The sequence below is a fragment of the Lissotriton vulgaris genome, chromosome 8 (genome assembly GCF_964263255.1).
Source record: "Lissotriton vulgaris chromosome 8, aLisVul1.2, whole genome shotgun sequence".
In the NCBI taxonomy this organism is placed as follows: domain Eukaryota; kingdom Metazoa; phylum Chordata; class Amphibia; order Caudata; family Salamandridae; genus Lissotriton; species Lissotriton vulgaris.
This window is the reverse complement of record NC_141696.1, coordinates 691,925,186-691,997,274: the sequence shown is the minus strand read 5'-3', so window position 1 is coordinate 691,997,274 and position 72,089 is coordinate 691,925,186.

The window sequence follows — 72,089 nt, the reverse complement described above, 5'->3', positions numbered from 1 at the left end:
GACACCCAGGGGAATTCAGGATGGGGTGACTCCTCTGCCTACCCCCAGGTTTTGTTACCCAGAATCCCTTGCAAAGCTAAGATTTTGACAAAAAAACACATTTTCCTGACATTTCTGTGGTGGAAAGTTCTGGAATCTGCGTGGATCAACAAAGTTCTACCCACCCAGCGTTCCCCCATGTCTCCCAGAAAACATGGTACCTCACTTGCGTGGGTAGGCATAGTGGCTGCGACAGGAAACAGCGCAAAACACAACATGGTCGCACCTCAATTTTCCTGTGAAATTTTGAGCTTTTTGGACAAAAAGACTACCTTTAGTTTTTGTGCCATGGCTCTGCCAGCACCTAGGGAAACCTAGCAAACCTATACATTTTTTAAAAGTAGACACCCAGGGGTAATCAGGATGGGGCGACTCCTCTGCCTACCCCCAGGTTTTGTTACCCAGAATCCCTTGCAAAGCTAAGATTTTGACAAAAAAAACACATTTTCCCGACATTTCTGTGGTGGAAAGTTCTGGAATCTGCGTGGATCAACAAATTTCTACCCACCCAGCGTTCCCCCATGTCTCCCGGAAAAAATGGTACCTCACTTGCGTGGGTAGGCATAGTGGCTGCGACAGGAAACAGCGCAAAACGCAACATGGTCGCACCTCAATTTTCCTGTGAAATTTTGAGCTTTTTGGACAAAAAGACTACCTTTAGTTTTTGCGCCCTAGCTCTGCCAGCACCTAGGGAAACCTAGCAAACCTACACATTTCTGAAAAGTAGACACCCAGGGGCTTCCAAGGAGGTATGGCTTGCGTGGATCCTCCAACGTTCCTTTACCCAGAATCCCTTGCAAACCTCAATTTATGTTGAAAAAATCAGTTTTTTAACACTTTTTTTGTGTGGGAAAGCGTGGCGTCACTGGGCTCACACAAATTTCTGCCCACCCAGCGTTCCCCAAGGTCTCCCGATAAAAATGGTACCTCACTTGCGTGGGAAGGCATAGTGGCTGCAACAGGAAACGGTTCAAATCGTACGGTGGTGCATTTACAATAGCCAATTGCAAAACAACCTTGATTTTGGGGGGGGGGCACCTGAATTTTTGGCCCGGGGCTCGGTGGTATTCTTTGGAAAGTACCAAACCCAAACAGTTCTGAAAACTAGACACCCGGGGGAGTCCAGGGAGGTATGGCATGCGTAGGTCCCCCAATGTTTTCCTACCCAGAACTCCTTGCAAACCTTAAAATTAGGTAAAAATATCACTTTTCCAAACTTTTTTGCGTGGGATCTCCGTGTCGACAAAAATGTCTTACCACCCAGCGTTTACCTTGTTCTCCCGAGTAAAAGGATACCTCACTTGTGTGGGTGCCCTAAAGCAGAACAGTCCGAAAATGACTTTTGAAAAAGTAGTATTTAAGTTTTACAAATTAAGCCCCACTGCCTTAGACACAGGCCTTCGGCCCACCCACACAATTGACGTATCATTTTACTCGGGAGAACAAGGGGAACCCTGGGTGGTAGGACATTTGTGCCGACACGGAGATCCCACGCAAAAATGTTTGGAAAACTGTTTTTTTAATCTAAATTTATGGTTTGCAGGGATTTCTGGGTAGGAAAACATTGGGGGACCCACGCATGCCATAACTCCCTGGACTCCCCCGGGTGTCTAGTTTTCAGAACTGTTTGGGTTTGGTACTTTCCAAACATGCCCGCCGAGCCCCGGTCCAAAAACTCAGTCCCCCCCCCCCAAAAAAAGGTAATGTTGCTATTTGTTATTGTAAATTCACCACCGTACGATTTGAACCGTTTCCTGTTGCAGCCACTATGCCTACCCATGCAAGTGAGGTACCATTTTTTCCGGGAGACATGGGGGAACGCTGGGAGGGAGGAAATTTGGGTGAGCCCAGTGATGCCACGCTTTCCAACACAAACATTGATGAAAAAATTGATTTTTTAAATAATATTGAGGTTTGCAGGGGATTCTGGGTAAAGGAACGTTGGAGGATCCACACAAGCCATAGCTCCTTGAAAGCACCTAGGTGTCTACAATTCAAAAATGTATGGTTTTGATAGGTTTCCCTAGTAGCTCATCAATTCCAGACACATACACACATACTGGTTGGATTTGGCACGAGGGCAAGTGATGGTTCAGTATATATAAGAACATTAACAAGAGATTTCCCAAAAATGAAATGCACTGTCAATTACATGGACAAAGAAACTGAACCAATGACTTGCAGCTCGTGAGCTGTAAAGCCAGCGTCAAGGCACCAACCGCTTTACAGGCCATTCACACTCCTTTCATACCTGAAACAAAGAAAAACAATCACACCACCAGGCACAAAAGGAACACATCACAACATTTACCAAAAAGAAACACAGAGCACCCTTACTGAAAAATATAAAAAAAAAAACCACAGCAAACAAGTCCTCAAACACACACACTGGTTGGATTTAGCACGAGGGTGAGTGAAGGTTCAGCATATACAATTCTATTAGCAAGCAAATTCACAAATAATGAAATGCAATGCTAATAATTGAGAGAACGAGAAACTGAACCATTGACTCACAGCTCGTGAGCTGTAAAGCCACGACAAGGCACCAACCTCTTTACAGGACATTCACACACCTTTCATACATCTGACACAAACACAACATTCACACCGCCAGCCGCAGGCCCTTCACATCAAAACACTCACACCAACAGACAGCGCCATTCAAGGGCCCATCACATTCACACGCCCACATTCCAGACACAGCAAATACGCAAGTTGATGGACTGGGTGGAGTGGCACTCAGCTAGCACTGTGTGTAGTGACCATCAGAAAGTAAATACTCACACACCGCCAGCCAAGCGCAAGTCCACCAACACCACCAACCAAGCACTTGTCCACACACACCGCCAGCCAAGCACCTACCCTTGCACACAAACACCAAAGCACCATCCATTCCCACCGCCAGCCGAGCACCAATCCTTGCACACAACCAGCAAAACACCATCCACTCACACCGCCAGACAAGCACCTAACCATGCACTCCGCCAGCCAAGCAAAAATCCACGCACCCCCCAAGCACAACTCCAATCCATGCACTATGCCAGCCAAGCACCAGTTCACGCACACCACCAGCCAAGCGCCATCCACTCACACCACCAGCCAAGCACCTAACCATGCACTCCGCCAGCCAAGCAAAAATCAACGCACCCCCCCACAACACAACTCCAATCCATGCACTATGCCAGCCAAGCACCAGAACACGCACACCACCAGCCAAGCGCCATCCACTCACACCACCAGCCAAGCACCTAACCATGCACTCCGCCAGCCAAGCAAGAATCCACTCACCCCCCCAGCACAACTCCAATCCATGCACTATGCCAGCCAAGCACCAGACTACGCACACCACCAGCCAAACGCCAGTCCACGCACACCGACAATCCAAGCACAATGCTGCACACACCACCATCGAAATTTAGACTTTTTTAAGATATACCACAAATCAAATGAAGAAACCTACAAATCTGCTAACACAAATTCAAAAACTAAATGCTGTGCACTAATGCACACCTTGAAGCAGACTAAAAAATATTACAGAATACAGACCAGACAGTACACTTACAAGCTCAATGAAACTCCCAAAACTTCTTTTGTGTGTGGTACGATTTAAAACAAGCTGGCACACACAATCCAGGTTTTGAAGGACAGTCAGGGCAGTGCAAACGAGACTCCCTCCGCACTTCTCTTCGCCAACAGACTCTACATCTTTTAGTGGGATTGTCTTTTGCAGTTGTGGGAGGAATGTATTCTGGAAAGTGGCGATCTTTCAGTCTAGCCACTTCCTCCACCACTCCAAATCTTGGGACACTTGCCTGTTCCACTAGTACAAGGCTGCCTATTATAGTCTCCTGAAACTTAACAAAAGGCATCTTTAACTCAGGACAGGATTTCTGGAACACAACGAAAGCATTAAAGGATGCCAAGTGGAAAAGATGAATAGCCAACTTCTTGTACCAAATGTAAGACTTTCGAAGAGCAGCATAAGGTTCCAACCTCTGATCTACTCTGTCAACACCACCCATGTACTTATTGTACTGTAAAATGCACACAGGTTTACGCACTTCAGCAAGCTCACCCCGAACAGGCAGAGCTTCAGTGCTTTCATCATGGATTGTAGTCAGCATGTACACATCTCTTCTGTCTGAAAACTTCACAGCTAGAAGATTCCCACATCGCAATGCAGTAGACTGTCCCCGCACAAGCCTTTTGCAAACAAGTTCTATTGGGAAACCTTTCCGGTTACTGCGCATCTTGCCACAAGCAACAGTGCCCACTTTGGCCAATTCCTTGAACAAACGCACACTAGTGTAGAAGTTATCTACATATAAATGGTGGCCTTTGTTAAATAATCGTCTACCTAGTTCCCACACAATTTTCTCAGTCACTCCAAAAGTGGACGGACAAGCAGAAGTGTTAATGCTGGAATACTTACCGGTGTACACCCTGAAATTATAAACATATCCAGTCTCACTGTCACAAAGCATATACAGTTTGATTCCATAGCGTGCCCTCTTACTAGGAATATACTGCCTAAAAGCCAAGCGGCCCTTGAACAATACCAAAGACTCATCCACAGCTATTTGTTTTCCAGGAGCAAAGATCTCAGAAAAACGATCAACAAAGTGATCAAGGACAGCCGAATCTTAAAAAGACGGTCACAATCAGGGTGATCGCGTGGCAACGCTAAATCATTATCAACAAAATGCAACATGCGAAGAAGAAGCATATACCGATCACGAGTCATAACTGCTGGAAATATAGATGTTGCCATCAAGGGACTAGTGGACCAATAAGAAGACATTGATGGCTTCCTTAGCAAGCCCGTCAAAAAAATTAATCCCAAAAACTTCTTCATCTCTTCAACATATGTGGGAGACCAATGGGTAGCTCTAGAATGGGGCTTAAGGCTGGCACTGTGGTCCCTCAAATACTGCTCTGCATACAAATTAGTTTGCTCTACAATCTCTTGCAAAAACTCATCGTCAAAAAACAACTGAAAAAATTGAATTGGCAGAAAATTGTCAGTATTCACTCTACACCCTGGAACACCAGTGAAGTCTGGCAATTCCGGCTGCACCATGCCAGGGGCAACCCAGACGTCATCACTAACATTGGAAGAAGAAGCCACCCTAGCCTGCAGCCCAGATGCCTCTTGCTGCACTACATCAACGGGAACACTTGCATCCCCAGCTGCCTCTTGCATCTCAACATCAACAGAAGAACTAGCCTCCCCAGATGCCACTTGCTGCTCAACAACAACAGAAAGACTATCAGCACCAGATGCCTCATGCTGCTCTACAACAGGAAGACTAGCAGCACCAGATAACCCTTGGCGAACCACAGCAATGTGAAGCCTTTTGGGCACACCCTTTACCACACTTGCCTCTTCCCGACGAGAAAAACAGGGAAACCTTGAGGACCTAGGCTGCCGCTCAGATGGCTCTTGCCTCTCTACAGGCACATCAATGTCCCTCTCTACCACAGGCACTTCATCAGCACTAGAAGAATCATCATCCGATGATGATGATACCATGCGAAGAGAAAACTCACTGCCTGAATCTTCTGCAAATTCCTCATGCTCCGAATCGGAGTCAGTGTCTGGACCATGCTCAGAGGAAGTCTCAAAAAGCAAACTAACAACGTGCTGAGCAGTCATTCTGCGAGAAGCCATTATCCTTACTATGCAAGAAGACTACACACACAAGTGAACAAGCTACACTGTGCAAAGTACGAAGTAAACAAGGTAGAGTCTTCACACAAAGATCAATACACTTTAAAAACAATTCAAATCTAACCAAATATAAGAACACTCACCAGCACCTACTCTGCTGAAACACAGCAAAAAGAAAGGAAATCCCACTAGAAAGAAAAAAAAATATAGATTAGACAAAGTACACATCAAGCAGCAATACAAAAAAAAGTTAACAATCAAGAACCACAAAGCCACACAAACAGCGATAACTAGACTTTTCATAAAAACACATTCATCTAGGGAAAGTAGTACAAAAAACATTTACTTACCAAGCACATGCAACTACACAAGCTGCAAAACCAGCAGTAACTGAACCACAACCTACACCAATACAAACAGCAAAAGCCTGGATCAAAAACAAAGAGGAAATAAAAAAATTAATACTACATTTCACAAACAACATAACAAATGAACAAACAACACACAAATTTACCCACAAAATCACATCCACACAGATGGGCCATCAAAAAGGGCAAAACGGACAAAAGTACGGGTTGATTTGCCCACCGGGGGGGGGGGGGCAGAAAATCTAAGTTAAAAATCCAACCCACCAGGAAGCAAACCTTGCAAAAGGGGTCACTTCCTACAATCTAAAATAAAATCCCTGGTGCTAGTGGGGGCATTTCCACCGCACAAACGCAATGCTGTGCGCAACCGTGAGGCTGGAAAGAGACATCAGGAGAGAGGAAAATCACTTGCCTCTCCCCTGATGCCTCTTTGCGGCCCCACACCATCCAAGACTCTCAAAAATAAATTAACACCTCCAGGCGCAGGAAGCAAATGGCTTCCCGACCGCCTGGGAATCCCTGAAGATGTTGACGCGTGCTGTGCGCGCTGACGTCATCAGGGATTCTCATGGGGAGGGGGGCAACAGAATTACTGTGGATAACTGTGATGCTGGACAGAGGCACTTGCATCCTTCACTTTCACAAGCTAAATCCAAAAACAGTTCCTATCACCAGGAGCTTCTTTCACCCCATCTGCTGCTCTCATCAGTCTGTGACCATTCATACACATAAGAGGCATGTGAACACGCACAGAAGACCCCCGTTTGGCCCCGCCCACCAACTAGCGGAGTGCACCATCTTTCCTAAATTTACCCACTATGAAGGACAGCTCACTCAAGGAACCTGTGCACACATCGGTGCGATGGCATAGTAACACACACGGTCACTGGAGACAAAGCAAGCGCTCGAGTTGCAGCACAAATTCAGGAAAACTTTCATCAGCCCAAAAACATGTGTGACCTTCCCACTATGATGGACAGCTCACACAAGGGATCCCTGCGCACATCTGTGTGATTGCATAGTAATGCACACATGGACACTGGAGACAAAGATGGCGCTCGAGTTGCAGCACAAATTCAGGAAAATATTCATCAGCCCAAAAACATTTGTGACCTTCCCACTATGATGGACAGCTCACACAAGGGACCCCTGCGCACATCTGTGTGATTGCATAGTAACGCACACATGGACACTGGAGACAAAGATGGCGCTCTAGTTGCAGCACAAATTCAGAAACACATTCATCAGCCCAAAAACATTTGTGACCTTTCCACTATGATGGACAGATCACACAAGGGACCCCTGCGCACATCTGTGCGATTGCATAGTAACGCACACATGGTCACTGGAGACAAAGATGGCGCTCGAGTTGCAGCACAAACTCAGGAAAACAATCATCAGCCCAAAAACATTTGTGAATTTCCCACTATGATGGACAGCTCACTCAAGGGACCCCTTCGCACATCGCAGCGATGGCATAGTAACACACACATGGTCACTGGAGACAAAGCATGTGTTCAAATTGCAGCACAAATACAAATAAACAGTCATCAGCCCAAAAACACTAGTGAGCTTTGCCTAGGCAGGACAGGTGTGTTATTTAGCCACTTCAGATAAACACATAAGTATAACTAATGAAGGACAGAGGCACTTGCATCCTTCATTAAAATGAGCACTGTAATTGTGATTTAAAAATTACCCCATCAGCATTTTTCCAACAAAAAACGGCCATTTCCAAACATTAAATGATCGTAAAGACTTTAAAAATAATGTTCCCCCAAAAAGGGGAGCGACCCTTCCCCAAGGAGCCGCTCCCCGAACAACGAAATTGAACACTAAAAAAAAATAAAATTAAATACCTAGTATTCCAGCTGCACGATCGCACGATCGTGCAGCAGGAATGCTCTAAAGTGGCATCGAGGGAAAGGAAAAGCCTTTCCTTTCCCTCGATGCAAGTTTCAGCACAATCCCCCCCGCCCCAGCCGCAAAACGAACCTGTTTATCAAACGACGCGCAGGAAGCAAATGGCTTTCCTGCGCGTCGGTAAACAAAAGGAACCTCCGGTGACGTCAGCGTGCCTCGCGCGCTGACGTCATTGATGACGCGGGCGGGGAGGGCGGGGGGGGCAGGGGAAGGTCTTCCCCTGCCATCCCCGCAGAAACGAACAAAATCGGGCAGAGTCGGGGGGAGCGCTGGCGCTTCCCCCGAGGGTGGGGCTCATGACGAGCTGGGCTCGTCATCAGCGTGCGAGCGCCCTACTCCATGACGAGCCCAGCTCGTCATCAGCCCCGAAGGGGTTAAGGCTTGAGCCATCTCTTGAACATCAATGACCCCCATCAGCATTTTTCCAACAAAAAACGGCCATTTCCAAACAATAAATGATCGTAAAGACTTTAAAAATAATGTTCCCCCAAAAAGGGGAGCGACCCTTCCCCAAGGGGCCGCTCCCCGAACAACGAAATTGAACACTAAAAAAAAAATAATTAAATACCTAGCATTCCAGCTACACGATCGCACGATCGTGCAGCAGGAATGCTCTAAAGTGGCATCGAGGGAAAGGAAAAGCCTTTCCTTTCCCTCGATGCAAGTTTCAGCACAATCCCCCCTGCCCCAGACGCAAAACGAACCTGTTTATCAAACGACGCGCAGGAAGCAAATGGCTTCCCTGCGTGTCGGTAAACAAAAGGAACCTCCGGTGACGTCAGCGCGCCTCGCGCGCTGACGTCATTGATGACGCGGGCGGGGAGGGCGGGGGGAGGCAGGGGAAGGTCTTCCCCTGCCATCCCCGCAGAAACGAACAAAATCGGGCAGACTCGGGGGGAGCACTGGCGCTTCCCCCGAGGGTGGGGCTCATGACGAGCTGGGCTCGTCATCAGCGTGCGAGCGCCCTAGTCCATGACGAGCCCAGCTCATCATCAGCCCCGATGGGGTTAAGGCTTGAGCCATCTCTTGAACATCAATACGCTCCTGATCGAAGTCCATAGCTCTCAAAAAGACATTTAGTTTTTGTGGAGGCTTGGTCTTCTGTCAAGTTTTCCACTCACATGAAAACCAGGATGTTCGTTTTGAGAGATGAGACAATAGTTTCCAACACCCCCAAAAGCCTATGCCTGCCCAGATGCACTCAAAATACACCTAGGCATAAACAGACCCTTAGGGGATGGGATTAAAAAAAGAAAGAGAAAGAAAACACACTGTTGTTCCCTGTGCGATGGGAAGCACTATCAACTGCGGTCTAGCACTGGACACAATCTGTAAGACTTCGATTGTCTAGTATCTACAATATGATAATCAGAAAATTAGATGCCATCACTTTCTCTCTGTGTTTTATACAACATTATTTTTCACTTGCATTTAATTATACCTTCTCCTTAAATTCGGCATAAATCATAATAAGAGTTATCTTCACTCTCTACCTTTTGTAACCTCTGACCTTGTAATCTTTTTCTGCTTTCTGCAGTAAAACAAATAACATGTTAGTTCTGCACAACTGTGTCTACTATTTATCAGGTCTTCTTACTTATCGAAATCCATGCAGACTTACTCAAATAAATGTTTCTTTCCTCATTGTACCACTATACCATAAAGACAACTTTCCAAAATCACTGGATTAAGAAATGTTCACTCAAGCAGAAATAAATGAAAATGTCTAAAGTCACTGAGTTACGAGATGTTCACTCGAGCGTAAAAGGCATCAAAGTAGATCGAAGCAGAAATTCTCTCCTTTAAAAAACACGGCAATGTCAATGACATTTTGGAATGATTTAAAAGTACCTGTAAATGACGATGCAGGGTACGCTACGAAATTCGTTTTATTTAATAAATTGTTTACTTACCTTCAATTATTCATACTCCAGTTTTTAGCACCCCCCACCCTGCCCCTCCCCCACCCCGCCTCTCCGCCCCACCGAAACTCCCTCCACGGGCCGTGGCTGCTTACTGCCTGTGTGTTTGCATGAATATACTACTAGTATCTGTGTGTTTGGATGAGTGCATGAGCAGAGCCTGAATGATTAGAGAAGTTTGTAACTAAAGCTTCAATAAAAAAAAAAACAATTGATGGACAGAATGCAGCAGGATACTTATTTCTGGTCCTGTGAGGAACTGGCTTGGCAGTTTCAGGCTGGACTGTTCCCATGAGGAACAGGGTCAAGACTGATTTGCATCTGGCTGCGTCCAAACTGCGGTAGCGTGGTGAGAAATAGAACAATGGATTAAACCCAGATCTTTGTGACTGGGGGAATGTTTGCATTGTTCAGCATTCTGCCCATCATTTGTTCCTTTTGCTTTTGTCCCCCTAAGTGGGAAGTGTATGCCCAGATGTGCGTTCCCTGCTCGCTGCGCCATTCGATTCAAGCTATCCTTGCTGATATGGAGTGATGCCCCAAAACCCGTCCCATGATGCTTGTTTCTGGTCCAGGGAGAACCTGACTTGGCAGTTCGGGCTGGACTTTTCCCATGAGGAACAGGGTTAATACTGATTTTGCATATGGCTGTGTCTAAATTGAGGTGGTGTGGTGAGCAAGAGAATGATGGATTAAACCCAGATCTTTGTGACTGGGAGTGAATGTTTGCATTGTTCCGCATTCCATCCATCACTTGTTCCTTTTGCTTTTGTCACCCTAGGAAGGGTATGCTCAGACGTGGGTCCCGTGCTCACTGCGCCAATGGATTCAAGCTAGCCTGGCTGATGAGGTCTGATGCCCCAAAACTGGTCCCCTGATGCTTGTTTCTGGTCCAGGGAAGACCTGGCTTAGCAGTTCGGGATGGACTGTTCCCACGAGGAACAGGGTTAATACTGATTTGCATATAGCTGTTTCTAAATTGGGGTGGCGTGGTGAGCAAAAGAACGATGGATTAAACCAAGATCTTTTTTAATGGGGGTGAATGTTTGCATTGTTCGGCATTCCGTCCATCATTTATTCCTTTTGTTTTTCACCCTAAGTCGGAAGGTTATGTCCAGACGTGGGTCCTTTCCTCACTGCACCACTGGACTCAAGCTAGCCAGGCTTATGAGGGATGATGTCCTGTAACTGGTACCAGGATGCTTTTTTCAGGTCCAGGGAGGACCTTGCTTGGTGGTTTGAGCTGGACTGTTCCGATGAGGATAAGGGGCAAGACTGATTTGAATATGGCCGGGTCCAAACTTGTGTGGCGTGGAGAGCAAAAGAACAATGGATTAAACCCAGATCTTTGAGACTGGGATGAATGTTTACATTGTTCACCATTCCATCCATCATTTTTTCCTTCTGATTTTGTAACCCTAAGTGGGAAGAGTATGCCCAGACGTGGGTCCTGTGCTCACTGCACCACTGGATTCAAGCTAACCTGGCTGGTGAGGGGTGATTCCCCCGAAACCGGACCCAGGATGCTTGTTTCTGTTCTAGGGAGGTCCTGGCTTGGCAGTTTGGGCTGGACTGTTCCCATGAGGAACAGGGTCAAACCTAATTTGCATATTGCTGGGTCCAAACAGGGGTGGTGTGGTGAGCAAAGGAACAATGGATTAAACCAGCATCTGTGTGATTGGGGGTGAATGTCTGCAGTGTTCAGCATTCCGTCCATCATTTGTTTATTTTGCTTTTGTCACCCTAAGTGGAAAGGGTCCCGTGATTCTTGTTTCTGGTACAGGGGGGACCTGGCTTGGCAGTGCGAGCTAGACTATTCCCATGAGGAAATGGATAAAGACTGATTTGCGTATGGCTGGGTCCAAACTGGGTTGGCGTGGTGAGCAAACGAATGATGGACTAAACCCGGATATTTGTGACTCAGGGAGACTTTTTGCATTGTTCAGCACCCCGTCCATTATTTGTTCCTTTTGCTTTTGTCACCCTAAGTGAGAAGGGTATGCCCAGACATGGGTCCTGTGCTCACTGCGCCACTGGATTCAAACTAGTCTGGCTGATGAGGTGTGATGCCGAGAAACCGGTCCCATGATGATTGTTTCTGGTCCAGGGAGGACCAGGTTTGGCAGTTCGGGCTGGACTGTTCCCATGAGGAATAGGGTCAAGACTGGTTTGTATATGGCTGGGTCCAAACTGGGGTGGCATGGTGAGCAAAAGAACAATAGATTAAAGGCAGATCTTTGTGACTGGGGGTGAATGTTTGCATTGTTCAGCATTCCATACATCATTTGTTCCTTTTGCTTTTGTTGCCATAAGTGGGAAGGGTATGCCCAGACTTTGTGTCCCATGCTCACTGCACCAATGGATAAAAGCTAGCCTGGGTGATGAGGGGTGATGCCTCGAAAACAGGTCCCAAGGTGCTTGTTTCTGATTCAGGGAGGATCTGGCTTAGCTTTGCAGGCTGGACTATTCCCATGAGGAACAGGGTCAAGACTGATTTGCATATGACTCGGTCCAAACTGGAGTGGTGTGGTGAGCAAAAGAACAATGGATTAAACCAGATCTTTTTGACTGGGGGTTAATGTTTTCATTGTTCTGCATTCCGTCCATCATTTGTTCCTTTTGCCGCCCTAAGTGGGAAGGGTATGCCCAGACTTGGGTCCTGTGCTCATTGCGCCACTGGATTCAAACTAGTCTGGCTGATGAGGGGTGATGCCCAGAAACCGGTCCCATGATGATTGTTTCTGGTCCAGGTAGGACCGGGTTTGGCAGTTTGGGCTGGACTGTTCCCATGAGGAATAAGGTCAAGACTGATTTGTATATGGCTGGGTCCAAACTGGGGCGGCGTGGTGAGCAAACGAACGATGGATTAAACGCAGATCTTTGTGATGGGGTGAATGTTTTCATTGTTCAGCATTCCATACATCATTTGTTCCTTTTGCTTTTGTTGCCATAAGTGGGAAGGGTATGCTCAGACTTGGGTCCCGCGCTCACTGCGCTAATGGATACAAGTTAGCCTGGCTGATGAGGGTGATGCCCCGAAACCAGTCCCAGGAGGCTTGTTTCTGGTACCGGGAGGACCTGGCTTGGCATTTCGGGCTGGACTGGTCCCATGAGGAGTCAAGACTGATTTGCATATAGCTGGGTCCAAACTGGAGTGGTGTGTTGAGCAAAAGAACAATGGATTAAACCCAGAACTTTGTGACTGTGGGTGAATGTTTGCATTGTTCTGCATTCTGTCTATCAATTGTTCCTTTTGCCTCCCTGAGTGGGAAGGGTATGCCCAGACGTGGGTCCGGTGGTCACTGCGCCACTGGACTCAAGCTAGCCTGGCTGATGAGGGGTGATGCCCCGTAACCGGTGACAGGATGCTTGTTTCTGATCCAGGGAGGACCTGGCTTGGCAATTGTGGCTGGACTGTTCCCATGAGGAAAAGGGTCTAGACTGATTTGCATATGGCTGGGTACAAACTGGGGTGGGTCCGTGAGCAAAGGAACAATGGATTAAACGTGGTACATTGTGACTGTTGCTGAATGTTTGCATTGTTCAGCATTCCGTCCATCATTTTTTCCTTCTGCTTTTGTCACCCTAAGTGGGCAGAATATGCCCATATGAGGGTCCCTTGCTCACTGCACCTATGGTTTCAAGATAGCCTGGCTGATGAGGGGTGATGCCCCGAAACCGGACATAGGATGCTTGTTTCTGGTCCAGGGAGGACCTTGCTTGGCAGTTTGGGCTGGAATGTTCCCGTGAGGAACAGGGTAAAGACTGATTTGCATATGGCTGGGTCCAAACTGGGGTGGCGCGGTGCACAAAAGAATGATGGATTAAACCCAGATCTTTGTGACTAGAGGTGAATTTTTGCATTGTTCAGCGTTCAGTCCATCATTTGTTCCTTTTGTTAATGCTTCAATAATTCAATACATACATAGATGCTACTGGGATGATTAAATGAGTTCAATTCTAGTGCCTGGGTGATTGCAAGAGTGCATACATAGTGTATGGGTGATTTATGCAGTGCATGGATAGTGCATACATGTTTGTTTAATCCCATACATAGCACCTAGTTTCTTGGATGAGTGGATGAATAGTGTTTCAGTGATTGGATGCTGCCCATTTCTCTAGGTAGTGCCTGGATGCTTAGATAACTACATGGGTAGTGCCTCGAGAATTTAATAAGTGCCTCAATACTGCATGGGTTGTAAGAGGGTGTTTAGATGGCTGCATATGTTCTGCATAAAGGTTATGATTGCATAGTTACAGCCTTGTTAATTGCATAAGTCAATAGTTGCATGAAATTTTCCCCAAAAAGTGTCCCTATAGGAACTATTGTTATGGAAAGTTTGGGATGATCGGTGCAGAGGGGACTGAGAAATTGGGGCATGTAATAGGCTTGCGTTTGTAATGTTAATTACCATAGGAACCTTTAGCCACAGCTACATCCCCGAACTGCTGAAGGGACTTACATCAAATTTGGCAGGGAGGAGATGTTGGTACAATGAAGTGTCTTTTGCTTATTTGGTGTAAATCTGTGCAGTAGTTGTTGAGAAATTTAAAGTGAAAATTATAGATATATCTCTGGCGTGAAGGCTTTGCAAACAAAAATGAGGTTGTGCAGGTAAATGCACTGCTCTTTGGCTGCCAACACTTCAACCATGAAGTGTTGGCAGCCATATTGGGACTCGGCTTCACTGTGTCCCAAAAGAAATAAGTGAAAATAAAGAAAAGGTGGCAGGGTAGGAATACCCTGAACCCAAAGCCATGGTCTTTGCGTCCCCCTGCGACCCCACCATGACATAAAGCATTTTTTTTAATTGCTGCAATAGCGTGATGTTCGCAATTTGCTGCAATAAAAAAAGTCAGCTCGGGCTCCGTGCTTACTTTTAAATACCCCCCAGGTGGGCTAGATCCCAGGGACATGTAATAAATGTAGGAGTGGAGTTCACGGGGTCCCCCTTCAAGGGCTTATCAAACCCTGGGGATTGCCTACATCCCGAGGGCACTTTTCATTACTAATGCGGCCTGGGGACCAACACCTACTTAGCGCTATTTCCATATATGTTGGGGGGCCTTACTGACCCCCCTTGCCCCGGAGACTGCCACCTCCCCGGGGCTAATTTTAATAATATGGGTATGGGGGGACCTTTCGGACCCCCCCTGCCCTGGGGACTGCCATCTCCCCAGGGCTAAATCTTGATCATGATTATTGGCAGGATTGCTGTGACTTGATATATTGTTTGTCTATGATAAGGTAAACCCAATAAAAAACTGCTAATACAAAAAAAGTTCCATATCTACTCCCTCAAACTCCATATGTTCCTAACAACTAGTTGTAATAGATGTGTGGAAGATGCAGGAAGCCACAGAGTGGAGAGAGCGACTTAGAGTTCTACTATAATTATTAAATGTGTCTCCCCTAAAGACCCTGTAGACTCTCTAGTGAGGGGAACCCCTTACCTATGCAGCACTCAAAAACATTCATCCACGGTTAACATCCTTAACACTTTATTAGAAAAAGTGTTCTATGGACTACTGTAAAATGGGTTAGAACATGAATGAGGTATTTAAGATTAGAGGTTTTGGGATAGGGAATTGGTCTACTTTAGACGGAATTCGATTTGGAATTAATAATAATCTCAAATCAACTGTAAGCATGTGTTCCCAATACACATCATAACTAGAAAAACCTGCTAAAATATGTGTGCACAAAAAAAGGCCCGAAATTGGATAAAAATGTGCCTTAAGTGGCGAACAAACACCCATTCGCTTTGTATTTGCAAATTCCAAGTATCATTAGTTGCAGGTTCAATATGTAGTATTCCTGCACCTCTGTAATGAGAGCTAGGCTTACCTTTCCATGATACACATTTTTCATGTCTTTATGTTCTGTTTTTCACGAGGTTGATCTCTTGAGTCTTGTGTTGTTTTTCAGTAATGCCTTGAAATTCGTGCAAATGGGCACACTCAATTCATGTCTTAATCATATGCCATTATCCTACCATTTCAAGACCTATAAAGAAAGCTAAGATACTCAACAATCTCAATATCTGCGCTAATTGAGCAAACAATGGAAAAATGCCATCAATGATGCTCTTGGGTGGCATTAGCGTTGATATATTGGCGGGCGGGTATTGTACTTGAAGGTTGTTTTATATTTTGTACAACAGTCTTTGTAAGCTCCTAGACCTTTAACTAACACACAAAGATAGGCTGTTTATCAATTTATTTTTTTACTTTTTGGAATTTTCTGACATTGGTTAGTGTTGAAATGCCAACTCGGGCTTGAGTCGCAACTACCTCTCAAAGTTCCATTTTTTGTCTTCATCCATTTCGATTTTCACGTTCCTTCTAATGCTCTTTTATTCATATAAATGTTTTATAAAACTGGAAGTGGCTTGTAAAAAAAATCAGTTACAGTATCTTTACAAGTTACTAATTTGATCTTGTTGGAGTTGTACTGAAGAAAGCTGATTTTCTATCGTTTTGCCAGGATGACATTATGTACCTTTTGAAAAACATTTGACGTGCGAAACTGAAAAGAAATCAACCATAAAAAGCTTTTGAGCGCTGACCTTGACGTCATGTTCTCTTAAAATGATCTCACCTATTGGTAGTCTACCATAAATTGCATTATTTACGTACTCAATTGAATATGTCCTGGCCTGGATATTAATTATGACTATTTCCTCCGCATCTATTTTTGAATCAATTCCGCTCAACCCTATGACTCATGGAAAAAAAGATCATGAACAAAGCAATATGAAAGGTCCCAATAGGAAATAGCAAAAAAAACACGTTATGACGTCGGTAAGTTTCCTAGGAGAAATATCCTCCATACACAATACAGAAATAGTTTTTCGTTTTGTAGACAAAGAAAACGATGCCTCCGCAGTGGCATCGATTGCAAACAGCTCGTAGGGGAATAGTGCCAATAACACATTTTACGTTTCCCGCTGTAACTGGATTTTTGGATACGGTATATATTAAAGGTTTTAAATTAGCAAATCCGCAGCAGCAGCTGAAAAACAAGCATCTTCATTGAAGCAGGATGTGGTGGCCTTTTGTACTGTCAACTATTTCTCACGTTATTACGTTGCACTGCTGTGAATTTAATTCAAAATGTATCAGCAGTTTGGGAGAAAGCAGAATACAGCAGTTTGGAGAAAATACAATTACGAACACTTTCTTTCTACTTTTGTCTTGGTTTCAGAATTTGTTGGCAAAGGCGTTTTGGAGTATTTAATATATTGCTCCTTTAGTTCTCTTTGATTTGATCCTACAGGACTTGGTTAAATGGCCCCAAAACTTCTAAAATGGAAACAAAACCGGGAATATTTATGCAGTTAGTACAAACAAATAGAAAGAAGTGTGTCCGCTTTGCACGTTTAAAAGGGAGTTGAACCGTTCAAGGTACGATTCACATATGCATGTAAAGACACGTAAAAGAGTACAGACCAGTTGTGTGCTAGGTGTGAGTAATATTCCAAACCATTTTAAATACATTTGGAGGTCATACCGGTCATCCCATGTTTAAAATCCTAACGTTTGATTCACAAACTGAACTTTGAGTAAGTTCACACTTTTGAGGAAATTTACTACTTTTCAGTTTTCAATAACTGCACTTTTGTAGAAACTACTTTTATAGTAATTTACGATTTTGTAGTATGTCTAGCACTAAACATGGCCACCAAAGTGTCCTTCAACACCCTACCATAAAATATAAGTGAGGTAGGAACGTAAGAATCAACCTTACAGAAAATAATGGGGCATATTATCAAGCAGGGTGTTAAGAATGATCGCCGTTTTAGCGGCAGAAAACTGCTGCTAAAGCGGTGCCAATGGGCTTGATAATATGGCCTTGGGAATTCCAATAGAATCCTATGTTCTGGTGTGAACATGGGCTTCTATTGGAATTCTCCAGGGCATATTATCAAGCCCATTATCACCGCTTTAGCAGCAGTTTTCTGCAGCTAAAACTGCGATAATTTTAAAGCACTGCTTGATCATATGCCCCCATGTTCGATTAAATTATTTAAAATGGTTAAAAATAGAAGTAAACATAAATAAATGTTACACATATATAAAAATAAGGCATATTTAGCGTTACATTATTTATAATGAAACAATAAATATATATACATTTAGTAATAAACCTATTCCAAATTGTAAACTTAAAAGTATAAGTTACCTTTGTGAATCAGGCCCCTAGTGCTTTGGGTAATGTTTTCTTCTGAAGTTCAATTCAGTTTGACTTTTCCATCATCCACAGATAAGCAGTCAAAATTACATCATTTAAAACTAAGTAGAACTTTCTTAAACATGTAAACCCTTGTTAAAAGGGGCATACATTGGTCTTTGTCTTTCCTTGACTTTTCCTTTGGGTTGAAATGGGAGAAGGATAGATGTAGAAGCAATTATCAAAAAGCAAATCATAATTTAGGATACAGAATTAAAAGTGAAGTCCATTATTTTAAAGCATTTTGAGTTCAGAAATAATACAGCGTCTCACACATTTTGTTTAGGAAATAACTGTGTAGAAAACTACATAGTTGTACAAAATGCACTTCCCAGCATGTGAGGGCGATTTTCCAGATCCAGGTATAGTTTAAATATTCTGTAGACTATCCCTAAAATTAAAGCATATACAATGTATAAAGGAACTTGTAGCATTAGTGAGTGTTGTGTTGGGATCCTCTCTAGGGAATCCCAGGATGCAAACATTGGCTGCTCGCCACTCATTTACTCATTCTTCCAATTTACTTTCTAGGCGTATCATAGCACTCGTCAATGTGTCCTTAAATTGTATCTGGTTCCACAACTGGCCCTTACAAGTATCTGCCTTAGCCTCTAAATGGGGACAGTTCCCAACAGGTATTATGTAGAGACAGTTTGAAAGACGTATGCAATAAGCATTACAAAGAAGGAAGAGCCAAGGAGTCAAGAAAGTTTTTCATAAACAGTGGTATTATTTCCAAATTGGTTGAAGGTCAATACAGTTAAAGCAGCACTGTACAGAGTGGATCGTGTGACAACCCGGTGACACTTGGTGCAGGTGCTATATACAATAAGTGACAAGTGAGTGTGCAAGTGTTTTAAAATGACAGCAATTGCGACGCATTAAAACAAAGTTCACAACATCAAATGATGGCCCCAGTGGAGACAAGTAATTGTTCACTCGAAACAAAGTTATTAAGATGGGAGCACAAGATGTGGAATGCGTCTTTAGGTTCGAGCTGTCTAGTCGACGGCGATTCGATCCCTGTTGTTCGGGATCCTCATCAGGACGGGGTTGTCGATGAGAACAGTGGTAGTAGCTTTCCTAGGATGGCAAAGTCCGAATCCTGGGTTAAACCTCAGTATTTCACGATAACTGGATGATTCTTCCGTCTGGGCAGCGAGCGGCGTAGGCGAGTCCTGAATGAATCAAGGAGGATGGCCGTAACCGGGGTCTGCTGTCACAGCGGGTTGCAGGCAATGAATGCGTCGCAATTGCTGTCATTTTAAAACACTTGCACACTCACTTGTCACTTATTGTATATAGCACCTGCACCAAGTGTCACCGGGTTGTCACACGATCCACTCTGTACAGTGCTGCTTTAACTGTATTGACCTTCAACCAATTTGGAAATAATACCACTGTTTATGAAAAACTTTCTTGACTCCTTGGCTCTTCCTTCTTTGTAATGCTTATTGCATACGTCTTTCAAACTGTCTCTACATAATACCTGTTGGGAACTGTCCTCATCTACATATTGCACCCATCCCAACGTGGTTTATGGGTTTTCTCCTGTTGTTTTCTTACATATTAGCCTCTAAATGGAGCACACTCATATCCATATAAAATATTGCTGCTTCCACTCTTGAAACCTTGGGTTCCATTTTATTGAGGTGCAGCAAAGTAATTTTGGCTCCAGCCTTACACGTCATAAATACGCAATATTTACTTGCACTTAGCACATGTACTCTTTGTGTCCTAACAACATTAATGTGAAGTGTTGCACTTGACATCACTATTGAAGTGCATTTACGCTTTTTAGCTGCAATTTTTTTTCTCTGCCAATAGTCAAATCTAATGCTATGTTTGTGATGTATTTACAAAACGTCACCTCGAACATCAAGGTATTAAAAAAATTCACGTCAGTGTGAAAAAAGTGATGGCCTGCCAAATAGTGGTAAAAAAGTTCAACCTAGTCAACCTAATGTCACTTTTCAGAGTCTAGCGGCAAAAATAGCTTACAAAACCGCCACCAAGGAAAAAGTTTTGTTCTAATTACGTGAAGGCAGACTAGAGCAGCCAGGACCAAGTTCAGCACAGGACAACAACCCCCAAACAGCCAGGATGACCAGCCAGAGTCCCAGGGGAGAGGAAGAGGAATTGCAGATTCAGTCAGGAGGAGAATTAGATCCTGATTGTGGAGGTGACATTGCATCAACACCAGCCCTTCATCACGTCCAAGGTGTCATTGGGGGCCAAAAGCGCGATACGCAGGCCATAGTCAACAAGTTGAACTATGGGGAAAAAGAGCTCCTGGACAAGTTAGAAGCCTTTGCAAATAGCACAAGGAGAAACAACATCAGGATTTTTAATATACCAGAAGGATTTAAGGGAGATAATATCAAGAGTTTTACGATCAGTCTCCTGCAAGAAATTAACCCTGATATTGACAAACGTAAATTAGAAGAAATTATTCAAAGAGTACATAATGATCCATTTTCCAGAAGGTCAGCAAGGAAAACCCAGGAAAATCCTGGTTAATTTCAAGTTGTACTCTCTCAAAGAGAAAATCCTTGCGGGCCCTAAGGCAGGGAGCTATAAGAAGGGGGACTGGTCCTTCCGCATAAGATCGGATATCTCGTGAGCTACGCAAGATAGACAGTGGGAGTTAGGGAAGTTTATCCAAGAACTTAGAGAACTGGGTGCTACTGCTCATTTATGTTTCCCCGCCTCCCTGAGAGTTTAGTGTAACAACAAAATGCATAATTTTAGAGACCCAAACAAAGTTAGCTCCTTAATTGAACAGATTAAAGTGCAGCAGAAAGGATGGAGACTCTATTACTGAGGTGTAGGGGGCAAGCTCGAAGAAATAATCTTTTAGAATAACTTTGGTTATTATGGAGGGTTTTCCACGGTAGGGAGGGTTGTTCACCAGCAAAAAAACAAAAATAAATACAGTTTTTTTTTCCGCTGAATGGGGAGCATGTGGGAGAAAATAAAAAAAATAATAATCCTCATCATTTAAAACAGACCAGATTAATGTGCTAGGAACACAACTGTATTCAGTTAGACCCAGCCTTCAAAGTGTAATCTATGGGAGCCTAGGGACACCAAGACATTTAAAAGTACTAACCTGGAATGTCAGTGGTCTTAGGGTTGCCTCCAGAAATAAGAGAATTTTGGAGTATCTTGGGTTCTCAGATAGTGAGCTTTCCCTTTTGCAGTAATCTCATTAACAGAAAGAGGAATGGAAAGAGATATAAAAAGGGCAGAACTGGATAGACCACGTGTGTGTACCACTCAGTCATGGTCAGTGAAGGGGGTGGCGCTTCTCTTCAAGAAGTCCATACAAGCCACTCTGGTGGAGTGTGTTGTTGATTTGGCAGGAAGATGGGCAATAGCCAAGATTACAATTTTTGGGTCTTGGTTATCATTTGCAGGGTATTATAAGCCTAATTTAGATGATCGTGCCCCCCCCTCCTGCTTTATTCCTCCATCTTGTAGACCCTAACCCCCATATTATACTAGGAGGGGACTTTAATGTAGTAACTGATCCTGCTCAGGGAAAATTCTCTTTAAGGGAAACCACAATTGCACCCATTATGAGAGGTGTGCTGAAACGGCTGATGGAGGATATTGGTCTTATTGACATCCGGAGGCTTAAGGGTAGCAAAGGGGAGAGTGCTGGGGGGAGGTTTACTTTTCACAACAAAAAATATGGCCATCAGTCTAGGTTACACTTCTTCCTGGTAGATACTTTTATCAGCAAAAACACTATCAGAGTTACTCATATTCTGGAGCACTTATCGGACCACTCAGCAGTCACCCTAGAGTGTAAACAAGTAAATAGGTCTCTTCCTCATAGATGGACCCATAACCGAGAACTTCTTTTAGATCCACAGGTAGTTGAGAAGTTGAAAATTCCCACAATTTTTTTTCCTTTTAAACAAACCGTCCGCTCCCCTGCATTTTGTATGGGACACTTATAAGGCCTTTTTAAGAGGCATTTAAACTAGTTTAACTGCTGCCCCACAAAAAAAGGTAAGGGAGGAAATTCATAAACTCGGATCTTCAGCATGGACCTTCCAATTAGAACTTGAGAAGGCTCCCAATGCTCAATCATCAATGCAAATTGAACAAATCCTACAAATAGCAAGGCTAGAACTTGCTGACTAATTGGAGGCAATAGTGAGAAGGATGTGGGAAGCCAGCAATCTTTCCCACCATGAATATGGGTAGGATTGTGGCAAATTGCAGGCCTGTAAAACTAAATCTAATCAGACAAGAAATATGATTAAGGCAATTAGATGCAAGAAGATGGGTAAAACAGTCTCAGACGATGCTGAGATTGAAAACGCCTTTGCTCAATTCTTTCAAGATTTATATACAGAAGATCTGGTGGTGGCGGGAGACCAAATCGAGAACTTTCATCAAGACTTAGAACTTTCATCCTTACAGGGGGTCTCTAATGACGACTTGAATGTCTCTATCTGTCTTGAAGACGTTTTTTACATTGACAGTAACTTGAAGAAAGGGAAAGAAGCAGCCCCTGATTCTCTTCCTATTGAGATTTACCTGATTCTAAAGGAAGAATTGGCACCTATTTTGTTACAACTTTTTAATTCAGCTTTTTTGCATGGACATGATTTCCCACCTTCCTGGGACGAGGCCACTATAAACATAATTCCCAACCAAAACAAAGACCATAGGGCCTGTGAGTCTTACAGAGTTATCTCCTTCCTGAACTGTGACTATAAAATGTATACACAGATTTTAACCAAGCAGCTTGAAAAGGGGGTGGGAACTTTGATTCACAGTGATCAGAAAGGCTTTATGAAAGGAAGGGCACTCTACAAACTAACTCATGTCCTAACAGGGGCAATAGATCTGGCTGGAGAGCATAGGATACCCTTGGCAGTAATGACTTTCGATGCAGCTAAGGCCTTCGATAGGGTTAACTGGCCTTTTCTGTATAGGATGATTCAGCGGTTTAATCTAGGAGATTCTTTTTTAGTGGCAGTTAGTTTTTTATATAAAACCCCTCTGCCAGGGTTTTGGTTGCTGGAAATCTCCCCAAACTGATACATATTAGAAGAGGAACCAGGCAAGGGTGTCCTCCTTCACTTCTGCTTTTTAACCTCTATGTTGAACCATTGGCATACAAGTTAAGTGCATGTAAGAATATTTCTCCCTTTGTTTGCACTTGATGCAGACACTCAGAAATATCAAACCTTTCCTTCGACTTATTGATTTCAAGCAGGTGGTCCAAGCACTTGTCCTGCCAAGGTTAGATTACAGCAGCGCTACCCTCTGTGGCCTTCCCAGATACACCCTGGCTCCACTAAGGGCATCATTGAATGCTGCTGCTAGACTGGTTACAGGAACCAAACGCAATGAGCACATATCCCCAGTCCTAAAATCTCTTAATTGGCTCCCCTACGAAGCACGAATTCAGTTAAAATGGAACAAAGCCATCCACTTCATAACTCTGAGGTACCTGGTGCAAAAACTTGAACTATCTTGTGGTGTAAGAGCCTCAAGAAGCGCCACTACTTTCCTCTTGAAACCACTTATCCTTAGCAAAAAGAGAACTTGTCACTGAGCCTTCTCTGGTGCTGCCCCAAAGATATGGAACTCTCTACCACCGGATGTACGCAGAATCTACTTAACAACGGTGTTCAAATTGGAAGTCAAAAGATTCCTTATGAATAAATTCCTACTGTAAGTGGGCTAGGCTCTCCTGCTCAATGACATTGTTCCTACTACCATGGTGCCATCGTTTACTACTATTCTTCTTTACGACATACTATGCCCTCCCTTCGCTACCCATGTACAATTATTTATTATAACCCTCCTTTTTGCATTTGTCTTGTAATCTGCGATCATTCTTGTTTTTTCTCCTACCTGATGTTGATCTTGCATTATTGTCCTTCCTTTCCTTCCTAATGTAAAGTGCTCTGGTATCCTTACGGGATCTTGTTCGCGCTATATAAAACATTATAAATAAATAGCTAGGAGGCTCAGGTCTTTGACTTGAAATAGCCAAATGTCCAGTTCTTTATGTATTCAACAAATGCTACATTCACCAAATAATTTCCTGTCAAAGGTCCATTTATACAGGCGCCTTGGGTCCTATGCAGTACTGCCTCTAAAACAAAGAGATTATGATCCCTGAATGATCTGATATTATCCTTGGAAGCTTCCTAATCCTTGCTTTATCTACCAAACCTCCTGATATTAAGAAATAGTCCAGCCGGACATACTTCTTGTGTGGACGTAAATAATAAGTATACCCTGGATCCATAGTGTGCTTATAATTCCATATATTCGCCAGGCCATAGATAGCAACAAAGGAAGACAGGGCCCTATATATTCAGGGGTTTTTACCCTGGTATTTGAAGGCTAATGTTCTACCAACTACTTGATGTATGTTCAAATCTCCACAGACAACCAGAGGGCAGGGCCAGGGTGATGATTCCACCTTGAGGTCCTCCAGTACTATAGGATCATCCTAATTTGACCCATAGATGTTACAGAGGCTTAATCCTGCCTCAAACTCAGCCAACACCCACCTTCCTAAGCTGATCGACTGTTTTCACCTTATCGTCCCCATTATGGGCTTAGCCAAAATTGCTATTCCCCTGATATTCAAGTTCTGGCTGAGAGGGTCAGGGCAGTATACCCTATAAAGGATAACAACTCCCTCCTGCCCCATGGAATATGCATCTCCTGGAAACATACTATATCAGGGGTAGTTAAACTCAGCTACCCTTGATCGTTTGATTTTGTCATTCAGGCCTCCACCATTGACTGAAGATACAGTTATTTTACACATCTAAGAATAATCGAAATACCATACCATTCATGCTCTCGACTTTACTAATTAAAAAAGTCTGTATAATCCTCATTGTTCCATATCTGGGTAAGATTTTCATGTTTCCCCCCTTACACCTACCCTCTACCATTGTGACCGGCAACCCCACCCAATCCACCTCTCCCAGCCTTACATGCCCTCCCACCCCAACTCCCTCCCCCCAAACCCCCTCCCTCCTCCCACCCCCACACCCAGAACCCCCCAACCGTGAGAAGCTATGAGACCCAACAGTGGTCTGTATTAAGATGAGTGAGACACCCGGGACCCATGCAATTTATACGTATATTTCTTCTCACAATTCAAGAATATCCTCGAAGATCTTTTATATTTCATCCCTCCTCGAGGATCTTTTATATTTCATCCCTCCTCGAGGATCTTTTATTGAAATCTGAAGTTATTTCGTCCCCGCATAGTGGGACTTATCCAATTTTAATTCGCCTTAAATCAATCAAAACCCTGGGGAAAAGAATAGAAATCGGGGCTAAAAAACTAATGGCATTGACAGACAGGTTAAGGGTGGCTTGGAAGGGGATAGACAACCAGGATGTCCTGGCTAGAGTCATCAAAAAACATCCTACTCTAGTCTTGGTATGTCTATCAACCTCCAGCCCGGGGCTCGATATCGTTAACTCATTTTGTGAGCTCTGTAAGGCAATAAAAACCGAAATTTCCAAACCTGTCCCAGCCCATATTAATAGCAATCCCAGGTGGTTTGACACCTCATGCTCTAAAGCTAACCGGGAACTAAGGGCTGCCCTCACTGCTGCACCGCATGACCCATCCCTGGTAAGGACTCTGAGATCCAGATATAAACACTGTTTAAAAATTAGATCTGAGGAGCTATTAAAAGACCACTGGGACTCCCTTGTCCGCACAGCCGCTTTACGAGACGCTGCAGGGTTTTGGAGGGCCGTTAAGAATCTTAGATCACTGGGTTTCAATATCTCCCCTATCAACTGTAATATAACAGGGGATGTGTGGGATGACCATTTTTCTAAGATCTACGATGCTCCTGCGTCTGGCAACCCAATCGAAATCGTCCCAGCAATAAAGCCTTTAAACATTTTGTTGTCGGAGGTGGAGGATGCTATCACCGAAAGCGCTGGGAACAAAGCCCCTGGTCCAGATGGCCTATCCATCGACCAAATCAAATCTGAACCAGACTTTTGGGCACCCTTGTTATGTAACGTTTTCAATAATTTATCCCTCACCACTGTCCCGGAAACATGGTCTTGCAGTACTATTGTACCAATATTTTAAAAAGGCGATAGACTCGATCCTGGCTGCTACCGCCCCATATCATTAATTTACAACACACTAAAAGTCCTAGGCAGGGTCCTTTTTAACAGAATTATCACTTGGGCGGAAGAAAATACCATCTTACATCCCTGCCAGCTAGGCTTCAGAAGTAAAGTGGGCACGGTGGAGCAGCGCTTGAACCTAAACCTGCTTATGGCCAAATATACGATAGCCAAAAAATCACCTTTATATTTTGGTTTTATGGATTTAAGTTCTGCCTTTGATTTTGTTAACTGTTCCCGCTTATGGACAGTCCTGCTGAATTATGGTTTAGATGAATCTTTAGTTTATTTCTTGGCACATCTTCATAGCGACCTGAAAGCACGTGTCCGTATTAATACTGATGGTGAAGTTTCTAATGATATTTTAATCGGCAGGGGGGTCAGACAGGGTTGTGTCTTGGCCCCCCTGCTTTTTATTTTGTACATAAATGATCTGAGTGTTTCTTTGGGCAAATTAACCAATGATGTTCCGCAAGTCAATGGCAAACCTGTCCCTGCACTTCTCTATGCGGATGATGCGGTCCTTATGGGCTGCACACCCAATGCCTTACGAATTTTAATTTTGAGTTTTGTTAAATATATGGCAGACTTGGGCCTCTGCATCAATTTTAAAAGAATCATTCATAATGTCTTGTGGCCCTAAAAGCTATAAAATAAGCTATATTCAATCAGGGGACAATATTTTAAAAAGCACTAGCACTTTCCCTTATCTTGGTTTGTTATTTTCCAACACTGGCTCTTGGCAACCACATGTTGCCAAGGGAAGGAACAAAATGAGTAAGGCTATAAATTCTCTAACCTCCCTTCGCCAACCCAACCAGGCAGACGTGATTGTGTCATTTTTACAAATCTACAGAACACAATGTTTACCTGTAGGAACCTATGGTACTGAGGTGTGGGGTTATTCTAACTGCACCCAAATACAGATTGAAGAAAATAGATTTTGCCTGAAGATTTTGGGGGGGTCATTAGTGCACCAACTTACATCTGTCATAGGGAACTAAACCTCCTTTATATAGAGGACTTCATAAGATCCAGACCCCCACTGTTCTGGATAAATATCTGGCGTAATCCTGCTGCCTCCCTGTCACGTGATATTATTATGGACTGTTTAAACTGTGAGAGGGCTAACTGTATACCTTGGTTTAAGGCTCTGGAAAATAGTTTATCGAGTGTGGGGCTGGGTCATCTTTTTACATCCCCACAACTGATTGACCACACGCACAAGAACCTAACAAAAAAGGCCCTCTACGATTCCTACCGTAAGGAGAGGCTAAGGCGTGACTCGGTAAAGCCTACTACAATTAAATACATCTCCCTCATGGAGCCAAGTGATAAACCATTTGCCCTGCCTGAGGGCTATCTCCGCCTAAAGCTAGGCAGGTGGAATAGGAGTTTGCTATTTCATTTCAGGGACGGAAGCATTATACATTTACTCAGCTTCAACAAACATGTGGAAAATCTAAGGTGTCCCTGTAACCTAGGCGGTAAACAAAGTTTGCTTCATTTTATTTTCTTTTGTGGTTTTTATAGAATGCACACTTTGCACTTTCTAATGCCATACTTTAGAAAAAACACTCTGATTGATTTTAAATTAGCTTTTAAAGATTTGTTATTGTTAAAGACGGATGAGGCCATCTTCAGAGTGAGCTGCTTTCTTAAAGCAGCTGTACGGTCTTGTGCTTCTCTGTTAATTGACTGAAATACTTGCACTATGCACACTTTGCACATTGCTTATTGCACATTGTATATTTTGCACTATTGATTGCATTTTTGCACATGATAAAGCTGTATATCGCTATGAATCTGTAATCAAGTGGGATGTTATTTGTGTTTTTACTTCAGCTGGATTTTATGTGTACTTTTATGAATGTTTTACAATCCGAATAAAGATCATTTGACTTGACTTTGACTTTGAATTCAAGAATAAATGATAGGCCCTAAATCCAGCAGAGGAGAATAATTTTCTTTTTGGGAGCACCTAAAAATGTGGTCAGAGGTAAACAGGCCAAAAATAATGCAGATGAAAGTTAACTCCGTATTGCCCCCCTGTTCATATAATTATCATACTTTGATACCTTTGCCTTAATTTCAGATGCAAAAAAACATGTTTGCCCCCCAAATCACTTTCAAGCGAGCTGGATTAACCAAATATGCCTGCACATTTTTGTGGGGGGTCAGACCCAATAGTAACCTGTGAGAGCCCAGGTGGAGAGCTGGTTAAATGTTCTGTGGGTGAGTAGTCCCAAGCTAGATCTTTGCCCTCTAGTGTTTTGCAGGCCTGCCTTCTTAACCACTTTGCACAGTGGTAGCACGAGCCCCTTTGCCATCATTTAGATCATTATCATTCTTGCTAGAATAAGCGGAGGCAATGGGCCCGTCCGCCAACTATTCAGCTCCATCAGAAAGTGAGAAAAACAGTCACTTATCTCCTTTTCAAGGACACCGTTCACAATCCCCCCCTCCCCACTGGTTCACTAATCGCTGAGTGTAGCTTAAGTATTGATCACTGAATCATTGGATCTGCTCTACCAGGTCTGGGCTGATAAGATTAAACAAACCGGGTGGAGGGCAGGTCAAAGAAGGGCCACCAGGGATCCATTGCTTAAGCCCAGGACTGCCTCTGGCTGATCAAGCCTCCCCTTATCCACTGGGGGCCAATACCACTCTTTGGTTTCACTATGATCAATATTGATAATATTCTCAGTGTGTTCACCAGTACACTCCCCCACTCTCTTGACTAGAGGCTAAAAAGAAGAGGAAGTAGCCAGCATACCTTTGTCCAAGGTAGAAGAGGTCCCAGCCTCCAACATCTCCTTGACATCCTGTCTCCTCAGCTCTGGTGCCACCATTACCGTTAGACCGTCTATGGCTGTAGTGTCAGGCCGGTTTGTTTCAGTTGCTACAGACACCCCCGATGATTGCTGGTCCTGTGGTTTCTCGGCTGCTCCTTTCAGTAGCTTCACCACCGTCGGGCCGGTCAGACGTTGGTTGGTGGAGGCCTTGCCTCTCCCCTTCCTCTCCGGAGGAGGCTGCGCTTTCGCCACCTTAGGATTGCGTCTCCCTTGTTGCTGTGGTGTCTGCCCCTGTGGCAATGTTCTCTAGCTCCTGTGAATCGATTGTGGTAGCTATTTCGCTGGCGGAGGCCAGCTTTAACCTCCTGTGCTGCTCCAGCTGCAAAAGGTACAATCAGAGTGATTCAGGGCAGCAGCTACAAGGCGCCTGAAGGCGAGAACAGCCTCCGGGGGCTGGGTAAACATCTGTTGGTGCTTCGAGTACCAAAAGAACTTCTCAGGCCAGTTTTTATTCATCATTACTCACCCACGGGTCAGGGTGCTGCTACCGGCCACCTCAAGCGGCCAACATCTTGCTTCTCCTGTTGTCAAAAGCCGAGTTCCTGTGCTATATATCTCTTCCTTAGAGAAAAAATCATCATGTTTGCCCTTCTGCTGGACATTGCCCCCCATTCTGACCTGAGCCCAATCTACATTGCTTCCATTTAATAGCAATAAACCTTCGGTGATCAGAATGTCATATGTTATGGCCATAGGCGTCTCCTCCCTGCTGTTCCTACTAATGCCCCACCCAACAAGAGTCATTCATCTCTTCACCAGCTTTGGTTGAATCACCATCAATCAGATATTGCACAAAGATCATGCACCACTCCTGAAATGTACAGTAGGCCAAGAACTCAGACAGAGGGGAGAACCCTGCTCTTAGTGGTGATGCCTCCACCAACACATAGCTCTATTACTTAATCCACCATTTTGTCTCAGTTTCAGGGCCTGGAGATTGCTCTTCCATCACCTCACGTACTTCAACAATTACTCTCAAGTATATCTCAGCAAAGCCACTGCCTCTTCTAAAGGTCACCTCCAAATGGCAGGCTTTCTGCAACAAACCAAGCCACTCGTAGCAAAGTCAAAGCGCAGAAAGCATTACCAGGGATCAAAGCCCTGAGGCAAAACTGCCACTTTGTCTCTCCGCCACCAGTTTTGAGGGTTGTCAAAAAACGTATATATCCACTGACAGTCACTGTATTATGAATTGCTCTTAAGCAGTTTTTCTTGTTATTTGGTGAATTTTACAATAATAATTTTTTAGACTGTACTTGCAGTCTTTTTAAATACTTCTTCGCCTTTATAGCCAATCTAAAATTGACTGGCCCCAGCAAACTGAAACTTCCCACGTATCTCTTTTGTAGGGACTTGAACTAAACAATGGTGTCCCACAAAATGATTCAGGGGCAGGACCCTCGGGCCTTCTATTAAAAAGAGCGGAATGTAGAGAGGAGTAACTAGAGGGGTATTTGGATGCTCATGAATTTGTCAATGTGATAGAATGGTTTTGTGTGGAGAAGAAGATATTTCCCTGTTAAGGGGTCATGAACGAGCCTCAATTATAGATTACATATTCTTAACTAGAGATCTCTTACCATGGTTCACGAAGGAGGTATTTCAGCCATGGAATAGAGTGGTCATAATGCCGTATACTTGGAGGGCCATTTCCTAGTGTATAAAGCAGCATCAATCCTATGAACCAGAACACAGAGATGGCCTGAGGTTGGTGTGTCACTTGAAAGACCTGTGGGGCACACTAAGGGTGTTATTGAATTCCCATCTGTTGTCTTTTTTGTTATGTCTGCCTGTTTTACAAGGGGATGTAATGTTAACTTTGATTCAAAATCTTTATTCGGTTCAAAAACAATTGAACATAAAAGGTATGAGATAAAAAATAAAGAAAAATCAGTTTAAAGCAGTGAGACAAAAAAATGACACTTCATCAACAGTTGTAATCAAGGAACAACAGGCACATGCATAAAAGGATTTTGCGATCGCAAACAGTGCAAATCGCAAAAATCGGCCGTTTGCGATCGCAAAATCTGCTTTTGGAATGCATGAAGGGTGAAGGACCTCGCAATTTGAGAATTAGCAAATATTTGCGAATTCTCAAATTGCGATTGCATTTAAGGAATCACATTTTGCGATTCCTTAAATGCAATGCATGAAACTTAAAAAAATTGCGATTTCGCAATTAGGGGGAGCAAATTACCATGAGGTTGAAACTCATGGTAATTTGCGAAAACTTTGAAAAATGCACTTTTGTGCATTTTTCAAAGTTTCATGTTGTGCACACACATGCCCTTAGGGCATGTGTGTGCACAACATATGTGCACAGATTGATTTCAGGGGTGCAACAGGGTGTCCTTTGGACACCCCTGCACCCTTGAAATCGCATTCTGAATTTGCGATTCGCTAATTGCTAATCGTAAATTGAGAATGTTGTCCCATTCATTCCTATGGGCCTCTAGGCCCATAGGAATGAATGGGGGAGGTATTCCTTAATTGCGAGTCGCAATTTGCGAGTCGCAATTAAGGAATAATAAGAAATCGCAATTCTTTCAACGATTTCTTGATGCATTGCATTTTGTGATTCCTTAATTGTGATTCCTTATTTTTCGCAATTAAGGAATCGCAAAAAGCAATATTGATGCATGTGCCTGATAGTGCATATATAGGCCTACTGCAAATCTAAGTGCATTTCAGTAAAAGGGAAGTAAACCCACTTGGTTTAATATTTAAAAACAATATAATAAAATCTACAAAATACATATAGGCCACATGGCGACTTGGAGGATGGGACTCTCCTACTAAAGGTTACGCCCCCTATAGATGTGGAAATACTAAAACAGAAACACAAGTCCAACAACAAGCTGGAATCCTCCATAAACTCCATGGTCTCAATGTCTAGCAACATAAATCCAATTAAAAGAAGGCATGTAGAGAACAAAACTTCCCCTAATACGAACTGCGACCCATGTAAATGAGGCAATACTGAAACATGGCAGTGGATCGGTTAGAATACATACAAATTTTAGGGCAGTCTTATGATCCATGTCATTATTTGCAACAAAAGTGGTTTCAAATTATATCTCCAGAGTCCATCATAAAATCTGCAAAAAAGGATGAAGAGCTTGGTTCTCTGTTTTGAAATGCCTACAAATGACAATGGGATCCTATCTCTGTTTCATGACTAAAAAAAGTGCAATATATACATAGGTGAACCTAGTTAAAACAAATTGATGCTGGGGTTGTGAGACCGTGGTCAGATATGACTGAAAGACTTCCTCAGATGGATTTGACATATATAGTAAACCATAGGTTTCATAACCTTACCAAGCTTCCTATTTTCTGACCTTGTGCCTAAATATAACACTTTTACTTCATTCTTATGCTGTGCCAACACACTATGTGGGGATGTCATCATAGAAGGGCAGTACATCTCCTCCAGGACATCATTGATGTGAGCAAGCCAGGGAATATTATAGGCATGATCAAGGGCTAAACAATCCATAATACTGGATCTCGTAAAGGATGTTTCAGGTTTGGCCCTAATTGACCGCCAAAGCAAAATGGGCTTGAATGTGAATAAATATTTCAGATAAATTAGCTCGACCTCTTTATGGATAATATATGTTGAGTTAGAGGAAAGGATACTTAGGAAATGTTTGATGAAGGCATTCTCTGCAGCCTGTAATGGGCCACACGATGCGTGGCCCCAGATGTCTCCTCCATAGATAGCAGCTGATAATGCTGTGGCTTTGTATATGCTAATCATTTCTCTAATAGGGCAGCTAAGAAGGTTACTAGAAAATCTAAATATGCCATGACAAACCCTACTCATTTTTGATCTAATGATTTGTACATGATTTGTGTTGTAAATAGAATTAAGTAGGTAGCAGGACACTTCTTCAGGTAGTTAAGATATATTTATTAAGTTAGACAGCAGAGCAGTAAAACCCCACAGCTGACCAGACCAACTACCAGGGCTGGAATCCTCCACACCACAGATAGAACATACAAAGGTACTATGGGATATAGAGAAGGAGGAACACTAAGAAAGGACTACAGAAACCAGGTAGTCATATTGATTTAAGTATAAATATACAATAGTCCATGCCCCATTTTGGTTCCCAGGTATTGTCCTGTGGTGTACCCTACACTGGGGAGGTTGTGTGTTTGTGGCTAGTCCATGCCCCATTTTTGGTTCTCAGGTATTGTCCTGTGGTGTACCCTACACAGGGGTGGTTGTGTGTTTGTGGGTAGTCCATGCCCCATTTTTGGTTCCCAGGTATTGTCCTGTGGCGTACCCTACATAGGGGAGGTTTTGTGTTTGCGGGTAGTCCATGCCCCATGTGGTGGTGTTTGCGGGTAGTCCTTGCCCTATTTTTGTTCCCAGGTTTATTATCCTGTGGTGTACCCTATTTAGGGGAGGTTGTATTTCTTTTTAATCTCAGAGTTTCTTCTCTGTCCCCTGCTTTTGGTGGAGACTGTTTGTGCACTATGTTCTGGTCTAAGTCTACCTTCTTGTAACTCGTGGCCAGGGTTTCATGTTGGTAAGACTTTGTGCTGTGAGTTTATTATATCTTTGGTGTCAGCACGTCTTTATCACAGGATGCTCTAGTTTATTCTTTGCAAAATTTGTTTTTCTTTGGTGAATTAAGGGGTTTTCTTTCTTTTGTCTTGAGTGAATTTTACCCCTATTGTGTCTTTCTCCAGTGTCTCCGTCTACACTCACTCTCGTCCTAGGGTGTTTACCCTGTGGTATGGGGAAGTTTTGAGTGTGACCACTTAGCTTATCTGTTTTGGCTCGTTAAGGGAGGGGGTGTGGCATATAGTGTTTAATTTACTTTTCTTTGTTCACATTTCTGCTTATGATACCTCATGCTAGTGTCATCTTTGAACATCTCTTTTAGTTCATTCTTGTACTTTTCTGCTGATGATACATTTGAGGTATTTTGCCTATTGTGTTCTCTGTTCTGTTCCTATTCCATAAGGGAAGAGGATGTGTAGTACATGTCCTCTCTAATGTTCTTCACTAGATAGACTGTACTATGTCATCTGTGACATAATAGAATGCCTGGGTGACTCTCTGGCTCACAGTGTCTCTCTCTACCTGGCTGTGGCATAAGCATGGGCGAATTTTGCGAATCTCGCGTTTGCGAATTTTGTGGATTTGCGAACTCGCAATCTGCAAAATCCGCGAATTCTCACGAATTAGCGGATTTTTTTTGTGTTCGCGCGGGTTTCTGCCAGTTCGTGAGGGTTTTGTACAATTTCGCAAACGCGAACTTACCTGTCGGGTCGCAAGTTTTGCAAACTTGTTGTTTCTACGTGTCCAGCCTGTTTGGGACACTCTTCTTCATCACTGCCACTCTCTGTCACCACTGCCACTCTCTGACTACTCATGCCACCCTCTGGCCCACCCATGCCACCCTCTGTTTCATCACAGCACCCTCTGGTTGTCGAGTGTACATTATTGTCGGAAAGCAAAGCACACCTTCCCTGCCTCAAGTGACCTGAATTAATTTGGGGCTGATTAATGTGTCACAGAATATTTTTTTAGCTGGCACCTGCTTCCTTAGTGCTTCCTGATTAGTGATCTTTTGCACTTGCTAAGTGCTTTCATTGTTGCAAAATTAGTTACAACACCTGCCCTGCCCCAACTGACAATAATGAATTAGGGGCTGATTAATGTGTCACTGGATTTGAACTTCCAGCCTGGCTCCTGCTTGTCTGCCTTAGCTGTAATTCAGGACCTTTATGTAACTATTCTGAGGGTCAGAGCAGGGTCACATAATAGTTGCAAGTAGGCAACTGAACTCTGGAGGGGCCCCTCAGGAAGCACTACAGGAAATGGCTACTAATGATGAGCTTGAACTTTTGAACCTGGTAAGTAGTTTCAGTTTTGCTCAAATCGTATTTCTGCAATTTAGCGCTTATTCGCGGGGCGCGAAGTTGAACTGGGAAGCCGCGAACTCACGCGAACAGTGCGAGCAAGCCATAAAATCTGCTACTCGCGGATTTTGCGGGAGATTCGCGAATCTCGCGGATTGCGAATTTACCGAAAATCCGCAAAATCCGCGAGCGTAACGGATTTTCCGCCTATGCTTACTGTGGCAGTTGGTTAACTCAGGCTGAGCTGCTAACAGCTAGCTCCTGGTGGGGTCTTACTTCTGTACCTAATATCTTGGAAGGAACTTACAATAAAGGAACTTATCTCTACAGTGGACTCTGCATCTTCCTTTACTCTAATTTGCCCATGGACAATTGCTGGCAAATAGTATGCCTATATAATTAAATGTATTTTCCCTCACAATCGGGAAGCCTTTAATGAAATAGGTTCTACATTTCTGTGTTTTCCCCCCACAGATCATAACGAATGCCTTAGTGAATGCCTTAGTGTTATGAATCGCCAGCTTCCTCTCATCCATGCAATCAGCAAAAGCACCCATCAGCCTCTGCAGAACGACGTCAATACCACGTCATTGGCATAATGTAACACAGGAATTGAACAACAAGCAACTTTAGGCTCTTCTTCCTGCAGAGCCCTAAGGGTGTCATCAAACCCATTAGTCTAGAGGGAGAATACAAACGAGACCAGGATGCATCCTTTCCTAAATACTTTCTAAACTTTAAAGGTTTGGGTGCCCTCCCCGTTTGGGCCAAAGTGTACCTTGGTAGTCAGACTTCCATATAATTTGACAAGAAAACTAACACTGTTTTTCTGGCATCCCAGTGAAAGTAGGGTATGCCGCAAGGTTGTATGACCCACCAAATCAAAGGCACTACTAAGGTCAGTGAAACACAGATATTTTGAGCCAGTCTTAGCCTTAGTATATTTCCCAATAATCAGATATAATGAACACACTGTTCTGCAGTTCCCAATCCTTTTTTAAAACCATACTGTACTTCAGAAAGGTTAGAATTATCTAGGGACCTCTGCATCGTCTTTGCAGGAGAACCATGCCCATCAATGTAGGGGAAGAGTCAAAAAGTGAAATTGGACGAAAACACTTGGGGTGCGATCTATCACTTTTTTTGAACCCAGGCGCTTAAGTGGAATCTGCCCAACTGGGGGGGATTCTATAATCAGTGGCTGCATTGAGCATGCATTTCAGGATGGGGTCCCCAAGTTCCCTCAAGGCCTTGAAGGCTTCGACTGGAACACCATCTGGTCCGGGCGCTTTACCTCCTGCACTTTGATCTAAGGCAAAGAGTGCCTCCTCCAAGGTCACTTTCAAGGGGCTACCAGAAATTGAGATGCCAAGCATACATGTATCGCCCTCTAACATGCCAAAGATATCCGAATAATGCTCAACCCATTCTTGAGAGTGCACATGCGAGGTAAGGATTGAATTGTCTCTTAAAAAAAGGCATCAACTGTATTCCAAAACAAAGTAGCATCAATGGTCTCAGCTGCCTGCACCACATTTGACCAAGCATATTCCCTGAGTGCCCTTTTCCTGTTTATTAGTGTCAATTTATAATCCCTCCTAAATTGCTGGAGGGCAGTGAAGTCCCTAGGAGAAATATGTAATGCAATCCACAAACAGTTCGAGAACATGATTGATCAAACCAACCATGTTTCAGTGAACTCCGGGGTTAGGTTAACAGGTCAAGAGAGCGTGTCCGCACATCTACCAATAAAGGAAGAAAGTCATACTTTAAAATGAAAGAGTAGATAAAATGTTCATAAGTATTGTATACAAAATCCGAGACTCCCTCACCGGCTAAATGGCTAATGCCACACACTGATCTTGCTGAAAAAGTACATTTCTGTGTGTTAAAATCCCAAGTCCATAAAACGAGTCTATGTTGGGGGCAAGCTTGCAAAAAAGTATCTAGGTCAGCTTCTAGAGCTGTAACAACTGAACTGTGGGTGGAGTCAAAAATATTATTATAAATATTAATTCAATGACCCGCCGTTGAAGGACAGCTGCACAAACTCATAATAGAGCGAGGCAGTGAAGGACCTCCTGTTAGCCGCAGATAATGTGTTTGAAAAAAAAGTTTGAAGACCACCCTTTGAGCGCTCTTATAATTATGGTACAGCAGATGTAAAAATACTAGAGAACCCTTCCACGTAGTAGGTACTGAATTTCCATGTTTCCTAAAGGCAGATCATGTGGAACATAGCTGTAAGATTAACCCAATCTGGGCAAGTAACCTATTTTGAAAACCAGCTATATCCTATGAAGTGAATGGACATTCTCCTTTATATCCTGCTAAAAGTGGCAAAGGTGATATGGGAATTTGACTAGAGTCCTGACTAAAAAACCCGAATACAGCTACCCTAACAAGTGGGGAAGGATAATAGAGTAATAGGCCCTGCAATAGGGTCATAACTAGGGCTAGTAGAATGAGTTTGATCTCCTACTTCCTCTTGATGGGGTGAGTCCCCAAAGCTATTATGTAAGTCTAGCTTGTGTAGATCGGTTAAGGTCTCAGATGTATTAGCTGTGGGAATGGGAAGTTGACAATCAATCACAGGAGGCTGAGCTAAGGGGGGACCTGATACCCTACGAGAGGGGTGTAAATGGTGGTAGGTATACACCAGGGGGAGAATGGTGATGTTGCCAAAGTTTCATTAGGCATTGAGATCCTTGATAAAATCTCTCCTGCAGCTCTAGGATGTCTGACATTTATAATGATTCAATTCCCCTTTTTTTTGTTAGAAATTTGTTTATTGAGGTTTTTCATAAGAAATTTCATATATCTCATTTATACAATTATATTGAGATGTGGACCTGGCGCAGGTTAACACTTATTTGTTTTGCAACATTCAGACTGTAAAATCGCCCGACAGTAGGGAGTGTCGTTTGGTAAGCTGTTACACAACAGTGACAAGTGCAGTATTGATTTCAGGTGTGCTTGCTATCGATGGTCCTGTGCTATCCCACTGCTTTTTTTTGTGCCTGCTCTCAGTACGTATTGTGTCCGTTCTTGATTAAGTCTGTTCCCAACAAACTAGCATTAGAGCCATAACTGCTAATGCAGAACTTCGAACCTGTAACTATTTGGGTGAACTATGGGTCGGGGTGGCAGAGAGTCATCAAATTTCGGGTTGGGATGGTCAACGGTGTGGGTGGTGGTATTGCCTCCTTATAGGGTTGTTGTACAGTGACATATGTTCCTTCATGCAGGGGGGGTCGGAGTGTGAAACAGTTTTTATTGGGTAGTTTTACCCCAACCGGGGGACGGTCAAAAGTGACTACGATGTTGTTGGAAACCTAATTGCGCTGCTCCGACCCTGGAGTGTCTACGTTGGATCCCGTAGGGGGTGTGGGTGGGGCCTGAGGTTGGGAGTTTACTGGCGTTTCCACAAGGGTGGTTTCAATTATAAAGGTGTGTAGTAGTTATGCCCACTCAAGAGAGATGGGATGTTTGCGAGTACCTTTTACTTCCTCATCCCGCAAAACCTCCTCCTCTGCCTTCCCTCATTTTATCAAGGCTCCTATCCAGGCCGCTATCGGGGGGCCTGTCGGGCCCACCAGTGCATAGCTATTCCCCTGTTCGCTAAGAGGATGGCGAGGAACAGAAAGCAACACTGCACTTTTTGAGTTTTCCATCTAAGGAATATTCCATGGGCACACTCCTCCCAAGAGAAAATGATTGTGATGTTGGTCGGTGCTCTGAGCGTCTGGTGGACTCGGTACCAGTATTCATGAAGGTTAGGGAAATCCCAGAACATGTGTTTAAAGTTCGCTTCTGGCACGTGACAGCAGGGCAAGCACAATTTGTGTCAGGGTAAAACCTATGGAGCTGGGGGATATAAGTTATGCTCTGTGAAGGATATTGAATTGTATATTTTGAAAATGTGCATTCCTGGATACCTTTTTAGGATATTCCAGGGCCACATCCCATTCTTTGTCATTCAACACCCTTCCTATTTCCACTTCCCACTTCTGACGTAACGGTTGTAGTGAGGTGACAACGAGTTCCCGGATAGCTTTATGAAGCCATATAACTAGGTGGCACCCTATCCCCATGTGCAAGATAGCGTGAATCACTGGGTGTGTCGGAGGCTCCCCTGCTGTCCGGTCCCAATATCGACAGCTGCTGTCAATCAGTTGCCTGGGCGGGGGTCGAGGAACATGGCGGCGGCAGGCTAACGGCTGCTGCAAGGCTCCGATCCTGATGCCCTAGGACGAGTTCGCACGGGTCTCTATTTCCCCTCAAGCATGGATTACGAGTGCTCATGTGCTGGTGAGTGGGAATGTTACACTTGAGTCTTGTTATGCCTAATAGTACTTAGTTTCTGTCTTATTTCTCCCCTCGCTTTCGGGCTGGAGTGTTTGCACAACGCGAACGTGAATCAAGGGCATTGAAACCGGGGGCACTAGGACCTACCCGGCGGGCTGGATGAGAGAGCACGAACAGGTCCGAGAGCGGAGGTACGCCGAGGAACCGGATACCGGGCAGCTGTATCGAATTACAAGTAAAACGCTGCAACCGAGACCGGGACCGGGACCTGGGCGGGCTGGATATGGTGACAACGCTGCACAGACGGTAGAGAACGCTGGACCTCGGGAAAGCTGCTACAGTGTCAGGCTTCGCTCGAGAGCGGCCCTCTGGTACCGGTCCACTCTGTCTATATGCTACGAACCTTTACCTGTGTCTCTATCCTGCTGTGATTCTGCTGTTTGTATGGATACAGACAGGGGAATACCTGTGACACGGCAATCTACCCTTGGTATAGTAAGCGCCTCCAGCAACGGAAACACAGCGGGGGGCCCGCACTTGCTAGTGCTTTTGAACAACTCCCCAAGGAGGTTGTAACTATTGGTGAACAAAGGAGTGCAGCAAAAAATAGATATCAGCTCCGCTCTAAACAGGAACTTAAGAAAAAAGGAGTCCTAAACACTGCTGATTTGGTTGAGGTTGGAAGTAAAGGTCCAGTGCCAATCTCACCTGGTAAACAAAACAGGAAAGGGGGTGCAAGAAGGGGTAAAGCTAAGGGTTTAAAACAATCTCAACCGCTCAAAGGTACCCCCTCACTCAAGAGTTACTTTAAGATTATGGAGCAAGCGGTGTCTTCCAAAACGAATAATATAGAAATAAATGGAGTGCAAGGAGGAATAGATAAGGATTTTCAAGGACTGGTGAAACATGTAGGCAACACTTCTGACACACCTGATATATCTGATAAACCTAACAAATCAAGCATGGTAACAGTTTCCCCTCTCTTAGCCACTTTTCCCTTGAGTAATAAATATGGGGCTTTGGAATCAGCTAATTTGTCTGAGACAACTAATGTAGCTGTCTCTGTAACTGAAGTACCTGTACAAACTCCCTCTAGCTATAATAGTGATAACAGTCATAAAAGTAGTCAGTCGGGCAAGATTGTACAGAATGTTGAACAGGACATTGAACCCCAATCTTCCTACACAGAGACAGTACTAAATCCGGGAAGCAATGGTTTATCTTCTCTCCCGGCGGAGGAAGAAGGGGCTTGTGGAGGCAGTGATACAGCAGACAAAAGTCTAGGATCCCTATTACAGTCTTTGAGAGGAGATCTACTGGGTAGATTTCAGATCTCTGAAAAAAACCAGCAGCATCTGCACGACAGATTTGACCTGTTAGAGGCAAAAATTGAGGGTATTAGTACCAGAACTAGCACATTAGAGGGAAAAGTCTCATCACTTACAGAGTCCTCAAAAGTTAACTCTAAAGATATATTAGCCTTAAAAGCCCAGAATCGATCTCTGGCTATGGACTTGGAGAGATTGGAAACCCAATCCCGTCGAAATAACCTGAGGATCTTAAAAATTCCGGAAGGGGCCGAGGTGGAAGACATAGAAGGATTTGTCTGCAGACTATTACGTGAAGATATCCTCAAGGACCCTCCGAATATAGATCTGGAAGCCGAAATACAGAGGGTACATAGAGACCCATATAGGTTGCATCCAGACCGAAAGGCTCCCAGGAAGATCTTGGTATATTTGCAAACCTATTGTGTGAAAGAGCCGATTCTTAATAGATGTTTATCACGCACTTCTTTACATTTTGGTGCTAATCCATATCATATCAGATATAGGTGGTAAGACTGCTCAAAGGCAATGGAGCTTGGTTCCAGAATGCCAGAATTACGTTCTATGGCAGCAACTGTACAAATGAAATTCCCAGCTCTTCTAAAAATAATGTGGAATAATAAAATGTACACGTGCCAGTTTCCAGAGGAAGTGGATGCAGTTTTAGGCAGGATGAAGGACCAGACGGAATAGCATCATTCAGGGATGGTATATTTGTACCATCCGCTTTAATCCTCTCTCTACCCCAGCTAGGGGAGGTTAGAGAGAATGTTTGGAAGTGGGGTGAAAAGAAAAGGAAGGGAAAAAAAAATAAACAAATAATAAATAATAAATAAAGTGTCGTTGGGAGAGGGTTCAGGGGCGCTTAAGGGAAAAAAAAATTAGTAGCATATATGAATAAATATGTAGACAGGGAATATGAGACTTGTATTCATTCTTTTTTCTCTTCCTGGGTGGGGCAATCAGGATCATAGGGCCTCCTAGGGCGTATTTTCACCAATCAGGAGGGAAGGGTTCCTCGGGGGGAGGGAGGGTGGGGTGTCTAGGGGTGGGGGTAAAAATCAACTAAAAATGTGTTCATGCACCATAAAAATGTACTTTTCTTTTGTTTATTATTATTATTATAGGTTATTACGTTTTGTTATTAGCCACAATCGAAAATTAAAATTTTTGGATGTCTCAAGCTAGGCATACTACAATCCTCTCCTGGAATGTGAATGGTTTAGGGAGTTGCAAGAAACAATTTAATGTATCTAATTTTTTAGAAAATGCTGGAGCTTCGTTAATTTTTTTGCAAGAAACTCACTTGGAAGCGAAAGAATGTAGAAATATTTTTATAAAGCACAAGTGGGTCCAAGATATTTTCTGTTCTAAACAATCTGGCACCACGAGAGGGGTGGCAATTATAATTTGTGCCAATAAAGGAATTGTTGTTCACGATAGGGCTACAGATCAGTCAGGAAGGTGGTTGGCCGCAGTGGTATCAATAAGTACAGTCAAACTCCTATGTGGGGTCTACTATGGCCCAAATGAGGATAATCCTTATTTTTTACATAAATTAGAAAGCTATCTGCTACAATTTACCATTCCTATAGTGCTAGGAGGTGATTTCAACCTGTTATTAGACCCTGAAGTGGACCGCACCTCAAAGGCCAGATATAATTGTCCAAAGAAATCGATCTCCATCCTGAAGAATATTATTAAAGAGTATATGTTATGTGATGTTTGGAGAGTTAAACATGGTTCCCAGAGAGAGTATTCGTTCTATAGCAAAAAATACCATCAGTTCTCCAGGATAGATTATTTTCTGCTAGATAGATCGATGTTAGCAAACACACTCTCTATCGCGTATATTCCGAATAGGTTGTCGGATCACTCAGTGGTTCAGTTAAGCATTAATATTCAAAAAAGAAATTCTCTAGAATATAGGTGGACCTTGGATAGGACTATTTTGCTTAATGAAGATTTTAACATCAAAATTAAGGAAAGTATATCAGAGTTTTTCGTATTTAATAATGATTCAGCTTCAGATCGTATCATATGGGACGCTCCTAAATCTTTTTTAAGAGGAATATATGGCTCCCAAATGGCTCTGAACAGAAAGTTAATTAAAGAAAGGGATGTGAATGATCTCAGTTTAATTAAAATAAAAGAACAGCAGCTTCTTTTTGCCATCTCCAACGAGCAAACTGAGATATTAAGATTGGAAAAAGAACTAGCAGACCTACAAACTAACCACAGATTAAGGACCGAAAAAATAATTAAAGATAAGTGGGAGGTAAGCAAGTTGCGCAACTTTGAATATGGTGAGAAATGCGGATCATTGCTAGCCTGGAAAGCTAGGTCGGAGAGGTCTAGAAATAACATTAAAACCTTAATACAACGAGGAACTGGTTCTGTTTTGTCAGAAGATAAAGACATCAAGGAGGAGGCCAGATCTTTCTATGAAGATCTTTATCGTGAAAAAGTGAATTGCTCATCTGATGAACTAGAAAATCTGGACATTCTGAGAAATCTAACACAATTGAGTATTGAAGACATATCCTCTTTGGCAATGGAAATTACTGAAGGAGAAATCAGATTCCAACTGAAGAAAATGGCAAGAAATAAAGCTGCAGGTCCTGATGGGCTCCCGATAGAAATCTACAAGGATAACATGGATGAACTTCTAGCTCCAATGCAGAAATTATTTAATGAAATTTTCATTCAGGGACAGCAAATTCCGTCCTCCTGGTTGGATGCAACCATCTCTTTAATTGTGAAACCGAATAAAGACCCAGAAAGAATCGAATCATATCGCCCCATATCTTTATTGAACTCTGATTTAAAAACCTATTCAGGTATCTTAGCAAATAGACTGGCTAAGGTGATAAAAACTATTATACATCCAGACCAGCGTGGATTTATTCCGGGTAGACAACTAAATGAACTTACATTCCAAGCAATCGGAGCCATAGATCACGCAATTCAGAATAAAAAATCACTTGCCATTGTCGCAATAGACGCAGCTAAAGCCTTTGACCAAGTGAACTGGCAATACTTATGGTTAGCGATGAAGAAATTTGGCTTCCCTGAGATTTACATCAAGAGCGTGGAATCTTTATACAGGGGTCCAAGAGCTAAGATTCTGGTAAATGGTGGTTTGTCAGACTGGTTGAACATTTGTAGAGGAACAAGGCAAGGATGCCCCTTGTCTCCTTTGTTGTTTGACATATATATAGAGCCCTTCGTTTGTTCTTTAAGGCAAGACTCTATTATTTCTTTGTTTAATATAGGTGAATTATCAATCAGGACAGCGTTGTATGCAGATGACCTTCTCCTTTATACTTCAAACCCCCTTGAAGCAATTCCTAGACTATTTAGGCTTGCGGAGAACTTTGGTTTTGTTTCAGGTTACAGTATTAACAAGGATAAAACTGAGGTTATATGTTGGAACAACTTACTCCCAATTCCAGAAGCCAAGCTTAAAATGAGATATCTAGGCATTCATTTAACCCATAAATTAGATGATATTCCAAAGACCAGTTGGAAAATTGTGGTAAATGAGATCAAAAAACTTCTGTCTAAGTGGAATACTCTGCCTTTAAACATCTATGGCAGAGTTAATCTTGTTAAAATGATTATCTTACCTAAGGTAACGTTTTTGTTTAATTCTATTCCTTTAGTTTTTAGTAGAAAAGATATCCTCAACTTGCAAGGTAGGATTGGGTCTTTCATTTGGGCAACAAAAACCCCAAGGATAGCTTGGAAGAAGCTAAGGAGGGGATTAAAATTAGGTGGTTTAGCTCTCCCGGATTTATTACTTTATTGTTACGCCTTCCAGCTTAAAAACTTTAGGATATTAGCCAATAAATTGGACTTTACCTCAAATAGTTTACTTTTCCAGGCCATGCTGCAGGATCTTCCTTATGGTACCGATTTCTTTCTGTTTAAGTTTGGTGACAAAAAGTTTTTTTAAAAAGTTAGGCTGCAAGTCCTAAAGGCAGCTTTATACTATTGGTTGCAGATTTGTAAGCTGTTATGTATCCAGTACTACCATCGATATTCCCCAACCTGGGACTCCCCTGGTACCCCTGACTGTTTAATGGACCAACTGGCTCTCCCTTTAAAAAGAGCTGGTCTTTTGAGATGGGGGGACTTATATGATGCATCGAAAGTTCTAAAATGGGAATTGCTAGTTGGTTTAACCGGTGGGACGCTCACGAGGTTTAAGTTTTATCAACTTTCGGCTTGGTGGGGAAGCCAAAACTGGGATACAGACGATGAGAACCCTTTTTTGGAGTTATTTAGTAATCCTAGAGGAATAAAAGGGGAGACGGCACAATGGTATAATCTATTATTAAATAACAAAGATAATTTGGAATCAGAGATCGTTACACTATGGGATCTTTCCCCAGTTCAGACCCCCGAGGAATTAGAGAAATTGTGGATAGATTCTTTCTCCATATCTCAAAAAATAATTAAACCTTCTAAACTAAGAAGAAACCATCTATACACAATGTACAGAGTGTATTGGACCCCAGCGAAACTTTCCAGGATCTCTGCAGTCCAATATTTTTGTCCAAGATGCAATTTACAGGGCTCAAACGATATCCATGTGTTCTTCGAATGTCTTAACATAAGTAATTTTTGGGAACAAGTGTGTAAGTTTTTAGAGGAGGTACTTTCAGTTCCAATTCTATGCACTTCCAGATTAGTCTTCTTCGGCCTGCTACCTGATTATGTATCTAACAGTAACTTGTCACAGTTTATTTTTTATGTAATAGTTATCGCTAGAAGAGAGATCTATAAAGTATGGAAGTCTGTATCCCCCCGACGTTTGCAGATTGCCTTAAAAACATCATGGCAGTGAGTAAACTTGACATCTTATGTGGGGGTGAAAAATCTGCCAATTTGTGGTCAGCATTGAGTGCCTGGATTGAAAAATAAACCAATAGTCCAATGATTATGCCAGAGGTTTGTGGTCCTGTCCTTCCTTAGCAGCAAGTACCATCACGAGAGGAAGTTGGACGGGTAATGACCATTCCTCTGGGCAATCTTCTATGGCTATCCACAAACACAAGGGCTGGGAAGGACAGTTTGTGTCAGTGGCTTGAAGAGCGCCTATTTAGAGCATTTATTAACTGGTGGCATGTATGAGGACAAAAAAAAATCAAAAAAAAAAATCAGTTGCCTGTGCATTGAGAATTGCCCAAGCGGGAGATGGTACTGTTCAATCTTTTGGGCATAGGTTTTAAGTTGGCCGTCTTTGAATAGGGATTCTATCTCTGTGACAGCGAGGTCAGTCCAGACTTGACGAGTACCGGGGGTGTAGTTTGTATCTTCCCTGGGGAAGCCTACCATCGGGAGCAGGGGTGAGTATGGAGGTCTCGCCTTAAACATGCGATGGATGCACGATATACAGGTCCGGGCTATGGACATCTGTAAGGGCCGTGTACACATGGGTTTAGTGCCCGGTAATAGCATCCGGTGGATTACTGTGTGGCCATCCATGGTGATTGTTTCCCTTATGTGACGCTCCGCTGTCCAGTATGACAGCCATTACAGCTGGGCTGCGAGGAAGTATACCTCAAAGGAAGGCGCTCCCACCCACGTATTTCATGTCATACTGTTGTTTGTTCTAATAAACTTGCATTTCCATTTATTTGTGTTATTTTAATAAAGGGTATTTTTTTTCTGCAGTAAATAACTGAGTGTGTAGGTCTTCTTTTTCTGACAACACTTGTCTGTAGTTTATTGTGAAAATCGTCTGTTTATAGGAGGTTATGAGGCAAAACATTTGTCATTTTGCAGTGCACCTACCAAATATAAACCAACAGACTATTAAACAAATGAAGCCTGGTTAATTCTACAACTGCAAGGGTTCTAAGAGTATATCATTTTATAACACCATGAGTACTGCCCGTGTGCATACAGAACCAATAGGGCACTGCCTAGGACCACAGAGGCTTCAGGGACTGCCGAGGCCCACCCTCCATATTTAAGTGAAGCCCCAGAGGGTTGCGATCCCCGGACTTCAGTTGGCCTTGAAACCCCCCAAACAATTAGTAAACAATACCCGGGAAGGTGGCGATCCCCTAGGCTGCGAAACATTTCTGTGCCCTCCTGCACCTAATTTACATGTGACATTAAGATCCCCAGTCCTACAGAGACCCCGCAATATAATATTAGATTTGGCCACGGAACACTACCCTCATTTAAATGAAGGGTGAGACCTCGCTTCTTTATTTATTTATTTTTCTCCATTTTACCATCCAGATCCACTCTATTAAATCTATACGAGGTTTTCTCCTCTCGCTTCAACTAGTCAAACAAGGATTTGCTATCACAGGGTGGAAGCCATGCAGCCCCCCTCTAATAGCAAACATAAATGTCCCGCCGATGCACACACCGGCACATTGTATGAGCTGCGCCTGGGAGGTCGCGCTCCCTAGGACCATGATGCATTGGTTAGTATAAACACACACTAACACTACTTACACACATGTAGTACAGCGACTAGAGTAGTGAGAAGTGGCAGAGGAAGCACAAAATCTAAAAATATAAATCCTACCAGAGGTCGGATGACATAGTTCAATGAGCTGATGACCCTGGGATGAGTAGAAACAGCTACACAAAGAAAACGGGTCTACACCACAACGCAAGCAACTTTAAAATATAGGTGAGTGCTGCCTTCTTTTTACCTTCTCCTGCTCATCGCCAAATTTATGTAGTGAAGAGGCAGACAGCAGTGGATTCGATAAACAGACTTATTGCAGGAAAACATGATAACTTAAACACCCACCAACAGGAGCAGACAACAAGGCAACTGTCTTCTCCAGCACCATTGAAACTTGAAACTGGAAGTGAGGCAAAAGGAAAGAACCTGGCGCTCCCAGTACTGCCCTCTGGCCAAGGCCACATACTGCTCAGCCAGGAAGACTTACCAAAAAACTCTACAAAACCATAAAACAACCTATTACTCATCCAAAATCCTAAACTCCACCAATAAGTCAAAAGAAATTTTCAGGATAGTGAACGACCTTTGCAATGACGATAGAACTTCCCCTCCGGTAGTTCCCACACAAGCGCTATGCAACTCCCTGAATGACTTTTTCCGCGATAAGATCTTAATGATTAAACAGAACATCTCCACACTTCCAGCTTGCGCCCCAGTGGATGACATCTATCTCAATCCCTCAACTTTACATTCTTTTCCCCTTATCGATTTGAAAACTTTCTTGGTACTACTGTCCAGAGTCAAATCAGGCTCCCCTATGGATGTCTGCCCCCCCCAAATCACGAAAGAAATTGGTCGAGCTATGCCCAACAGCATGATACCCTTGCTCAACGACTCTCTCACTTCAGGGATAGTGCCTAGCAGCTTCAAGCAGGCCTTATTGATTCCCCTCACCAAGAAACCTGGTATCGACCCACTGGACCTCACGAACTATCGGCCCATATCCTTGCTGCCCTTCCTATCGAAAATGCTGGAGGCGCATGTTACCAACTGCCTCTCTAACTTCGTGGAGGAAACGGAATATCTCCAACCCAACCAAGCAGGTTTCCGGCCTGGTCACTCCACTGAGGCAGTAATACTGGCCGTCCAGAACACCTTGAGGTCCAACGCTGACAATAACCTTCATCAAGCCCTAGTACTTCTTGACTTGTCCGCCGCATTCGACACGGTTGACTATTCCATTCTGGTCAACCGTGTCGAACAGGCGGGTCTCAGAGACTCTGCCCTAGCCTGGTTGAAATCGTTCATCTCCGAACGTACTCAGTCTGTCCGCTTAGGCTCCTTTTCTGCTGCCAAAGTCAAGTCTTTCTGTGGGGTGCCCCAAGGCTCTTCATTATCTCCCTTGTTATTCAACTTGTACATGCGGCCCCTTCTCTTTGCCCTGAGAAAGCACAAAGTCACTGTATATAACTATGCAGATGACTCGCAGCTCGTTTTAGTTCTTAACTCCCCAAATGCGGTGGAGGACTTCCAAGCCACTATGACTCTAATCCAGAGTTGGATGTCCTCAAATCACCTTAAATTAAACCCAGGGAAAACTGAGTTGATCCTGCCCGGCAAGAGCGAAATCAGTTGGAGCCCTAACTTCTGGCCTACTGATATGGGCCTCCCCCCTAAGAAATCTCTGACTGTAAAAAGTCTGGGGATAACCATCAATGAGGACCTCTCGCTAAAATCCCAAATTGGAACCGTGGTTTCTTCTGGATTTTTCCAATTGAGGAAAATCAGGAAAATCGCCCATTTCCTCACTCCCTCCGCCTTAATTCAGGTGGTCCTGGCCCTAGTCCTCTCCCACATCGACTTCTCAAACAGCCTATACCTTGGCCTACCCGTAGGACAACTCAGAAGACTGCAGTACCTGCAGAATCAGGCCGCCAGGCTGATCTGCAAAGTACCCAAATGGGAATCGATCAAACCAGGCCTAGAGAGCCTGCACTGGCTACCCGTGGCTCAAAGAGCCGAATTCAAAGCCGGGTGCATCATCTTTAAGGCTCTGCAAGGCAAGGGACCTCTATTCATCAGACAGCTGATCGGAAGATATGTTCCCTCACGGAACCTAAGATCAGCCCACAAAGACCTTCTTGAAGTACCTCGCTTTAAGAAAAAACGACAAGGCGGCAGCAGCTTCCACTTCCTAGCAGCTACCCTATGGAATTCTCTGCCACTAGCCCTCAGACAGAGTAAAGACCTCCTTGCCTTCAGAAAGGCATTCAAGACTCACCTCTTTACAAAAGCTTACTTGAAATAACGCTTCCGGTAGACTCACCCTTTGTTATGTTTTTTATTTTTCTAGCGCCAAGAAGCCCTCGGGCGTATGTGCGCTTTATACATTTTTAATAACATAACATAACATAACATAACATGTACAAACTCCCCAAGGTTCACTTCATGACAGCCCTACATTATAACATTACATACTTACATTCTAGTATAATTACATACTAACATTCTACTATGACTTACATTGGAATACTACACAGCACATGACTTTACAGCAATGAGCTTATGGTTTAATCCAGGAGTCTTGAGACCGATAGGGGTGCGTAGTTCGCTTCCCACTCCCTGTATTATATAAAAGCAAACTAACACTACTTCCACAGGTATACTACAGCACCCAGAGCATATCACTTTACAGCAATGAGCTCACAATTTAGGTTAACGGTTTATTCCTTGAGTCTTCAGACCAGTAGGAGAAAGGAGTTTGTTACCCACTCACTATATTCTATAAACGCATACTAACACTACTTACACAGTTATACTACAGTGGCTAGTATCCTACAGCGCCCAGAGCCCATCACTTTACAGCAATCAGCTTGGTTTCATCCCCGAGTCTTCACACCGGTAGTCATGAGTACTTCGCTTAAAGCTTCCGGTATAGTATAAACACATGGTGGCAGTGACTAGTAGTTCGCATCCCGCTCCCTGTATGGTATAAACGCCAACTAACACTACGTGCACACATATACTACAGCGCCCAGAGCCCATCCATTTAAAGCAATCACCTTTGTTCGATCCCCAAGTCTTCACGCCGTTAGGCGTGAGTACTTCGCTTCCCGCTTCCGGTACAGTATAAACGCACGACAGCGGACAGTAGTTCGCTTCCCACTCCCTGTATGTTATAAACACCTACTAACACTACTTGCACACGTATGCTACAAAGACCAGAGCACATCACTTTACAGCAATGAGCTCACGATTTAGGCTTTCGGTTTCATACCCGAGTGTAGTTGCATATCATCTCAGCGCCATGTCACTCTGAGTAACACGTGAGCAGCCACGGAAGCGGTACTCGGACCCCCTTTCTCCTGCCGAAATCCTGCATGAATTCGTTTCAGTCATCTCTATGCTTTTAAAGCAATAGCGACGAACGCGCTAAACGGACCTCTTCTAACTAACTCGGAATCCTTTGCATAAATCCTTTAACTCAAGTAGGACCCTCGTCCCAGTAGCAGTGACTGAGCGCTACTTGTTTTTCCATTGTTAGAAGACCATCTAAAACAATATCCCATTGAGAATAACGGCAGTTAAGCAGCTGCACCACCAAACAATCTTCCTTGCCTATACAGGCAAAGGCAAGTTTCAGGAGGCTCATCTGTCCTGATGAAGATCTAAAAGCTAAATAGATCGAAACGCCGTCGACCTACCCAAGGAATTTCACTAGTTCTATTTGTATATAATTGTTGTGTTTTTATCCTTGTTGTTGTTGTGTGACAGTCCGTTCACTTTGATCACTTATGTCACTTCCTGCACCACACTATTCACTTGAGCACCTGAAAAAGAGTATGACTATTTATGTATATCCTTGAGAAAAGAGTAAAATAAAATACTCCTACTTGTACCTACTACCTCTGCTCCCAAGCGATTTATTAAGTATTCGCTTCCTGTTCTATTTTCTACCAAGGACCCCTTGAGGCCTACCCTGAACCATTGTTCTTCCAAAGCACTCTGAGTAACACTGCACTTTCAGACTGATAGGAGTGACTACTTCGTTTCGCACTCGCCCACAGAGGTTACAGTGCTCCTACCCTCCTTTCCTACTTTTTCGCCCTTTTTTCCCCTCCCTCGCTTCAACGGAATCACAAAATAGGGGCCAACACTTCCTAGTTGCAACTGCTCGCAGCGCTCGCAACCAATAAGCAGCAAACTTGTGCTTGTAATGCCTCAGCCAATCCGATGGCAGAATTCCCAAATATCGATATCTGTAAATTTCGATATTTCTGCAAAACTACTGAATGGATTTATACCAAATAAACAGAAGCATGCTTTCTAGACCAAGACCCTTCCCCCTGCCAAATTTGGGGTAATTCCGTTCACCCGTTCGACCTGCAGCCTTGTCTAAAGTTTCCTATGGAAATTAACATGGAGAAAACACGTTTCGGGACCCCCTTTTATCTCTGCCCTCCCCTTGAGCAATCACCCTTAAACTTTCAACATAGTAGCTGATATGAACAAAGAATTTGTTTTGTAAATATCATGAACATTCATCAAACGACGCCAAAGTTATAACAAAAACAAAAAAGGCTCTTCCTATGGAAAATTGGTCCTAACTATAAGTACCTACTGGAGACCGCCAGTAGGTAATATACATTTTTATGTATGTGTGTTTACGTTTCCTAATTAAGTTTATTCATTTTATTTGTTAAAATGTATATTAAATCGACTTAGTTTTTTATATTAATGTTATTATTTAACATATTTAATGTTTATTATTTAATTTGAAATCAATTCAAATCAAGCTTTATTCGGGATTTAGAAAATATATCCATAAAAGCATTCTACAGAAAGAATCAATACATCATAAGTTGTATATTATACCATAATAAAAAATCCCCAAAGAACATTTCTCATGTAAACATTTTCACCCTAATTAGTTTTCTTAAAAGCACGTTTTACACATAAATAAAAATTGAAGCATATCAATTATATTTACATGTCATCACGAGAAGAAATAGAATTAAAAACAATCAATAGTTCATGAAACATTATATCAAGAAGTGAAATGGGACAATATAGACTGCAAGCAAAAAATATTAAAATATACACTCTATTCAATTTCATAATTCAACATTTCTAAGTGTGAAAAATCCATTCTTCATTTGATGGCCATTTGAATAAAAAGGATAGCCACATTACAAGTCGATACATTTTCTAGGTGGCAAATTTGATAAAAAGCAGGTTTATAGGAATATAGTCTATTGGCAACAAAGAGGGGTCGCAAAATCAATTTTCTAATATCCCTATAAAAGTTACAAAAGAGTTAAGAATGCAGAGGGGTCTGGGAGGACTTTCCATCATACGGGCACTTAGGTAGATTTGGGCTCCACTTACCTATCTTAGGGAAAGCTATCTAAAAGTGGAGTGTACCCAACCTTAATCGAGTGAAATAAAATCTGTGTTGTATGTTTCTTATAAAAAGAAGATACGGCTGGGTGCCCAGTGAGAATGGACCTTCACGGTAGGATATGACACTTGAGGCCCCACTAGGATGAGGGTGGACTGAAGTCCGCTCGCCACCATAGTGGTGTGGGGACCCGCGGCCAACGGTGCGGCAGTCCACCACCACCAATTAGAATGTGAACGCTACCCTGGCGGTTGCATCATGTATTGCCACCATTGCAGCGGGTGCTGCTGTGAGCAGCACCCGTCGCAATGCCAGAAGTACAGGTTGTACATTGCCATGCACAGCATGGCAGGCACCACGCGGTGCCTGCCATGTTGTGCATGGTATTGAGGTGGGTACCATAGGTATCCCCCAAGTGCAGCCATTCAACCCCCCCAGGGGCCCACAAGGGGCCCCCAAAGCAATTCCTGCATGCCTTTCCATTCACCGCCAGGCATCTTAATATGGATGGTTGTGTCTTCCAGACACCGCCACCATATAATGCCCTAGTTCCGACCGGCTGGTAATCAAGACAATTGCCAACCTGCAGATATGCGGCGGATAGACTTTCCGGCAGCCCCGGTACCCCCGCCATGGTAATGTGGCATGGGTAAATGGCGGTTGGGCGGGGAGTTATGGCAGGCGGATCGCCACTGCCAGTCAGGCGGTGGCAGCCGACGCCATCATAATGACGCCCTTGGTTTTGTACTCAGTTCAGCTATTCTCATTAATTCTCCGGATTTAAAATGTCTCCTTTTGAACTCCCCTTTGCTATAGGACTGGATGCTCTCAGGATCTTTAAAATTAGTTGCCACGTTACACTCAGTTAAAAGACTGTAAATATAATGTAGCCATGGTTTTTTCCTGCAGTGATCAAGTTCGAGGCAATCCAAGATTATAGCTCTAGTAAAATGTGTCTCATCTTTAGTCTAAATTCAGTACCACAGTGTAAGGGCAGATATACTAATCATAACACTGAGGTATGGTACATCTGACTCCCTGTGGACTATGTAAGTAGTTGTTGAATTAGGAACCAATAGTAACCTTCTTAAAAACCTATTTTCCAGAGTTTGTAATGGGGAGGTATCTATCATGCCCCATAAGGCTCCACCATAACATACCCCTGTGATGCACTTACTCCCATGTAATTTTAAAATTTCACGTACTGGCTTATTGCCTAATTTATGGGATAATCTGAAGATAGCCTCACTTGCTCTCAAAAATGTTAATTTCCATGAATTGATATGTGTACTCCATAGTCCTTTGCTGTTAAAAGAAAAACAGATAAGAAAATGTGGATGTCTTTTCAATGGTTACTCCCCCAACATAGTGGGTTCTATTCTTAGCTTTCCTTTTCCCACCCGTCATGACTAATGTTTTACTCAGATTTATTTTTAGGTCTTTTTCAGTCATGAAGTTTGTAAAATTATCAATCAGGAGTTGGAGGCCATTTGCAGTCCTGGATATTAGGTCTGCGTCATCTGCATATAGTAAAACTGGGGTTACACATTTGCCAACAATTGGGGCGTCAGCTGTCTGACTCTGTAATAAAATGTCAATACCATTTATATATAGCGAGAATAAAAGGGGGCAAGGACACAACCTTGTCTAATCTCACAAGTTACTCTAAAGTGAGCTGTGCATTCCCCTTTTTGGCCGTAGCGTATCTTTGAAGTTAAATGAGCATATATCTGTGGTAAAAAGCTAAAAATGTCATATGGGGCACCCATCCCTTCTAGCGTTTGCCATAACATAGGGCCACATTAGGATCCACCCGCCACCCTAGCAGTGCAGGGACCGGCCGCCAGCAGTGCGGCGATCCCGCACCACCAATTTGGATGCAACCGCCACCCTGGGGGTCGCATCCCGTATTGCCAACATTGCGGCGGGTGCTGCTGTGAGCTGTGAACACAAGGTGGCAGGCACCGTGCGGTGCCTGCCACGTTGTGGATTGCAATGAGAAGCTACCAAAGGTAACCCCCAAGTGCAGCCACTCACCCACACCCACACCCACCTCCCCAACCCCCCAGTGGCCCACAAGGGGCCTCCAAAGCAATTCCAGCATGCCTTTCCATGGTGACATCTCTGCCATGGAAAGGTCTTCACCGTCAGGCATCTTAATAATGTGTCTTCCCGCCACCGCCACCACATAAGGCCCGAGTTGCGCCCGGCGGCAATCATGATGATTGCCGACTGGCGTAAATACTGTGGACAGACTTTACATCCACCGTGGTACCCCTGCCATGGTAATATGACGGGGTAAATGGCGGTCGGGAGGGGATTTATGGTGGGTGGATAATGACCCCCTTAGTGTGGTTGACCAAGTCCAATGCACTAGAAAGGTCAACAAAACAAAGGTGGAGTAGACCTTCTTTGGCAATGGTGTACTTCCCAATAGGTAACTCGAGGTTAGAGCATTGCTCACCATTCCAATACCCCTTCTGAAACCATACTGGGCTTCTGTCAAAAGTTTTTATCATTGACCCTGCATTCCAACCTGGCTAACAAAACTCTGCCCATTAGTTTAGAGGTGTAATCAAGGAGGGATATTGGACGGTAGCACTTTGCACTACCTCTGTGGTCTGATTTTAGGAATTAGTCACACTTTCCGCCCATGTTGCGGGTAGCACTCCTTCAGTAATTGCATTAAAAAAATATACCAAAATAGGGGACCAGAAATCAACATTATACTTAAAAATATTGATGGCAATCCCATCCGGTCCTGCAGCCTTCCCACTTGCTCTATTCTTTAGTGCAGTTTTAATCTCTTCTACAGTAAAAGATTCTATCTTAGCAGTATTTAATAAAATAATATTGCGATTTTTATCTATTTCAGTAATCTGTTGTGAAGGGTTAAAAATATGTTCAAATTGAATTAACCAAGCTTCTGACATAACTGATGTATCAACCTTGACAGATGAAATATCTTTAAACAATGGTTGATCTACAACTAACCTAACGGCTAGAGTGCTCGACCTGGGGATCTGGGTTCGAGGCTCGGTAGCGACGCCAAAACCTCCTGTGATTCTGGGCAAATCACTTAATCTCTCCATGCCTAAAATTAATGTGTGTCCTCATGTAACGTAACTGATGCTATGTAAAGCACTCTGATACCCGATTCAGTTCGGGTCTACTTCGCGCAATATAAAACTCTGCAAAAAAAAAGATAGGATTCTTGGTCTCAGCTGCTTGGATCAAACTATCCCACGCATTATCCCTGATTTCTATCTTTCTTGAAATTAAGGCTTGCGTGTAACATTTCCGAAGGGTGCAAATTCTTTCCCTATTCCTAGGGTTTACTTTAATGCTTCCTTCAAGTCCCTGTTTAATCGGCAACATTGCTGAATAAACCATCGTAGGAAGGGGTCCTTATTTTTCTTATTTTTAGCTTTCAAATCTTTAGAAATTTCAGAATAAATGTTTTGAAAGGCCATTACAGTATCAATTTTATTAGAGAATTTGTCCAGGGATGTTTTATATGGTGATTATTTTTTACAATTACATTCTCCATAAAAACTGTAGGGTTGACACCTGTCCACTTGATGGAGATCCCTTTTTCACCTTGTGTTTTAATATTGGCATCAGAAACACATGCCTTCACTCTATTATATAAGCTAGGGTTCAACTTTAGCAAAAGGGAGTGATGATCGCTAAGCAGGCTAGGCTGTTTAAAACATTTATCGACTAAGGGCCTGCATTTACTTGATATTAAAAAGTATCAATACATGAGGACGACCTAGCCCCCTCATATGTGTGAATAACATGAATTCCCTTGTTAACACCCGGCTCCATGATTTCTAAATTTTATTTATGCATAACATAGTCAATTATTTTACCATAGGAATTGTGAGGGAAGTGACCAATAATGTCACCTAGTTTAACATCATAACCACATTGGTCCCCTGTAAAAGAATAACATAATTGACTATTAAAATCACCGGCCCCAATTAATATAAACTCACCCCCAGTCCCTTCAAGAAATTGTCCAGTTCTTACTCCATTTTTGTGATTATCCCGTGTCTCATATTGTCCAAAATATTTTTGTAAAAGTTAATAAATACGATATTCTGCTTTCTTTTGACACAGAAGCGTAGGAACTGGTAGTACTGAGAGTTTGTAAGGGTTTTCTTTAAGGTCAAGGGAGAGGACACCAAAATTAATACTGCTAGACCTCCACTCGCTCTCCCGGCCTTAGAGGGAGTTGCTTTGTTAAAAATAGTTTTAATACCATTAATAAAAAAGGCTTCTATGAGCCATGTTTCTTGCATTAAAATCAAAGAACAATATTGTATGCATTTAAGCCATACAGTGTTTATTTTAACCCCTGCAACATTCCATGAAATACTTTTTAATGATCCAGCCCCTGAGCAATTAGTTGGATCTATGTCAGTTAAACTGATAAGGGCAGTAAACTTGCTGCAAGTGTTTATTTGCACCACATCTATGGGTGCTGCTTCTGTACTAATAGGGCAAACAATATAATTACCTTTATTTGATTGCGCTGCTTTGACTTTATTCTTTATATATATAAAAATCGATGTTTTGCACTATATTTTTGACATCCATCTTTTTGTTTTGATATTTTTATACTTACCTGTTTAAGCATAGGGAGTTTATATTTTTGCATTCTATATTTTTTCATCTGTATTTTTTACTTATATACTTTTTTACATCGATATTCTGTCGGTGAACCAAATTCATTAGTTGCTCTTGTCACCATTGTTGGGTTCCACCCAGCCCACGCACTGCAGGAACGTAGTATGCACCAATCCACTTCCCCTGCCCACTGGCCACTCACAAGATAGCAACTATGAGTGTACCAATGGACCTGAAAAGAGGGTGGTATTTGAGGAGACACCAAGTTCTCCACCCGTGATATAACGATAGGACACAGCTCCCTCCTCCATGCTTCTGCACCTATGTAAAACAAAAAGGAACACACTTCACAATACATGTACCAATCTCCACTACCCCAGAATTAGTAACCATGTCCTGCCATGACAATCACAGAATCTCTTACCAGTGGATAGTGCAGGTTCAGCTTCGTGAAGGCACTGGGCAACAGGTGAAAACAATCCAAGATAGTTTCTCTTGAACTTAAAAATAATCGGAGGTGTACAAATAATGTGTCCGTCGTATAATTCTGAAGGGTTTTGGGGAAAAAGGACATGTTTCTATGTTCGACATGTGCCAGAAAAGAACCCTCCTTCTCTTCTAACGACAGCAGTGGGAAGAGGACAGGTAGTGTTTTAATGGGAAAAACCGAGTGCTCCAGTATTCGAGAAACTGAGCCCTATCGTGGAAGGACCCAAAACGTCACTTCCGCGTATAAAGAGACAAAGAGGCGTTTAATAGAGAACGCGAGGAAATGAAGCATAACGCCCCGAAATTAACATCGCGTTTCCTCCTCGCAACAACCTCCGTCCTGGGCACAAACGAACACCAACAAAATTAAGTGAACAGGAGCCCCCGAACACTCGAGCCCAATAACAAAAACGAATACTGGAAAAATACAACGGAGGGAAGGGAAGAAAAAACGGGTCGTGGAAATCTACCTAACTACAGCAGGGAAGGGATATGAGTCAGGAGAGTTAAAGGCAGGGGATCAAAAATACATCTCACGAGCCCATGAGGAATATAAGGAGAAATCCAGGACAGCAGGTAACCAGCAAACAGCAACCGGGAAACTAGGAAACAGGAACCCACACAATAACAAGCAAAGAGGTAAAGGTAGGACCAACCTTTATCCCACTGCTAGCAGGTCATGTGATGTCAGTACATGGTCACTGCGAGAGGACTAGACCCAGATCCTAACAGTACCCCCCCCCCGATGATCCTCCCCACCGGGCGGGGTTTCAAGGGATGTTGTCTATGGAATAACCAAACCAAACGTGGTGCATGCACCCCCCCAGCTGGCTCCCAAGTCCTATCCTCCGGGTTGTATCCCTTCCAATCCACCAGATAGAAAAGGCGACCCCTGACACGCTTGGAATCGAGGATAGCCTGAACCTCGAACTCCACCTGTCCATCAACTACCAACTGAGGACATAAATACCACAGCCATCTCTTTTGCCGTAGGGATTTTGGAAAGCGGAATGAAATGCAAAATTTTTGTGAATGAATCCACCACCACCAAAATGGCAGTAAATCCAGACACAGATGGTAAATCGGTCACAAAATCCATACTAATGGTGTGCCAAGGAGTAGGAGGTACCTCCAAGGGCTGCAAAAGCCCAGAGGGCTTACAGTGCGAAGGCTTGCTAATAGCACATATAGGACAAGCGAGCACATAGCCCTGAATGTCAATAGCCATTGACTCCCAACAAAACCACCTCATACACAAGTCCTTCGTTTTCCGTATCCCCGGATGCGCCACCAAAGCAGAGGAATGACACCACTCCAAAACTGCTTCCCTCAGTACGGGGGGGAATAAATAATTTACTCTCATGATACAATACGCCCTTCCTTGTTACAACTTGGGGCAACGACAACCAAGGAGCCAGATCCAACTGATTCAACCGCTCTTTCACCAGTGCAGGGAAGTCATTCATAGTCAAAGCCCCTATGATCCTTTCTCCCTCAATCATAGACCTGCCTTCACTCATGGAACCTTCTTCTCCAAGATCAACATGAATCCGAGAAAGAGCATCAGATTTAATCTGCTGAGCTGCAGGTCTATATGTAATGATGAAGTCATATTATTTGAAGAATAGGACCCACCGCATCTGTCGAGGTGTTAACGCCCTAGCAGAACGAAAAAACTCTAGGTTTTTGTGATCAGTATAGATGGTGATAATATGCCGGGCGCCCCATAAATAGTGGCGCCATTCTTCAAAAGCCAATTTCACAGCCAACAATTCTCTCTCTGCCACAGTGTAGTTACGTTCCGCAGGCAACAGGGTTTTAGAAAAAAAGGCAATGGGGTGCATATGGCCAGTGGCTTCATCTCGTTGGGATAACACCCCACCCACCGCACACATAGAAGCGTCAGTTTCAACAAAGAACGCAGGGCAGGATCAGGATGCACCAACACAGGTGCCGATGTAAACTGCTTAAGCACTAATCGGAAAGCGTCCTGAGCCTCAATGGACCAATCAAAGGGGACACCCTTCCTCAGGAGGCGGGTCATGGGAGCTACTATATCGAAAAAATGTGATATAAACCGCCGATAGAAATTGGCAAAGCCTAGGAGCACCTGAATCTGCTTCACGGTAGTCGGTACCGGCCAGGTCACAATGGCCTGTATCTTTTTTGGGTCCATCCGAACACCTCCCGCCGAGATTATAAACCCCAAGAACTCCACCTCAGGGGTACTGAACACACACTTCTCCAATTTTGCATACAGTTGATGTTCGTGCAGTTTCTGTAGCACTTGTATCACGTGTTCAGTATGTTCAGTCCCAATCTCAGAATAGATAAGGATATCGTCCAAATAGACGATGAAAGTTCGATCTAGATATTCACTGAGGACCTCGTTGATAAAAAACTGGAATGCCGCTGGCGCATTACATAAGCCAAACGGCATAACAGTGTACTCAAACAGTCCATATTTGGTTTTAAAAGCCGTCTTCCACTCATCTCCGGGTCGAACACGAATGAGATGGTAGGGGCCCCGCAAATCCAATTTGGTAAACACCGTGGCTTTGCGGAGCTGGTCCAATAACACGGAGATGAGTGGAAGAGGGTACCTATTCTTCACTGTAGCTGTATTCAAGGTTCTATAATCCACACAAGCCCTCAATGTTCCCTCCTTCTTTGGAATGAAAAATATGGCCGATGACACAGGCGAGGAGGAGGGACGAATGAAACCCAACCGTAACATCTCATCGATATATTCTTTGAGATGTAGTTCTTCAGGTTCTGACAATGCGTATATGCGGCTACATGGTAGCGGAACCGCTGGCACCAAATCGATCTTACAATCATAAGACCGATGCGGAGGAAGACCCTTAGCACATCCTTTATCAAAAACATCCTTGAATGCAAAATACTGTGGCGGGACAGTTCTCACCTCAGCCACTGCACAGGACAAAGGGTTAATACGTTCCCTAGCCTCATTATAGCAATGTTTTAGGCAATGCACGGAATCCAGTGTCACCAATCTCTGTACCCAGTCAATCTTAGGGTTATGTTTCTGTAACCAGGGAACCCCCAACACCAAACCAAAGGAGGGAGCATCAATCAGATCAAAAACCACTACTTCGGAATGCCCATTCTCACACAATAACCGTATGGGATCAGTCTGACGAGTGATACAACCAGATGTTAACTCAGTCCCATCAATAGCTCTCACTGGTTCTGGCTGTTCTTTATAACGACAAGGAATCATCAGTTTCTCTGCCATAGAAACATCTATAAAATTTCCAGTAGCACCTGAATCCAGCAACACAGACACGGGGACATGGTTCTGTACCGAAAGTAACAGATGGGCATTGATAATGAAATGTCTAGGGGCTTGATCTAAGGCTCCTTAAACCTCATACTGTTTGTTCCATTCCTCTTCTTCGTACATATGTCCACCCACCTGTATAAATGCTACTTTCTTGCCATACCCTACACCTGACGGCTTCACAGGACATTCCCTAGCGAAATGACCTCCTTGTCCACAATATAAACATAGATTCATCACCCTCCTCCTCTTTTTCTCTTCCGGGGTCAAAGGTCCCCTCACCCCTCCTATTTCCATAGGTTCGGGTGCTGTCTTACTCTCCCCCACCGGCTTTGCCTCAGCTTTCACGTAACTACCCCGGGAAGCTTGGAACCGATTGCGTTCTCCACGTCGCTCTGACATACGGTCATTTAACTTGACTACAAGGTCAATGAACGCCGCACAGTCCTCAGGCGGGTTCACCACCTGTGATACAATGTCTTTGAGCTCTTCACAAAGACCCTGATAAAACAGGGATGTCCTTTTTTCAGTTGGCCAATGAGTCTCAGACACCAACCGATTAAATGAGGCTATGTAAGTCAATAAATCCTGCCTGCCCTGCTGCAGCTTCAAGAGCTCTGCATCGCTCGCCTGCATAAACGCATGCTTGGCGAACAAACCCCGCATCAACTCCTTAAACGCCGAATAGTTATACAATACACAATCATCACTTTCAACTAAGGGAATAGACCACTGAGCAGCGTTACCATCCAAATAAGATATTGTAAAGGCGACCTTAGCAGAGTCATCGGGAAAGGCACTTGGTCTACACATAAATTGTAACTGGCACTGGTTCATGAACATCCCAAACTTGTCGCTATCCCCAGTAAACCTCTCAGGGGGAGCTAAAGGTACAGCAACAGGAGATGTCACTGTTACCACTATAGGATTTCTACCACCAGCAGAACTTTATCCTGTCCCACCACCATACTGAAAGGTAGCAGGCTGTATGACCGGACCCGGCCCCCTGTGTTGCAACTGCTCTCTAGCCCTCACCGCCACTAGTTCTTGTTTCAGACCCACATTCTCTAGCTGTAAGTCCTGTACCTGAGCTTGCAGTGTATGTACTGCCCCCATTATGTCCTGCATTGAGGGAACACCCGTACCCCCACCTAATGGGTTCCCGTCCTCATCCATACTCGTCCAGGCAGTGCTAGTTTTCGTGGGCTTGTTATTCTGTTGGGTTCCACCCAGCCCACGCACTGCAGGAATGTAGTATGCACCAATCCACTTCCCCTGCCCACTGGCCACTCACAAGATAGCAACTATGAGTTTACCAATGGACCTGAAAAGAGGGTGGTATTTGAGGAGACACCAAGTCCTCCACCCTTGATATAATGATAGGACACAGCTCCCTCCTCCATGCTTCTGCACCTATGTAAAAAAAAAGGAACACACTTCACAATACATGTACCAATCTCCACTACCCTAGAATTAGTAACCATGTCCTGCCATGACAATCACAGAATCTCTTACCAGTGAATAGTGCAGGTTCAGCTTCATGAAGGCACTGGGCAACAGGTGAAAACAATCCAAGATTGTTTCTCTTGAACTTAAAAATAATCGGAGGTGTACAAATAATGTGTCCGTCGTATAATTCTGAAGGGTTTAGGGGAAAAAGGACATGTTTCTATGTTCGACATGTGCCAGAAAAAAACCCTCCTTCTTTTCTAACAACAGCAGTGGGAAGAGGACGGGTAGTGTTTTAATGGAAAAAAACGAGTGATCCAGTATTCGAGAAACTGAGCCCTATCGCGGAATGACCCAAAATGTCACTTCAGCGTATAACGAGACAAAGAGGCGTTTCATAGAGAACGCGAGGAAATGAAGCATAACGCTCCAAAATTAACATTGCGTCTCCTCCTCGCAACAACCTCCGTCCTGGGCACAAACGAACACCAACAAAATTAAGTGAACAGGAGCCCCCGAACACTCAAGCCCAATAACAAAAACGAATACTGGAAAAATACAAGGGAGGGAAGGGAAGAAAAAACGGGTCGTGGAAATCTACCTAACTACAGCAGGGAAGGGATATGAGTCAGGGGAGTTAAAGGCAGGGGATCAAAAATACGTCTCACGAGCCTGTGAGGAATATAAAGAGAAATCCAGGACAGCAGGTAACCAGCAAACAGCAACCGGGAAACCAGGAAACAGGAACCCACACAATGGCAATAACAAGCAAAGAGGTAAAGGTAGGACCAACCTTTATCCCACTGCTAGCAGGTCATGTGATGTCAGTACATGGTCACTGAGAGAGGACTAGACCCAGATCCTAACAACCATAAACTCTTAAAGAGTCTGGCGAACTATTGTGACCTCTGTTGCACTGTGTATTAGTGTCATTGCCAACTCCTTGTTCTGAATTTTTGGCCTCAATATGTGTGGCATATTTAATGGAAATATTTGCCACTTTCTTCTTTTTGGATTGAGGTTTTTGTTGTGAAAATTTCTATTTCTTTTTCAAGATGATGTCAGACGAGGGTTGTGAGTCCTTTCTTGGTTTCACATACTCTTCTTGTCTGCACTCTCTCCAAATGTTTGTCATGTGAGTCCAGAAAGGAATGAGAAGGACTTGTATCAGTATTCTGATATCTATCAGGCTGTTTAAGTGATTCCCAGTTTCACAGGTTATAACACTTTTCAGTGTACTCCAGTTGTGAAGATCCACCCCGTTACTTTGCTTTTTCTTTCTTTTTTTATATCTCCGTGCATTTTAGAAGACGCAGGTGACTGTTTCGAGTTATACTTTTCAGGATTACCTTTAACTATAGTTTATTTGATCTGGCTCCCAAATTATTTCAACTTATAGATGTGTAGGTTTCAGTAATCATTTTTAGTAATAAATGCACATCGTCCGCTAAGGGAACCTGCATGAGGCGTTAGCGTACTGCCAATGCTGTTGCTTCCCCTTTTATGCTACTTAAAATAATTGAGGTGACTGTGGCATAGATGCCAATTAGTTTCATCCAAAAATCCAGGACAGGGGCAGCACTGTCTTCATTTTGAATCTGCTTTAGCACTTCAGGCAAAACAGCTATAGATGCTGTACCATGTGTTATGGTATATATTGCAGTAAAAACTGTGCCCCAAGTGGCATATTCACTTACCGGGTGAACCATCCCTAGTGGTTGGCACATTTTGGGAATTCTACGTTTATCTTGGGGTCTGGTATATAAATGCTGTTTCAAGCTGGTTTGTTGTTTTGTGCAATCCAGAATGGGATTTCCTCTTGTCTGCTCGGAACGTTACCCATAATTGCAGACATGGTAACTGGACTAATTGCAGGCACAGATATATGTGGCTGTGCAGCTTGAACAGCCCTTGCTGAGGTTGCTTTTATGGTTTGCTTAACAAACTGTGTTAAATGTCTGTATAGTCTGATTAGACCTTAGTGTAGAGCATGGAGCTCTACAGCAGTTAGTGGCATTGATGTTGGATGTGGTGTATAGCTGGCTAGGACTGGCCAGGCCCCTCCCATATTGCTGAGGGGACACAACCTTACATTGTTTAGTACATGTTGTAGGGCCTTGGAAGCAATTTGTTTGTTTGTGAAATGTTAAAGTTGTTTCTAAATCTTCATAGCCTTTGCACTGGCCTGATACTGCAGCTGCAGTGTATGTGTGAAATGTTTGTTTGTTGTCATCGACTTCAGGAAAAGTGACCCATAAATAGAAAGCCTCTGTTTTGTGTACTTTGTGGGCCTATATAACTAAAGTAACACCTCCCCCTGTAAAAGGGAGCCCATGTTGTTTTAACATTTGTGTTACAGCATGTTGGCAATTAAGTGGAATAACCACTGGTACTTATGCCATATTTAATTAATGGAATTCAGAAAATGGAAATACTACAGTGGGCTGAACCTTTTGAAGGTTCAAGTTTGAACAACCTACAGACAAATAATAGGCGTTTCCTATTTAGCTGAGGAGGATTAATCCCTAACACTACGGCTGTCTCCATATGAGGTGACTATGGACCTTAGGCACACGTAAGAACTTCTCATGGTGGCACCATGAGATGCAGTTTCTACAAATTAGGAAGGACTGTGTATAGGGTCAGACTGAGTCCCTACATATTATCAGAGTATGTTGGCCTAGGTAGCTCACAGTGCAGCATCTATACCCCTAACCTCACAGGGTACTAGTGTACCAGGTAGTTTCTGCAACGTCAGAACATGATCACTTTAAATCTCCAAGGAAATAGTGGAAACAGATCTACCCTTTCATTTTTACTAAGGAACGCCAAAATCGAGACACAAGGAATATACAAATTTGCTTTCAAAACATTTATTGAAGCTATTGTATTCTTGTGTAAAAAACATGGGCAGCAATTATTAGAAGAAGGAAGCAAAACATTATAACCAGCACTATATGAATTGTCACAAAGATAAACAGTTCAATCATTATGAGAGCATTGTAGGATTATATGACTATTTGATTATGCATATTCTTATACTCCTACCTAAGCCTATCTACACCATCAAGAGCATAGTGTGAGCATTCTCTGTCAGATCTCTTGAGACAACCCAACCCCCTATGCCTGTATGTGAAATATAAGAAAGCCAATCAAGTGTATAGCAGCCTACCATCATTAGGAGGATAGAGATTAGAGTCAGCAGGGCTGCATCTCAGTCATAGGCAAGCATTCCAGGATAATCTGTAGAATTACTCCTCTGTCAAATGTGGCATTCACACTACATCAGATGTGCGGTGTGATGTGATTATTTGTCTTGAGAGTCAGAGCTGTCTCCACTGGACAACCAAAAGCAAGGGCATCTTGCTCAGTGTTCCTTGGCCTTTGACAGAGTGCAAGGACAACATGCTAAAATGCTTACTATGAAATATGCTGCAAGCAGAATTCTTTGTAAGTATGTCATAGTGTTAGTGCACGTCATGAAAAAAGTCATCGTCTAAAAAAGAAGTCAAGTTTAAATGTGTAGTGTAAAATGTAGACTTTGTACTCAGGCCCTGTTGAACCTTACAACAGTGGTTAAGAGCTGAAGTTGCTGGCATGTATTCACATGGTTAATTCATTTTGGAGTTCCTCTTACCCTGCTGATAAGGTCAAGTCTCTGGGTGTACTGGTAGATGAAGAGAGATCAACTCCATTTCTTCTTGTTTTGAAGTATTGCACATGTTCAGAAATGTCCTTTCTTTCCCACCCAATGAACAACTTTCTAATAGTCTGTGGCAATAGTGCTTCCCTGGATTTCCCAGAAGCAGGATTGACCAAGCTGTAGCACACACATTTAAACTTTTGCAGTCAAGAAAGTGGTTAGATAGAAAAATGTGACACTTTCTCCTTCACCGGAAAAGAACTGCACTGGCTACATGCTAGGTAAGTAATTTATAAAGTCCTCAGTATCCTGCAAAGGCTCTTCTATGGGTTTGAACAATCTGGCCCTAAAAAAATAATCCTTGGACACACAATGGCTAACTCTTTCCAATTTGTGTTGCTTGTCACTAAATCTCAGCTGTTGCCTATGATGGGTGTTCAGTTAGCTATCTGGGACAAAATATCTAGAATCAACTTTGACTTATTATTTCCGGAGGCCGGGACCACCATGCATTTAGAATGGTATAAAAACTCCCTTATTTGGCTTCTCTGGCTAGCCGTTCTCAGCACTAACATGCTCTTCCGAGTGCGCAAGCATTTTCTAAGACAGAATGAATGAACATTTCTTCCTTTACACTTTCTTTCTTTCTTCACATGTCTTTCTCGATTTTCCCTGTGCACACAAAGCAGTTTACAAGTCTTTTGTTTGACTGTTTTTCTGGCAAATATTACACTTAAGCAATTGATTTTAGAACTTAAGGAAAGGTGAACATAAAATTAGAATATGCCATCAGCGACTGAAGTAGAAGGATGAGGAGTGAGTGACCTTTATATTCTGCACCATTTAGGTTTCTTCAAATGCATTTTAGGGTAAACAAATGCACTTTGGCTTATTTCAGTGTTATATGTTACATGCTTCTGACATACATTGATTTGAGGCCTGAAGTGCATAACGGGTTGAGATATTGTTTGTGTGTGTTGTAACCCTAAGAGTGTAATGAAACTGTTTGAGAGTGAAGAGGCACAGGTCCTTGTATCAGTGTTACTGTTGTTGACTTGGTCTAAGTGTGTTTTCAGAGCTAGGGCACAACTGTATTTTTTAGCACTTTAGTTAATTGAGAGTTTCTGTTATAATTGTCTGTACTCAAATGTATATGAACATACTTTAGCTAAAGAATAGCAGGGAGTGGTTTTGCAATAGATCCCCTGAATAGCCTTCATGTATCGTACCAGAGGGTGCATTGTAATAAAACTATATCTCTCCTCTATCATACAAAGTGCAAGAGAGGCCCCTACCTTATGGAATATTGACTCATTCCAGTGATGTTGATCCCTTACTTCAGTTTGCATGGTGAGAGGTTGAATCTATCAATTGGCAAAGGGGGATCCATTATGAACCCACTTGAGACAGTATGTTGGAAGGTGTAGGAAGCTGGCTCTGTATATGGTATACCACTAGGTGGTTCTACCATGTACAGCGCCCAGACATCCTGCCAGAAGTGTATAGGGCTCAATGCAAACTGAAAGTCCTTTATTTGTATTAGTGCGGTTGTGCAGTATTAAACTTAACACAGAGGAGTGTAAGACATTTGTTGTGCACATAATGACCAATAAATGACACACAACTGAAAAGGAGATCCACACCAATTTAATAAAAATAAGCTTTGCTCAGAATTTATTGTAATACCAATAGCTTTGCAAATCAATCAATCAATCAGTGACACTTATAAAGCGCGCTACATACCCGTAGGGTCTCAAGGCGCTGGGAGGGGGGGTGCCGCTACTGCTCGAACAGCCAGGTCTTCAGCTTCTTCCTGAAGGGGAGGTGGTCTTGGGTCAGGCGCAGGTCGGACGGGAGGGAGTTCCAGGTCTTGGCGGCCAGGTAGGTAAGTTCGTTTTTATATAGGAATTCTTTTCAATTTTAAAAGTGGACAGAGTGCAATTTTCAGTCTTTGCAATGTTGACCTATGGAGGAAAGAAATAATGCGGTTTTACAGGTAAGCGAACAACTTACAAATCCAGTCTATGGGTTGCAGGGTCAGAAGAGGACAAGGTTCAGGTAAATATGAACACTGCATTAACAGCGGCACTGTGGTGGCCGGGTGCTGAGGTCAACGTTGAAGATCAGGCCCAATGTTACCCAATGGACACTGGGGGTGCTTGAAGACACACTGCTTGCAGATAAGTAAAGCGGCTGCAGGGCTCAAGGGTGAAGATTGGTTGGTTTTTGAGGTGGCATTGTAGCCAAATAGCTTAGATAATGTGAAATGAGAATGCTAGTAATCACACTTAGTAGAATTCTACTTAAGGGAAAGGATACTACTTTAAGTAACAGGTCATATAACAGATGCTGGACAGCAACTAGTCAAGCTAATTCCCAACCAGCCTTAAGGGTATGTAGATTCCTGAATGAAAAACAGTTGCACGTACGATTTCCAACAGTAGTTTTTAGAAGTACTTCATACTCAGTTGTGTAACCGCAAAATGCAAACCAGTTCCTTTTGAGTCTAATTGCTTTGTACCTGTGACTCAGAAAAGGGATAGTACTTTCCCACCAAGGTGGGCAAATGGTATAATCAGCAATCTGAATTTGTAACAAAGAGAGTAGCTCTTGAGATTCAATGGAATTTATTACCAGGGCTTTGTTATGTGGAGGTATTTTAGACTACCATTCAGGCCAACATGATAGCCCAGTCAAGTTACTTTGACAAATTACAAGCACCTCCATTACACATGACATCCATGGTTTGAGCATGTAAATTCTGATATAGCGACCATGCCTATGACCATTTCATATGAAAGAAAAGAGTGTCTGCATATCATCATGTAAACATAATCTTACATGGTTTTTATTCAACTCAAGAAACAACCCATGGCTAATGCCATTGCCTTGGTGTTCAGGCCTATTCAGTAAACAATGCTCTCAGGCCCCTACAATTTCCTAAAGATGGAAACCAGAGATTATATGTATACTGCTCCAAACCTTCAAAATTGCAATTTCCTCTTATCAAAACATGATATAAAGGCATTCTTATTTCCCTTGGCCTGTTTTAGTTTTGTGAGCTTGCCATTGAATATTTATTGTACCCTCTGTTATTAAACCTGATGCCTGTTTTGCGATGGCATGGTTGTCAGATATATACTGTATCTGTTTAAAGGTTGTTTCACTATTTGGCACAGGTGTCTTACTTTTTTTATATTCATATATTTTCCTAATTACTCGTTCTAGCCATTTTTACTGACAAATTTTGACCCATTGTGCTGAAGATGAACTTTCCCTCATACTATTTAAACTTGTAAGCAACTGTCTAAGGGCGTTATTAAGAGTTTGGCAGTGCTGGAGCAGGACAGTATTACTCACGCACCACCAAACCCATGTTCGCCATGGAACGTCAAATGCAGTACCTGCATGACATGGACTCTTGCAGGCAATGATGTGCATGTCCTGGTATGCATGCACACAGGGGTGCACCCACCTTGCGTGTGCACAGACCTTGCGTGAGGCAAAAGGGGGCTCTATAGTGACCCCTTTGTTTCCTCACTGCCACACTTTTCATGGCGGTCACACTGCCAAGAAAAGTGTGGCGGTGAGGAAATTCGTAATATGCTTGGCGGGGCGCAATGGCCCCACCAAGCATATTGCAGCCTCAATACCACTGCGATTCAGAAAAGGGGGTGGTGATGGACAGAGTATCTGAATTAAACAGAACACTCATACCCAGTCAACAGATCAGGGCTTGATCCATCACCGTTTTTTAGCTCACTGCACCATCCCAGCTCAGAACCTGGCTACATGCACATTAGTCTGTCCCTGGCCCAGTGCATCATGGGAACAGGGCAAACCAAACTACCAAGCCAATTCTTATACTGGGAAGGAAACAAGCTTCCGGGGACCGGTTTCTGGCATTACAGCCGTCTTCGGCCCGGCTTGCTTGAATCCTGATGGTGCAATGAGCAAGGGACTCACATCTGAGTATACCCTTCCATTCTGGTGAAGAATTGGCTCGGTAGTTTAGTCTGCCCTGTTCCCATGATGCACTGGGCCAGGGACAGACTGATTTGCATATAGCCAGGTTCTGAGCTGGGATGGTGCAGTGAGATAAATAACGGTGATGGATCAAGCCCTGATCTTTGGACTGGGTAAGAGTGGTCTGCTTAATTCAGACACTCTGTTCATCACCACCCCCTTTTCTGAATCGTTTTTGGCCACAATAGGTGTGGCAGGGTATACTCAGACATGAGTCCCTTTCTCACTGCACCATCAGGATTCAAGCAAGCCGGGCCGAAGAAGGCTGAAATGCCAGAAACCGGTCCCCGGTAGCTTGTCTCCTTTCTGGTGAAGAATTGGCTTGGTAGTTTAGTCTGCCCTGTTCCCATGATGCACTGGGCCAGGGACAGACAGATTTGCATATAGCCAGGTTCTGAGCTGGGATGGCGCAGTGAGATAAATAACGGTGATGGATAAAGCCCTGATCTTTGGACTGGGTAAGAGTGGTCTGCTTAATTCAGACACTCTGTTCATCACCACCCCCTTTTCTGAATCGTTTTTGGCCACTATAGGTGTGGCAGGGTATACTCAGACATGAGTCCCTTTCTCACTGCACCATCAGGATTCAAGCAAGCCGGGCCGAAGAAGGCTGAAATGCCAGAAACCGGTCCCCGGTAGCTTGTCTCCTTTCTGATGAAGAATTGGCTTGGTAGTTTAGTCTGTCCTGTTCCCATGATGCACTGGGCCAGGGACAGACTGATTTGCATATAGCCAGGTTCTGAGCTGGGATGGTGCAGTGAGATAAATAACGGTGATGGATCAAGCCCTGATCTTTGGACTGGGCAAGAGTGGTCTGCTTAATTCAGACACTCTGTTCATCACCACCCCCTTTTCTGAATCTTTTTTGGCCACTATAGGTGTGGCAGGGTATACTCAGACATGAGTCCCTTTCTCACTGCACCATCAGGATTCAAGCAAGCCGGGCCGAAGAAGGCTGAAATGCCAGAAACCGGTCCCCGGTAGCTTGTCTCCTTTCTGGTGAAGAATTGGCTTGGTAGTTTAGTCAGCCCTGTTCCCATGATGCACTGGGCCAGGGACAGACTGATTTGCATATAGCCAGGTTCTGAGCTGGGATGGTGCAGTGAGATAAATAACGGTGATGGATCAAGCCCTGATCTTTGGACTGGGTAAGAGTGGTCTGCTTAATTCAGACAGACACTTAATTCATCACCACCCCCTTTTCTGAATCAATACCACTGCACCATCACCAGGGATCTCTAATCCCTGGCGGTTGCGGTGGACTCAGGGTAGTCCGACTGCCCTGGTCATAATGGGGCAGTCGAAAAACCACCACCACTGTGCACCCACGAATCTTGCTGTCCATGGGATGCCAGACTCACAATAAAGCCCTTAGTCTTTCTCCTGACTGATTGAAATATTTCTAAAAAATGCTAGTTGATTGACAAGCATGATTTAAACATGTTCTTAATTTAGAGCTATGGAAAAACTAGTCTTAGTTCATGATTATAGGTTCACTTGAAGGATTAACACATTTTTGAAAAAAAACACGATTGATAATCTTCTGAGCACAGTACACAGCCTGATTTCATTTTGTTCTTTTGAGATAATTATTACATAATCAAACTCTTCAGCACATGTTTCAAATGACTCATCCCAACTGTACGGCTCAGATGACATTTGCAAGATGCTCTCAAAGTAATATTTTCTTTATAAAAACACATTAAATGCTCTTGAATTAAACTTAAAGATGAAAATAACAGAGTTTGAAGAGAATGAGAGTGGGAGCAGACTCACACAGTATCATGTTTGAATAGGTGAAATTGAGCTTCCAATATGGTCACCGACTGAATAAATATGCAGCATCTGCTAGGATTTCACTTATAAGCTCTTTTTGAAATAGATGAACATTTTAAGAACTATATTTGCAGTGGACAGTTAATTTTCACGTTATGCTAAACGCTTGTGTATACAACTCATAAACAACTTTTTAAAAAGCAAAGCGACGATTTCTGAAAAATCTGAAAGCAGGTGGTGTGG